The sequence below is a fragment of the Manis javanica genome, chromosome 6, assembly GCF_040802235.1.
Source record: "Manis javanica isolate MJ-LG chromosome 6, MJ_LKY, whole genome shotgun sequence".
Taxonomy (NCBI): Eukaryota; Metazoa; Chordata; class Mammalia; order Pholidota; family Manidae; genus Manis; species Manis javanica.
The window spans coordinates 25,858,998-25,931,086 of NC_133161.1; the positions used below are offsets into that span (position 1 = coordinate 25,858,998).

At 37.3% G+C, this 72,089-nt stretch overlaps 1 long non-coding RNA gene across 1 annotated transcript; it reads left to right on the forward strand.

The window, feature by feature from the left end:
• The first annotated feature begins 9,058 nt into the window (after positions 1-9,058).
• On the forward strand, positions 9,059-26,203 carry LOC140850068 (uncharacterized). The gene is made up of 3 exons (XR_012132809.1): positions 9,059-9,096; positions 16,027-16,078; positions 25,950-26,203. It is a non-coding gene; the product is annotated as an uncharacterized lncRNA (long non-coding RNA).
• The last annotated feature ends 45,886 nt before the right edge of the window (positions 26,204-72,089 follow it).

The following is a 72,089-nucleotide window of genomic DNA, read 5'->3' on the forward strand; positions in this document are numbered from 1 at the left end:
CTTGAATTTACATCTCTATGCCTGTGTAGTTTGTTCTCTGGGGAAGCCTCGGAAGCCTGGACCCTAACACAACTAATTATAAGGCATACTAAAAAGCGAAAATCACAGTTTTGGAGAGACAGAACTAGCATCGGAACCAGAGTCTGATATAGTGAGAATGTTAGAATTATTAGACAAGAAATTTTTTAAAATTATGATTAATATACTAAGAGCACTAATGGAAAAAATAGACAACAGGCAAGAACAAATGGATAATGTAAGAGATGGAAGTCCTAAGAAAGAACTTTTTAATTGCTAGAGGTCACAAACACTGCAATAGAAATGAAGAATGCGTTTGATGGGCTCATTAGAAGACTAGACATGGCAGAGGAATGAATCTCTTAAGTTTGAGGACATCTCAATAGAAATCTCTAAAACTGAGAAAAGAGAAGAAAGGCTGAAACCTCAAAACAGAGTATCCAAGAACGATGGGATGACTCCAAAAGCTATAACACACATGTAATGGGAAAACTAGAGCAAAAGAAAGAGGGGAAGAAACAGAAGCAATGTTTAAAGTAATAAAAAGTGAGAATTTCCCCAAATTAATGTCAGACACCAAATCACAGATTCAGAAAGCTCAGAGAACACCAAGATGGACACCCCCACCCCACAAGCATACCTAAGCATATCACTTTCAAACTACCTCTCCACAGTCTTTCAAGCCATACTCCCTGATAAAAAATTGAAGCAAGTACGCTTGGGGGAGAAAAAAAGTCCATGTAACCTATTCACTTAAGGAAAAATGCACAGATGTAATATCAGGATGGCTGCTTGGGAAGAACAGCCCTACTTCCAATAGATAAAACATAGAACACATTTGTAACCCCAAACTTGTTCTCTCTTCGTGGAAGTAATCCACAAAGGATGATCTCTTCTTTTCTCCCTTCTTTCGCTTTGGTTTTCTGAGGGCTAGCTGTTAGAAACTCTGCTGTTAGCGACTCAGCCAAGTCCCCACCAACATCTTTAATTGTGTGTCCTATTTACTAAAGTTCTTTCATATCACTCAGGCCTATTCTATTTCTGTATGTTCTTTTAGCATGCTTAATTACCCCTACATTATAGATCCCATCAATAGCAACAAAAAAGACATAGAGAGGGACTCAAGGAAGTTGTTTATTTTTGTTTTGTTCCATTGCCTTTGGGTGAACTGTCTTTACAAGATTCTCATTGATGTCCGGACAATAGAGCTTAGCCCTGGCCTATATTTTGTGCCTGGGCTTGTATCTGGCCAAGCATAGATGCTGCCAAAGATTCAAACTACTTTCCAAGCAGCTTTAGCTTATAAATCTTTAAACACACATTACTGAGTTTTCACCCTAATCCTTAGGAAAATTCATCTATATATTTATGTTTCATGTACCAGTGACCAATGTGCCTAATGGGTAGAATTAAAAGCTATTTGACCCATGGAGCATATTAGGAGTTTTTCAATTTAAATTTTATTTTTGGGTTTTTTTTTTGGATTTTTATTTTTATTTGCTTTAAGTCAACAAATCATTTCAAACATTCATATTAGTCCATACCTTATGTGCCTAGAAAGTGACTTTGGTAATATTTACCAAGGTTTGGTCACAGCTAATCCCTACTGAAAACATAAAGCAAAATTTACTGCATGGCTAAGTCAGCCTAGCACATATTCCACTGGACATGATGGAAATGTGTGGAAAATGATTGAGGAAAAGAAAAATGATTATTGTACGTTCCTTAAATAAGTCTTTTAAGAAGACATTGTGGAAATCAAAGTCAGTCCGTCAACCCAGAGATGCAGAAAGTCTATATTGTAGGGCAGAATTCTATGATGGTCCTCAAGTTTCCCACCCAGTGATGTATATGCTCCATATACTCCCCTCCCCTGGGATGTGGGCAGAGCCTGTAAATATGATGGACTAGTTACTCCCTTGATTAGATTATGAAAGGATTTTGAAGATACAGTTAAGGTCCCAAGTTAGTAGACTTTGAGAGTATTAAAAAAGATAATCCTAGAAGGAAAGATGTAATCAGAGCAGAAATAAATGAAATAGAAACTAAAAAGACAACAGATAAGATCAATGAAACAGAGATATTTTTTGTAAGGATAAATAAGATTGACAAACCTTTAGCTAGACTAACTAAGAAAAATAGATGACTCAAAAAAATTAGAAATCAAAGAGGGAACATTACAACTGATAATACAGAAATATTAAGGATCATAAGACTGCTTTGAATAATTATATGCCAACAAATAGGTAACCTAGAAGAAGTGGGTAAACTCCTAGAAACATAGGACTAAATCATGAAGAAATAGGAAATCTGAACAAACCAATCACTAGTAAGGAGATTGAATCGGTAATCCAAAACCTCTGACAAAGAAAAGGCCAGAAGGTCTTACACTGTTGAATTCTACCAAACATTTAAAAAATTAATGCCAGTCCTTCTCAAACTCTTCCAACAAATTGAAGAAGAGGCATCTCTTTCAATTCATTTACAAGACATTACTGTGATACCAAAGTCAGACAAGGACATAAGAAAACAAAATTACAGACCAATATCCATGATGAACAAAGATGCAAAATCTTCAACAGAATATTAGCAAACCAAATTCAGCATTACAGTAAGAGGATCATATACCATGACCAAATGGGATTTATTCCAGGGATGCAAGGGTTGTTCAACACTCACAAATAAATCAGTGTGATATACTGCATTAACAAAATGAAGGTTAAATGTCTTATGATCATCTCAACTGAGGGAGAAAGAAGCGCTCTATGAAATTCAAAAGTCCTTTCATGATTAAAAACTCTGCAAATTCAGTGTAGAAGGAATGTACCTCAACATAATAAAGGCCACGTATGACAATCTCAGCTTATATAATATTCATGTTGAAAAGCTGAAAGCTTTTCCTCTAAGATCTGGAACAACACAAGAGTGCCCACTCTTACCAGTTTTATTCAACATAATACTGAAAGTCTTAGACAGAAATATTGGGCATGGGATTAATCATAATCTGCTGAACAAACATCACTGGCTGAATTATTTTTGTTGAATAAATGAATGAATAAATAGATCTAGATCAGAACCAAGATTAATCACAGTGCGACAGTAAGAGGTGCCATATGAAGCTATTGGAATAGATATGGTGCTGATTTTCTTTTTCATCTCATAACATAAAGAACTTTGTTCTGTCATGTATGGCTTGCAGCATCGCCAATAAATTAACACTGAAAAAAATGTTGAGTCCAAAATTATTACAATTTTAAATTCTGCTTGGTTCCTTTCACACTTAAACAGCCTGGTAGTTATAATAATACTACCACTAAAAATAATGATAAAAACTAACACATATAGTACATGTAACTTAAGCACTTTATATATATTAACTAACTTAGTCGTTCGATAACTCTTAGAAAAACCCTCTGATTCCATATCTTACAAATGAGGAAACTGAGGCACAAAGAGGCCAAATGACTTGACCACATCATTGTGAGAGTAAGTTGAATACTAAAGCTGGAATTTGGGTCCAGGCAGTCTGGCTTTAGTGCCTGTGCTCTTGGCTTCCTGAAGTACTACAGCATTACCTCTTGCTGATGGAAACAGTGGTGATGGTGAAAGTGCATTTCTTTCTCTGTATGTATGTATTTGGTGGTGTTAGTGGTAGGGAATTAGTGCAGAAGATTCTATAGCCTTTTCTCCACTCAAACCTACTTTGCCTGGCATCAACCTGCTTTCCCAGGGCACTGTCAGAGTATATCTGACCTTAGAGTTTGCAGTTCTCCTATATCCCAGGAAGCCTCGCAAGTCCCCAGCCAAAGCTCCCTCTGCTGTAGAGTGGAGTCTGTTTTTTTCATTTCTGTCTTATCAAACAACTTTGTAAAAGCTGCTTGTTTGTTGAAAAACTTGCTCATTTAGACATGACAATTTTTAAATTACTTGTGAGGATGCTGATTGTGTGTCTCAGCACTTCCTAGCTGAGGGGAAGGGTCTGCATGTTTGTATGAGGCAATTTCAGAGCCAGAAATATTTAAATCCTTTCATGGAGTGAATAGTTGATGAAGAAAAAAGGCTGTGAGTTCTTGAAGCTGATTCCCACAGCTCTGGACCAGCAGATAGAGTGGTTTTGCAGACAGATTTCCATCTTTTCTTACCTGTCTGATCCTCTTAGGAGTTCTTTTGTGAGACAGGCATAAATGGTACAGAGCCAGATAGGATATCTCCTTTACTGGGTATTTTCCATGAAATTTGCAGAGTGATGGGCATTAGGGGCTAATGGCTATAAAACTGGAAAAACTTTTCATAGGCAAAAGATAATCAGGAAAGTTGCTTCCTTTCATTTCTGACAGCCTCCAAAGTTCACTTTTTGGAGACACACATAAAATAAGATAAAATTTGTTGTTTCTCACCCTTGACAAGGCTCACAGGTGTTTTATTGTTGTTCTTTGGTGCTTCTGCCATCCTGATCTACAATCCATAGGAAAATCAATGAGCTACTTTTGGGTTTAACACCCAGACAGGGACATATTATGTATGCACGGAATTGGCAATTTCAAAACAAAGCAATCATTACAAGTATTGAAAAGAATGGTGCTCTCACGCTGTGGTGATCCTTTTCAGCAATGTAAGTGGCACATTTTCCCTATAACTAGTGTGAAAAGTTAGTGTGGAAGATAACTTTGTTTACACAAATTCTAAAATTCATGTCAGTGGGCAAAAGTCAAGAATAACAAACAATATTCAACTAGAACAAGAAGGGGGACGTGTCCTGACAGGTGCAGTCTGTACTAACTCAGGGAATGTGGCACTCTCTCTCGTGGAGTGTGCTGCAGGGAGAACTGGAGCAGGCAGACTTAGGGGCCCAGGCTCAGGCTCAGGCGTATATGGAACCTGGATGTATGACCGAGGAGGCATGGCAAATCAATGGGGGAAATTGGGCTACTTTTTAAAAAATGGGACTGGCAAGATTGATTTTCATATCAAATAAAATAACGTTATGTCCTTAAACCCTCCATTCACACACCAGTACATACCCCAAAATAGACTGAAATATTATATGTAAAAGTTAATTGAAGGGAATATCTCTATGATGTCAGATGAGAGTTTCATGATAATGAATAAGAAAGCACAGTTGGTTTTTTTCCTGATTTTTAAAAACAGTTTTATTGAGGTATAATAGATATAAAATAAACTGCACATTGTAACACATACAATAAATTGATGTACATAACTGTGATAGCATCATTAAAGCCAAGACCATAAACGCCCCATCTCTCCAGAAGTTTACTAGTGTCCCTTGATAATCCTGCATTTCCACACCTGCACACTTAGACCCATGGGACCACTGATCAGTTATATGTGCCATTGTGACTATGTGTAAACTATCTATACAAACTATACTATATGTATGTATTTATATATACACACAAACTGTATATATATATATGTGTGTGTATGTGTATTATACATGCTAACTGACACATAAACACGTATGTAAACACATGCATGCACACACACACTCACACTATATGTCTGGTTACAAATCAGAAAATAATGCATACTAAGATACTGAGCCAGTTCTAGGCAAATTTAAAACAACTCATTCAATTGAATATGTATAATAATGCTCTTAATTTGAATTTAAAAATAAAATTGGCACCTAGGAAGCAGTTTCACAGGTAAGCCTGGAGAATGTTAAGGCTTTAAACTATTTCAGATCTCAAATCCTATGCTTGGTAACAAGATCCCCCCTCCCCCAAGCCCTGTCTCCTGGTTTGGCAACAATGTGTGACTCTCATGCATCAGTTGATGGTTGTTCCCCCGCTTTCTTAGCTCAGTTGGATAGCGTGTTATATGTGTATGGGCTAATGTTTTTACAACTGATTTTGTACCTCTGGTGTCAGAACTTACGGGATGTTCATTTGCTATTCGAGAAGCCATTAAGCTTCTTTACCAGGTCTGACTAATTTGCAGTATCTTTACTCTAGTTGACTTACCTAACATTCCACCTGTCTGTACACTATTTGAGCAAATGGATCAGATCTTATTCATCACTGAATGTCCTACAACATTAGGTCAGGCCTTTCCAGATAATAGGTTTTTAGTGAGCATTTATTAAGTTGAATTAAATACAACTGGATAGATCATTTTAATTAGGCACAGAAACCTTGCTTTTAGTATAAGCCTCTCCATTGTTGTAAGCCCAAAATGAGCATAATAAGCGAAGATTCTGGCCTCTGAAGAGGTAAAAGAGACCAAAGAATTTAATTAATTTGAGTTTTCTTTTAAAAGAATGTTTTTTATATTAGCCACTCCTTACATCTTTCTTCCTACTTCCTTTTGGCCATTGGTTCTCAGAATTGGTTGCACATTAGAAATACTTGAGAGAACTTAAAAGTTTTTATGTTCAGGCCACACCCAGATCAATTAAATGAGAATTTGGAGGATGATAATCATCAGTAATATTTAAAACTCTTAAAGTGATTCCAGTATGCAGTCAACACCGAGAACACTGCTGTGGATGAAGGTGAAGAGTAACTTGACCATCATTCTCCCCGTCTTTCTTTCTTATATCTTGAAGCACACCACCAATCTTCTCATAGTTTAGGAGGATTAGAATAACATTTGTTTTGACATGATTGAACATGAACCAGTTTCCAAAAGTCAAAATGCGGTCCAGGCCACTAGTGGCAGTTGTTAAAAATTGGAAAACACTTCGTACTATAACTTTAAACAAAAACCTTTAAAAAATTTCAGCAGATTGTTACGAATTAATTCAACCTTTGTCAGCATATGGAAGTTACAATTTACAGATTCCTTGTCCTTCCCTCTCCTTTTTTTACTCATTCTGTTCACACATTTTCTTGAGATGAGAGATAACAATTTAAAATGGTTCTTTGTACATTATATTTCAGTTATCATTATTGTTTTAATTGAAGCATTTAAATGTTTATTTGGTTTTGTGCTCACTTCAGCAACACATACTAAAATGTTTATTTGGTTTTAACAATTCAGAATAGTTTTTTGAAACAGGATAAAGGGAGTTGTTAGAAATAACGATTATCTCCTCAGGTCAAACAAGTTCCTGGTACAAGCTTTTTTTTAAATCGGTATATGTTATAGATTGAGATAATTCATCCTGTGGTTCTTGTTGTTGTGTTTTTATCTTTCATCTAAACCAGAGCATTTATGAGATCACTGTTCACTGGAAACTTCTACATTAGTCAAAATGTTTCAAGGCATTTTATTAAAGAAGCTAAAATGCTTCTGACTCATGACAAAGCAACATTTTTTTAAAGTCACAAGCTAACTTGCAGCATATTTTAATACTATCTTTCTTGCTGTATTTTACCTTGGGTATTATTTTTGTATTTCTTTGAAATGAGAATTGATTATAGACTTAAGACAAATGATTCTGCTTTGCTGTGATCTGATTGAAGGAGTAGGTTCTGTATAACCTTGAATAATCAAAATATATTTGAATGATTTTTTTTTCAGGAGAAATAGAGCAATGGTACTAAATACATCTGTATATTACACATAGATATTTATTCACTTGTTTATTTCATAAGCATTAAGCATTATTCCAGGTGCTTCCTCCTGAGGATACAAGTTTGAATGGGGTAGAATTTCTGCCCTGTTTATGAAACAGTACAGGATACTGTGTCCTGGTTAGAGCTCACCAAGGACAGGTGATACTGGGAGAGGGTTCCTTTGTAAGATGGTATACAATGTTTGTGGACATTTTTGTTACTTTGTTTTTATGAATAGAAAAATGCTTGACAACAGAGTAAGTTTCATATATCACTGTGATTTACATTGTTTTATATGCATAAGAAACTGTTATTAGGTTGTTTTGAATATGATAAAGATATTGCCTTTAAAAACAAAACAAAACAAAGAAAACCTATGTTTTGCATGGATGATAGAATCTTCATATAATCCCTGTCTGGCATTTCATCAGTGGCAACAATGTTGTTCCAATACAAGAACAATTTGGTTTTGTTTTGTTCTATGTAGCACATTGGTGAGTACAGAATGATAAAAAAAAAAATGTTACTTTCTAAGGTGGTCTGAGAAATATTTTAAAGCAGTGATCTAGAAGAAATTTTGAAGCAGCTAAACCAGATAACCAGTGGGGTAACATAGACCTTTAACCCTGATGTATGTGCCTTATGCAGAATGTTTTGCTTATTATCATAGAGAAGAGATGAGAGTTCTGGCAGAGATGGGGGTGTACTATTTACTATATTATATACAGTATTACTTACTGATAATACAGTTTTACTTGATTATATGTAGCTTAGGGAAGTTCCTTCCCAAGGCAGAATCCAAATTAGGATTGTTACTCACTCAAAGAGTTGTCATTTGGTCTCTCTCTGCTCCCCCACAAGAACAATGGGACCTGTCATTTTCCTATGACCGAAGGATCCCCTGCAGGCTTTAGTGACACCTTGTACATCATACAATGTTGGCCCACTGTGTCCAGATGCACAATCAACAAGGGGTCTTCAGACAAGCCAAGATCATGCACAAACAACTGGTTGCCAGAGAATCTGCGTGTCAAGATCTAAAACTTTTCTGGGTTCGAATCTGGTAGGGCATCATTCTGTGAATGACATGAAAATATATGATGACCCTAAGCAGCTTTGAACTTCTGATCAGGTCCTAACCACTTAGCATGGTGATGGACTAGGGGAATGAAAACTGTAATTGCTAACATTTACACAATGAATAACATGCTAGGCACTGCTCAAAGGGCTTCCTGTATTTTATGGATTTATTCTTAAACACAATTCTGTGAAGTTGATATTATTATTATATCCATTTTATAGATCAGAAGACTGAGGCAAACAAAGATCTCAGGCAAGACCTGCTAATGTTACCTAGTTAATCAGTGGGGAAAACAGGAAATCAAACTTAGGCTGTCTGACTCCAGAGTGTGTGCAGTTAACCACTCCACAGTGCTGCCTGTCACATAAAACACAGCTGACACCAGTCTGCTTCAAAGCTAAAAATAAACTGTTTACAATTGTAGTTTCAGGGAATTGGGGACAAGAATAACAGCAAAACAGAAGTGGTTAGGAGGAGGTAAGGAAGATAAGAAATAAAGCAAATTAATTAATAAATATATTATTGTGCCCTGGGGAAAATAATTTAAACTGTAATTTTTTGCTTAATCCTAGAATCCTAGCAAAAAAAAGTGACACATAACTTTAAAAAAAATCTCTGTAGGACTTTAATAAACTATGGAGTGTCATAAAAGTCAGTGAAAGGGCATACTGTAGCTCCAAAAGTTTAGGAATTATTTACTTTTGGAAAAAAATATATTTATTATCAATCTCCATATTTCTTTAAAGCTGGTACATCCCAAAGTGGATGAGAAATCGGGTTTAGAGCAAAGAATGAGCTTTTGATTATAATGGAGCTTCAGTTAGGATTAAACATAGTGTATGCTTGTTGTGGAGATTTCCTGTTCTCTTTTTCTATTACATGAACTTTATAATCTAGTGACGGAAGTCAGACCCTGAAATTGTCTTTGCTTCATCTGGTGACCTTTTACTGTGGCTGGATAAAGCATTTACTTCCTTGTGATTCAGATTCTCCATATATTAAGTGGGGGCAAAGAATCATTTTTTTTGCTTTCTTACAAAATGCTTTGAAATGGATATGTATTTTTTGAGAGTTTTGAAAGAAAGAGGTAGAAAGCCCCTTGAGAGTAACATGATGACTGAGAGATTGTAGAATGACTTAGAATTGGGGACACATTTAAATAATTTCAAGTTTTGCATTTTCATTTGATTATGCTACATTTTGACATTATTCAGTTTATGAGTTAATAGGAACTGACATTACAAAATAATGATGTTTTCTGGCCCTTCTGTGTGAATTAACCTTTGGGGGCTGCAATTCCTGTTGATCTCTTTGGGGTCTTTCTCCGCTTCTCCAGGGCATTTGTACCCAGGTCATGCAGAAGAGCCTTTCAACAGAAACACAAGTCATTTCCTTCAAAGTATATTATCTATTTCTCATCTCTTGGTTATTCTGGATGTGCTGCTGTGGGCTTTTTAGAAAGCCGCAATGTTACTTTCCATCTTTCCTCCTAGTTTCAAGAGTAAAACTCCCAGCAACACTCTGACTACATGTCGTGTGCCAGGCCTGAATGAACGAAAAACAGCCACACACAACTGTCCCCTTTCAGGTGATAAATGGAGGTGAAATCCAAGGCTAGTGAGGAAGACAACCCTTCACGCTGCACAGGGACCGCAGGTTTCAAGCAAGGCCTCTTAGGGCAGTCAGGACACATCTCCCTGAGTACAGGGACCCACGGTCGGATTATTCTAGGATGGGAACTGTTCTTCCTAAAGAACGTCATGCCTCTGTTAAGGGCAGTATTTTTACTTAGAGCGCCTTCCTTCCACCTAATGTTCATATCTAAGTCAACTTAAGTCTTCTTTGGGTTATACTTTTTTAATCATACTTTTATATTTTATTTGTTAGAATCTGTTATTTAGTGTTCTATTTTTTTATACATATCTACTTCATTAAGATTTTGGACTTTTTAAGGTAAAGAATCTTATTTTCTGCTTCAGTTTTTATCTTCCACAGTAATTAAAAGAGCAGTGGTTCTCTTTTTCAATCAAAATGTTGGTGATTGATCAACATATCCCAGGCCCTAATGTCTTCATCTTTAGTACTATTGTTTTTAGTCATTTACACATAAATGTTTCTATTCATACGTCTATTTACCAACACAAAAATATAACCAGTACTACTCATATTTACAATATTTTTATTCACATTAAAAAAATCCTTTCTTCTAGAAAGCTTTTTTGCATTTTGGTATTCTTATGTGTCCTCCATGAATGCAAAAGATAATGTTTCTTTTCAGCCACAAAGATATCCTTTTGCTCAGCTAATTAGGTCCTCTTGATTATTCTTTGAGATCTGTCATCCATGTCAGCACTTAAAGAATATTTTGTTCTCATTTATTTTACCATGAAATCCTTCCTTAGTTTACTTTTGGATGCATTCTTGCAAGTGAAGCTTTTGAATTTTTGCTCATGACTTATAAATCACACTCCTGAAATGAACCCCCTTCATCTTATACCACAGGGCCATGCTAAATCTTAAGATCCATTTCTTGGATCTTGACACCATTCACAATTCATTTTTCACCCTCTTGAACTTCTTCAGCACTCTGATTTCACCTGTACTATTGAACATCACATTTTGCTTTTCATTAATTCAAATTCATTGAGTACCTTTCATTTTGGGGGCACTGTATTATGCCATAGAGAGACAAAGATGTATGAGACCAAGTCTCTTGCCTCCAGGATGTTACAAATTAGTGGGAGAGACAAAAATTTATGTTGTAGGTTTAGTAATGGCATTACCCATGAAACAGTAAAGGAGGCCAGTGGGGAGAAACTTTTCAGTATTTGGGTCCCAGAAAAATCTAAGCTGACATCTAAGCTGAGTTTTTAAAACTGAGTGTGGAATTGGAGGTATAGAAGTGTTTCAGATAGTGGGGAATGCTGAATTCTAACCTCATGGAGCAGTGAGTGCAGAGAATTACATACATTGTTTGAGGTGTTTTTGGATTATAGAGTGTGAGCTGAGAGTGGAAACAAGACTGAAACAGTATGCCGGCAAAGGGACTGGGCATCTCTGTGGGCAGTGAGGGTTATTGAAGTGCTTTTAGCAGAGGAATGATACGGCCAGAATGGAATTCTGAATAAATTACTCTTCAAATTGGGTGGAGAATGGGTTTGAGGACTGTCCTGCAGACAGAAACACCAGTTAGGAAGCCGTTGTAGGAGTCCTGATGATAGAGGAGTATTGCCCAAGTTATGATACTGGTGGCAGTGACGGAGGGAGGGAGTTGAGAGATATACAGGATTCAGAGCCTAAAGGACTTGGTGATTTATTGCACTGGAGGGTGAAGAAAAGGAGGAAATCAAGGATGACTCCCAGGACTTGAGATTTATAGTAGATCTGCAGTTACTAGGCAAACATAAAAAGATTGTGAGAGTAGAGAGAAGAAGGGAGAAAGGGAGAGAGGGAGGCAGAGAAAGACAGAAAAAGAGAGAGAAAGGCATACAGTTAACCACAGGACAGTCTTGAGAATGGATGAGACATGTTCAAAAGAGATGATCCAGAGGGTAATTGACCAGTGAGAGACTTCCTGTTCTGATGCCTTGGGGAAGGACTCTTTTGATGTGATCATATGTTCGTATACTCTACAAAATTTGCAAAAGTGACACAGGCTAACCATACTGGATTAAAAGAGTTGTTGCTTTCAAATCTCACTTCACCTTTATCATACTTCTGCTTTTGTTGAATAGTGTTGGAATATTAGAAAAGTGAAATTCATTCATAGATACTTTCATTTGAGTTTACTGGAATATATTTATAGTAGCTTATGGTTCTCTGCATGTATAATCAGTTATAGGCTTCCTGGTGGTTCCAGGAACAATCTTAGCACACACACAGTGCACCCATTTATCCTCCTGGCATGGTAACATTGACAACAGATTACCTTGTTAAGTGTTTTTGGTTCACAATGTCTTTCAGATTAATCATAGTGCAAGAAAACTAATAGCATATGCATAAAAGACCGTTTATAAAAGATTTCCCAAATTTGAAAACAATCCTACATTTTTTCAACATCAGCAATAATGAAGTGTAAAGCTGAGAGAAACAGTTTTAGACTATCAGTAAATTAAAAAAAAAATTTCTGCCAACCTTGTCAGAGGAAAGGCTAAATTATTCTATTATATCTACAGAAAATGAAGTCACAAAGTCATTGAATTAGGATCAAGTAGTCAGTGTTTTGCAGCTATAAATATAGAAAAAAATTATTTAAAAAGTTTATTTAGTAGTTTAACAAAAATGTTTCTTGAATGTATTTTATGCTAGGGTTAGCTTTTGGATAGATTTTCAGGATTGGCAATTTGTTGTGATCCAGAGAAATTACTTTTGTATTCATAAATTGTGTTCTGTTCCTTAAAGAGGGCTTGCAAATGTTTCACAACCCACAAGACCTAAATTTTTTCTTCAGGTTGCTGAACTTGATCAAGGGTTGTGAGGTGAGGGTGATGGGCCAAGTGACAACAGGAAGTCAGAGACACTTGGAAGTTTGGTTAGACTTAGTAAAGAGGGTATCTGAGGTCCTGACACCAAGACCTTAAGTGGATGTTGGCCACAAAGAAAAGATACTTAACAGAGACTGTGAGGAGAGAGCACAGAGTTGCTGAAGGTCTGGGCCATGAAGAATCATATATCCTGTTCTCTTGTGTTGTCTCTATTGCTCGTCTGTATATTCTTGGAACTGGGCATTGCTCTTTTTTGTCCATTCACTGCAGCTAACACAGTGCCTTATATATAAATACATTTTTTACTTGACTTCAGTCAAAGACATTTAATTTCAGAATTAGAACTTCATTACCTCCATGTAAACATTTCAGTATGTTGTTTTTCTTTCTACAACTTTCAGCAATTGACCCATTTTCCTGTTGAGCAGAGAATTCATTTTGATCTTCCTTTCCTTTTTTCTTTTTACAGCTTTTAAATGATATTTTACTATTTTATTTTTCATATTTGAATAGTTCTTCTGTTTTCTAGCATTTTACCTCATACCAAGCATAACATGGCCTCACTACACACATGGGCTTTCTAATTTAAATTAAAAATTTTTTCAGCCATGACTAAGAACTTGGCACAGAATAAAATAGAAAGAAAGGTCTAGTTCCTGCCCTTGGGACTCTGGACTTCACCATGTTGTATTCAGTGTGGTTCAGTGTGGCCTGGGCCTCTTGCCAGGACTGTCACCTCTGCTGTCTGACGCCACCAGACCAGGTATGGCTCCTTTCAATCCCAGCGGGCTATGGAGCCCCGTATTGTAAAGTCACCACAAATAACATTGTCCTCCTCCAGCTTTTTTTTTTAACACTTCTTTTTTGGGGTACATCTAGTTAAATAGGTAAAGGTCCTAAAAAATATACTGAACTAGATGAGATATGAGAGGAGCAGTTCTCAATAATGACAGGACCAGGGTGTTCTCTTGAGTAAGCAGCTAGTGTACAGAGAAGGTGTATTTGGATTTTGATCTAGGAATGGGGAAGTCTGCTCATCAGAATGATAACAAGACTGAGGATAGAGAAGGAGCTCACTGTAGTACACCATTTGCTTGAAATTTAATTTTTTAAAATGAAGACCCCTTCATGTGTTTGGGGAAGAACTTGTATTCATTTTATAGTATAACAACCTATACTTAGAATTATTGCATGGAATAAAGCTTAGTGACCATTTAGTAATAATTTAGTAATAAACAGACTTTTATTACTATGCTATGTTTAAACTCTATTATTTAATTGAAAACTGACTAATCAATATTTTGGGGGGCTGTTGGAGTGGAATCAAATACAAAATTATACTGTCCATTTTCCTCACTTGTTTAAACAGTTGGTAATATTTAATTGCATTAGATGTTTTGAAAATAATAAAACATGGAGACAGTTTCAGATACCTGCTGGTTTGTCTCACCGGTAGTTATATGTTTCCATAAATTGAGAGAGGTAACTTCTTTTTCTTATTGTACTTGCCTAACTGTCAGGAATATATTTCATCAAAGTCCTAATGATAACAGTTTGTCTAAGAAAGCATTAATACAAAATTCTAAAAATTAAATAACATGGAACTGTCTTTGAAAGCCCCGGTTCACTATAAATGGCCATTACTAGGTGCTTAATAAACTGCATTGTCTCATTTGAATGGAAAACTCTGCCTCAAAAAGAAAAATCTTATAGTTACAAAAATTATGAAATGATGTCAATTAAGTTTTGCAGGCTGAAATTTTAATAGGATTATAAGATTTCATAAACTGCAGTGAGTAAAACTTTAAAATGCAGATGTTATTTATTATCTGATTACATACTGAAATTTTGTAAATGAAACTATTTCCTGATAAACTTCTGAATCTAGACCATGGATGCATCAACTATTTTGTTTTGAACCATTAGTGAATTAAGTGTAAGTTTTCTTTAATCATTATTCTATGTGTTCTATAGAATCTTTTATATCAAATGAACTATGTATAAGAAAATATGTCTCAGTATAAGAATATTTCATGTTCTATGTCTCTTCAAATTTCTACCTGGAGAATTATGAATAAATTCTTTAAAGTCAAGCCCATTATACAGCTTGGTGGTTATCAGATCAACTTCCCTATTCTGTTTAATATATTGTGAATTGTTTGATAAATAATGAGTATCACACCTATATCTGAATATATCTAAAAGGAGTAAATATATTAGATGAAAACAAATCAAGGAGGTGATATTTAAGGTAGTTATGGAGGTTTGTAGTTAGGGTTAAAAACACCATATTCAGATCTACTCTGATAGCAGTTATTGTAAAAAGACCATGGTTGTCTATAATGTCAGTGTGAAAAAAAAAATTGTGATTGGATGCTAACAGAAGGTAACAAATATTAATGTGACGTTAAACTGTAAGAATAGGAGGGCAGCATTTGGATCAAAGAGAGCAAGAGTCCCAGAGTCATTGTTCACTTCTGTGGTCAGACTGTATATGGAATATTGTATTCATGTGGAAACGCTTCATCTTACATTTAAAAGATGGTAAAGAACTTAGAAATTATGAAATATTAGAAATGTTTGAGGTAATGTGGGGTACGTCCCCTGGAAAAAAATACTAACAGAGATATGATTGGAGTTTTTGAGGAGGAATTATTTGTATCATTTGTTATTTAGAGGAAAATAGAATCAAAGGACAGATATTACAAAGACACACATTTCAGCTTTATGGATAGGTTTACCTAAATTAGCACAAAGAATGACATCTGTTCTCAATCACTAAGAGGTTTTTAAGAATCCAGGTGAAGTTCTAGTAGAGATTCCTTTGTGATGGGATTGGACCAGTAATGTTGTGTTCAGTGTTAGGTTTGAGGAATATGGCTTCTATAAGCAAATAAAATGTACTCATGATCTTTTAACGCAGATTTTTTAAGGTTGTGTTCCTGGATTTGTCCTCACCTCGAAGGCTGCGAAAGGTAATAGATTTTTAATAAGAACATTAATTATATTGAACTCATTATATTTTAATTTTAGTACCACTTTTTAAATATTTATTATGTACCCAAAGGAATGTGCTATACCATTTCTAAATAATTTAACTAATCCAAACAACATCTCTACAAGGTACAAATTATTAGTTTCATTTAGGATTAGGGAAAACTGGCTTAAAGAAGGCTAGGTAGGTAGCTTGCCTAAAATCACAAAGCTAGTTAGTAACATAGAGATATTATTCTATACAAATCAGTAAAAGAATAAACTTAGAGGTAGTACAGCATTATTATTTAAGGTAAGGATGGCTGGGGCTCAGTCCTTGCTTTGAAGACCCTAAAGACTTCCTCTTTTAGTACCCAGAGGTGGGCAGATCAGATCCACATTTCACTGAGGAAATTTCACTCCAGAAAGCCAAATTATTAATAAACAAGCATAGATACAGCCATATATACATTCTGGAAATGTCACTATAATACTCCCTATTCTAAAGCACTTTGGAAAAAAATAATTGTTTTCTGTGAGTAAAATTGCAATTATTTTCAGAATCTCTCGCCTGGCCTTAGTGCACTCCATATCAATAGAGATTGCCAAGGGGTGGAGAGAAGTAGTCCATCTCCATATCAATAAGTAATTACAAGGGTGAGAGAGGGCTTATCTGGACCCAAGAGGTTGGGCAGGGTCCCTTCTTCTACAGCTGGGTCTCGAGAGACATGGGAGAGAAGAAGTGGACAACTGCTTGTAAGCAATAAAGTTTCTCCTGCTTTATTTCTCCCACTTTATTTCTCCCTTTGACTGGTTTCAGTTTCAAAGGTATTTTGCCCCAGGATTTTCCCCCCGGAGTTATAGTATCCATTTTATTTATTTACCGGGAGAATTCACAGTCATGAGGTGTGGAAATACAGCAGAATCACAACATTGTCTCCTGTAGGTTTAGTTCTGTATGTTGAATGAGTAAATAAAGCACTGAAGATAGGCCAATATGGAAATCATAGAGTGATCTGGAGATCATGGAATCTGAGGAAAAAGAGTTAGATAAATCAAACTTTTAATGTTATTACTCTACAATAGGTGTTTTCATTCTGAAATGGTCAAACTATCTTATAAGTATTAACATACTTTACTTAACCAGAAAGTGTTGTGGCTAGGTCTTCAATCTTTTCCTTTTAAGTCATTGACAACCTATGTTCTAACTTAAAGTGTTGCTATCACATTTTAAAGACCAGAGGACAAATGTGTAAATCCTCATTTTCGAGTTAGTGCAACCTGTACATACTGATGGGAGAATCAAAGTTTGTCTGCCTCCAAAGCCCAGGGAAAGGCATGTGAATCAGAAATAATGCCATTATAAATTATTTCTGCTGAATCAAAGAATATTTACTTTTAGGTACAACTATAAATTCTTAAACTGACAATTTCAAGGGGAAAATAGAAGCATCTAAATCGCTAATGTAGTAATAAGAATGAACTTGGGTGATCAGTACAAGGAATTAAAAAAAAAAGCAGGTCTTTTGGAAGCATGATAAATTATGCTGTTAAATTGTGGCTGGATTCTAATGCAAATCCAGGTTACCCAGGGATAAAAGACAGCAGCAGTTGGCAAACATTGTGTTATTTATTTTCTGGATAAGCCGTCTATCAAATTCTTCTTTCCTCACTGAAATGCACTCAACACACCATGGAGAAAAAGAAATTGGCCGTGATGGAGTGTAACCCTGGAAACTTCTTTTCTGAACTTTAGTAGAATGAAGTGAAAAATCAAAGTCCTCTGTAAATTAACAGTTTGCTTGCCTGTCTAAACCAAACAAGGGGAAGATATTCATCTGGTTGCTAAGCAGAGAAAGTGGTTACTGAAATGTTTCGTGTGCCATGTTTGTCCAGCTTGTCAGGTGTCTCCTCTGAATCTGGTGCCATAAAGTACACCGATTTAAGCCTCACAGTTACAGAATTGGCAACTTCATTATGAAAATTGCTAATTCTTCCAAATCTCAAAAGAAGAATGAAAAACGAGTGGAGAAACCATATTTTATAGGTACTTGAGCCAAATGATCAATAATAGGGATTTTTCTGAAGTTGAAGCAGAGGGATCTATAAATATTATCATTTCAAGTCACAGAACTTCTGCTTCATATGTTATTTCAAACAAAATAGGGTATTTCTTAATCACGGTTTTCTTCATTTAATAATTCACAGAAGATTTAGGAGTGGTAGTGAATATAAATCTTAATCCACAACTTAAAGAAGCAAGAAATGTACTATTATTTTCTTTAAATCAAATTAAACTTGATTCAAATCTCTATTGAGCCATTTGATGGGAATTTAAGTAAATTTAGGGGTTATTCCCTCTCCTTACCCTCACCACAAAGGGATCCACACTTACCTCATACCAGAATAGGTAAATACCCTCACATGAGTCTATTATGATTGTGACTGGTTGCACGATTGCCCAAGTTAACAGAGTCGCCAGGAGGTTGCTGCTATTTTGATGTCCTTGTCATATTGCCAAGCCTGGAATCCAGAACCTTGGCTGGAGTTGAGAACTCCAGTGCCCTGTAATTATCCTTGAGGGAAAGGGGCCATAGTCACTCCTTCTAGAGAATGCAGATACTTAAGAAAAAATGCCACTTGATAGATCAAAAAACAGCAAAAACCAAACACAAGTGTATCATTCCTATAACAGATGTCTTCCCTAAAATTTTTGCTTAAACCTAGAATTTTTTAAACTTTTTTTTGAAATAACTTCAGATTTACAGAAAAGATGCAAAATAATAGTTTCCATCTACCCAGCGCCCCCTAATGTTAACATCTCACATGACAACAGTAAAACTGTCAAATCCAGGAAATTAACATTGGTAACACTACTATTAATTAAAATAGACAGTATTCAAATTTCACCAGGTTTTCCTCTAATGACCTTTTTCTTGTCCAGATCAGGCCCAACATTCCACATGGTATCTAATTGTCCTGTCTCCTTAAGCTGTGACCATTCTTCAGTCTTTGTCCTTTAGGACCTTCACACATTCGAAGAGTTTTGGTCGGTTATTTATGGGCTATCTCTTATTTGGTTTTGTCTGATGTTGTTTTCATGAGGTCATATATGTTTAAAAAGACCACAGAAGTGATTTTGTGTACTTCTCAGTGCATGTCAGAGAGTACATAATATCAATAGTGGTAACTAGTGACATTACTAGTGATCACTTGGCTAAGGTTCTTTCTGTGGGCTTGAGTTTCTCTGCAGTAAGTTACTCTATTCCCATTTGTAATTAATAAATATCTTGGGAAATTATTTGAGGCTTGCACATATTCAATTCCTCCTTGGTTTCACTCATTAATTTTAGCATCCATTGGTGGATCATGCCTGCAACAATTATTATTATGGTGTTTGCAAAGTGCTACTTTGGTTTCCCCCTATTATTTCTACATTTATTCATATTCATTGGGATTCCTCATCAGGAAAAGCTGTGCCTTCTCACTGATTTGTTTCTTCAGTTTATATCAGTTTGGGCTCATGGATATTTATGTTACTCTGTGGGCTATAATCCAATAACATCAGAAGTTCAGAATTTTAAACTGGAATAACACCCTATTTCTTTGTTTGAATTACACAGATTCTCTTTTGTACCCTGATTATATTTGTCTCTGGTTCATTGCAACGTATCTGTGTATTCCATTCTTCTTTTATTGTTTTGTTTGACTTTCATTCTCAGTCTTGCCACAATTCCTCCTTTTTAAAATTCTATCTAATATTCTGTCATCCTTTAAGTAAAATTTTTTATCTTTTCTCCCCTCCCCCAGTATGGTTGTTTTTCCCATGTCTGACTCTCCCTTCATTGCTGTTTACTTTTTGTATAAGGGCTGATGGGCAGAGATATTTTGTCCAGCATGAGCAAAGACAGATCGCCTATTTCCATCTTTTGAAAATAGTCCATTCATTCTTCTGACTTTCAAGATGAATGTGAGCAAATTAAAGGAGTCATTCTCTATTTTGGCCATCAGTTTTCAGCAGGCACTGGGCAAGGTGACTGCTAATGACACTGGTAATGGGTTTTACTTCCTTTTGTTGTACTACTGGGGTTGACTTCAGAGAAGGATTGACAATACTTTTTGAACAAGTACTGATTCCATCAATCTTTGAACTAAATATAATTTAAAACAACACATACTTTTCTGTAAGAAAATTGAAGCAAATTGTTTTCTATCTCTGTATGACAGTAGCTTTAATCACCAGTATACTCTTACGTACATCAAATATATAAATTTTCCCTATTCTAACCAGAGGTTATAAATCTAATTTTCTTTTCCAGGTACATCAAAATACATTCCCATGACACATATTTTATTGTGCTTGTAGAAGAGAAATATTCAAAGGAGAAGAACAGAATCTTAAGATTTTTCTTGTATTCCTTGGAAATTTCTAACCAAAGCTTATTCAGAATATTTTTTTCTTCCTGTGAGTTGCTAAAAATATCTTTACAAGGACGTGCAAAGGAATTATATGTCAAAGAGACAGCAGCCAACCAAACATATTTAATTGTACCTACATACCTTACTTACAGAATAGGCTTAGATCTTTGAAATCCATTATAACCAACAATAATAAGTACTAAGCACAGACTTTGCAAATGATAGATACTGCAAATTTAGCAATGGATAATTTTAAGAGTTTGAATTTCGTTTGAAAGTACCTAAAGAATTAAATAAAGATAAAACTTATACATGCATTTCAAAAGTATAGTTAAATTAATATTTACTTTATTAAATATTAAAGTTCCCTAAATGTAAAAGTCCTGAAGTCATCCATTTAAATACTAACAACCCAGAAAATAAGTGTTGAGATTCTTTCCTATTTAAAAAAAATTAATAATTATAATTAAAAACAATTTTGATTCCCAAGAGTAGAAATAGATGTATTAAATAATAACCCAAAAAAGAAATGTGAAGGACTTACTAGAAGAAGGCATGTTTTAGTTTATGAACATTAACATAATCTATAATACAACAATATAAATGAATACTAATGACTCTTTAATGAATGAAACATGAATGTCATAATCCTGTATAGGCAAACAATATGGCCATGTTGTGATATCTTCTCAGTTTAATCTACACATTTAAACATAGTTCAAGCCAAATCTTAAATGATGTTGCTAAAACTTGATAAAATAACCCCAAAATTCATTTAGGAAAGAAAAAGTACACAAAATTAATTTGAGTAAAGAACGTAAAAGGGGTAGAGACACGCCTGGTAATTTTTAATCTACCCTTTAGAGTCACAGTATATCCAGTCCATCCCCATGTCACATGTGGCTCTGTAAGAAACAGGTATTTTGAGCCACGCTGGGGTGCTCAGCATTTATTTATGTGGTAGACTGGGGTATGTGCAGACATGTATTTAAGAACTTGCTTCCTATTTCCCACCAGTATCAAAGGATACATCACTATTGAGACAGAAGGTGCTTTGACCAAAGCAGAGTGGCTGTCAGCAAGAAATAAGTATAAAAATAGCACTTACTTAAATGTAAACAAATTTTCTAACTTAAAAAAAAATCCATATTTGAGACATGTTATTTAGTTGGAAAGAAAATAGCTTTCAAAGAACCTAAGTAGTGTAGGTGAGTGATGTTGATTCTTTTAAGTGTATCTGGAATGTTTTTTCAGGTCACCTAATGTTTTCAGTGTATATTGATTAAAATTCAGTGGTAAACCTTAACATAATTTATTTCAAATTGGCACACCTTATTCAGTAAGATACTTAGAACCGTTTTGTAAGGTAAAAGGAAATATTTATACCAATTACTGGTGATCCTGATTTTATTTCATGTTATAAAATGTTTAATATTTTCTATGTCCTAGTAACAAAAAATAAAACTACGTGTCAGCTGCCGGGTTGATTAGATCTTAGCCATATAGGCTTTTCTCTTTCACCTTTTATTTAGCATATAGGTAATGTTTGATCATGGTAGCCAGTGAACTCAATTGAATTATGTCTGATATTTATATTTGATTCACATTTAGTGATTTCCAAACGCTGTAGTCCAAAGTTCATTACCTATGCAGTGGTAGACTGAATTACTGACCTCCATTCTCCATTCCTCCTTGTGTGTATGTCCTTAGCCATGCTCTCCCAATGACCCAGCATGACTTCCTATTTCTAAGTTTGACCTTGTGACCTGGTTTAGCCAATACAATGGGAAACAATATGCCAATTTCTTGCCTAAGCCACAAGAGGCGTAAGTGTTTAGAAACACTTGCCATCACCTTGTGAAGGACATGCCCAGGCTAACATACTCATCTTAGAAAAACAGTTGGGGGACCCGTGCAAAAAGGCTGAGCCACCCCTCTGAGGCAGGCCTTGATCAGCTGGCTCCCAGGCAAATTAGGAACCTAGCTAAGAGGAAAAGAGCCTCTAGTCCCAGCTAGCCTAGATCAACTAACACTAGAAATAAATGTTTATTGTCATAGGACATTGATACTATGGTTTGGTGGTCTCACAATAATATTTTATCAATAGCCAACTGAGAAACTCTCATATGTACTGAAGGATTACCAAGTCTTACATTATCCTCCCTCCTTTATAAAGAACTTACAGTTGTAGCTAAATATTTCACTAAACTATTACAAATTAAGGAATAAGAAACAGTTTACTGATATATTATCATAACACATTAATTATTTGTGATTGACATCATTTTAATCCAAATGACTGCTTATGGTCATCACTTTATATATAATTTATTTCCTTAAGGCTTTTTATGATAGCACTTGAGAAGTGTGTTAATATACTTGTTTGAATTGAAACATAAAGGCAAAATTTTTCTGACAGATTGTAAATATGATTAGCTTGGGGGAATACTTTGTTGATTAGGTTGTAGGGCAGATCTTCACCATAAATTTAAGAAGTTAATTCCACAATATTAAAGTATTGATAAAAATACATTTAAAACATAAGATAAAAAGAATTTAATCTTATTAAATTGGGCTGTACTGATAGGGCAACAAATCATTTTTCATGGCAGGTGGCTTCCAATACTTTGCTTTTGCCAGTTTGCAATGGGACTTAATTAAAAGTGACTAAAAATATTTTTTGGTGATATATCACTGTGATTTTGACCTTCAGAGATGTGTCTATAATTAAAACTGAGGCTCAGGGAGACTAATTGTACACCCACCACTATATAGCTACTGAAAGTGAGGTAGGCATAAAACACAGGCAGTGTGATTTAATGTCCTGTTACATATGGAAATGGCCCCAGTCTATCCCCCTTTTCTTTTCCTGGTGTCCCTTCCCCCACTTCCCACCACTCACTCCACTCTGTGCTCATAAATAAAAGGAAAGATATACACTAAGGATTCACACTGATGATCTTTGGATGATGGGTTAGACGGTGGTTTTTATTTTTTGTCTTTCCAAGTATTGACATTTTCTAATTCATGAAGGGGGAAGGGAAAAATGTGTCAGATGAACTCATTGTTCAGCAAGTAGTCATTCTCCTTTCCCATCTCTATGGCGGGGCAGGCATCCCTGTCCCCTTGGAGCTGGGTTTAGCCCGGGCACTTGCTGTGGCCAGAGGAACGTGGGAAGGAGTGATGGCATGCCATTCACAAGGCAAAGCCTTAAGAGGCATCTCTCACCCATACCACCCATCTAGGAGCTTCTGACCGCTGCCAGGAGAAGATGCTTCAGGTAACTGTACCCCTCCACTCTGGGCCCACTGCGGACTGTGGCCAGAAGCAGAGATACCCCAGGCTACTGTAGAGATGTGAGAAAGAAACACATGTTAGCTGCATTTTGGGGTTGAATTGTGTACAGCAAAACTGAGTACCGCAATATATACGTACTGCATTTCATTATCATACATCATATAAATTTATTTCCCTCCCCATATCACAAACTTATAAACTGCCCCTCATAATACTTTGGAGTTCTTTATCACTGATATTGCTCATTAATCTCCAGTGTTTTTGTTCTGTAAGCATCTAATTCATTCATAGGTGTTTGATTTTACATTGTAAGTTAGGTGTTGATTCAACAGAGAACTAGAGCTAGAGATCATTTCCTAAAGCAGTGACATCGTGCACTCTGCCTCCGCACAGCCCTTTCCTTATCCCGTGTGGAGAAGCTGGCTGTGCATCTCCATTCTGTCTGCACTTAAAACGCTCACAGGGAAATCCTGCTGGCTGCAGAGAGTGAGGTATGATTTCAACTTCTGGCAGTTAGATGCACTTGGTTAATAACCCTGCACACCGTGGTACTGATTTTCAGTGTACCTGCAATAGGAAAAGCCATGCTTTAAAAAAAAATCCTGATTTGTTACTTTTAAAACTTTGGAGATTTATCACTTCTCCAACTAGTGTCAGGTGGTCGTTTTCCTAAGGGAAGTGCAGTGAAGATTAGCCTGTCTTTTATTTTAAGAGTAAGTCTATGGCTGTGTGTTTGGGAATGGAAATCAAGTTATCACTGAAGGTTGCTCAGTGTTTACTTTCTCCCTTATTCAATATCCTGATCTGTTTACCCAAATAGTTTCAAAAAAGAGCAGAGATACCCATGCTGAATCTGAATTAACCAAAGAAGCCACCTACAACTTGAGACATCAGCAGTCGATTGGACCCACACAGAGGGCGGGGATGCTTAGGGGTGGCTAACAAATGACTTCCTAACAGAGACCTGGCAGAGTCCGCTAGGTTCAAGGCTAAATTCTTATGCTGTCACTCTCATTATGCCGCAGTTCGCTTGACAAACCACCGCTGGAGATCGTTTGTCACTGAAAGAGTCCGTGGTAAAGCTTCGATGGCGCTGCCTTCTGTTCTTCAGAAAGAATACACTTACCACCTATAGTTGATTAGAAGATACTTAAGTGGAAACTATCCCTTCTTGAAAGGGAGTCTGTGTCTTTAATTATCCCACTTGTCAGTTTCTACAGTTAAAGGAGATTAAAAACAATGAATACAAATTAAAGGAGATCATTTTTGAGTTCTTTAACTTGTTATTTTTGACGAAAACAATTTCTTTGAAGGGAAATAACGTTACTAAGACCTTTCAGATAACCTTTTAACAGCAGTAAAATTGAGTTATATATATTCCATTAATGGTAGTGGATACTTCCTAGCAAAATTGCTCTCTGATACTGTGGAAAACTGCTTATTTTCAGAATCATTTTCTATAAAGGAATTGTTGAAAATGGTTTAACTCAGTGAAGTTGGTTAATTGAGATTGTCAATTATTAACCTATAACAAAATAACTAGGAAATTTGTGGTGCCTGGTTCTGTATTTTATGATGTAAAAGACTCTTAGACAAGATAACTGATTTCCAAAGGCAAAGGCATTTTTGCAATTCATATCCAGCTGGAGATAGGCACTCACCTATGCTTCTTAAACTGAATTGACCAGACCTTTTTAGTTTTCTGAATTGTTAAAGAAGTTATTACTTTGACATCTGATCTCATCCTATTCTTTACCCTATAATTTTTTCTTGAATTTCTAATTTAGTAGAGGAAAGAGCACCAACTTAAAAAAAGAGAAATGTCTAATACTTAGTGAGGATAATTACTATTCAACTGAATAGAAGTTTGACCTGGAGGTGAGGAGATTTGCATGGAAAAGGGCTGGAATATAGAATCACAACCAAAAGTGTGTTCCTAGATAGGAATTCCTGCCAGTTGGAGAGGCACAGAGGCCAAAGACTCAGTCTCCAGACTCTGCTCTTAGTAGGTTTATGATGCTGGACATACTGATAAACTTCAAGTTTCAATTTCTCTGAGCTACCCAACTCAGTTTTTGTGGAAATAAGTAATGTTTGTGAAGTGCTTAATGCAATGCCTAAAATAGAGTAATGATGTTATCTTCCACTGTTTCTCAGAAAGATTCAGAAGTTAACTTTATGCAACAATCTACTGGGCATCCCATCATGAGAAGTCTCATCCTTGGTGCTGCGGTTCATCGGCCTGCTGGAATGGGTGCCCCACTGGTCAGACCCAGTGAAGGGCATATGGACAGACTTGACAAGGGCCCTGAGGGTGCTGGGCTAGGATGGGTGTTGCCAGGTCTTACAGACTTATCAGAGGTGCTATGAGCTATGAAAATGGCGTAGATAATAAATGGCCAAAATGCTTTGACTGACTTTGGTTCTGTCGTTATACCCAATATGATACACACATCTATATATATATATACATTCTTCTTGGGTGAAGAATCTGCAAGTTGTGTATACAGACTCCTACCAGCCTGATGCCACAGTTTTAAGTAGCTTCCCCTTTCTTTAACCATGTGAGCATTAATAATATTAAAAGCCCTGCCTTCTAGGGCAGGGAATGGAGTGAAGGCTGATAAGACAGGATTTCTGCAGTGTTTTTTCAGAATGTGGTACCAAGGTTTCATGTTTTAAGGTACTGTGCAAATATTAGGTTTCTCAATACACACTGCATTGAAGTAGCTAAAAGACTAACTTTTTAGAAGGGAAAGCGGAGCTTAGAGATTTTAATCGCCTCTCTTCAATTACTCTTCAATAGTCTCTGTCAGTAAGTATTTACTGAGAACATTTATATGAGACCTTGTACTACAGTGGAAAGATGGCATAGACCAAGGCATGTAGAACTCGGAATCTGTTCCAAAGGAATAGCAAATGTAAATTATGATAACTGCAGAAAGAAAGTTATGGTTGTTATGTTTTCCTAATTCTGTCTTTTAATGATGATCCTCATTTTTTTCATTAGTTATTCTTCTGTATTGCTGTAGTAGTCTAGTTACGATACTGCATCATCAATCATTTAGTTTCCTTCCTGTGAGCAACTTTTTGACAGCAAAGACAATAGGACAAGTCAGGAAAGCTATGACATGTCTTGGAGAGAGAAAGAGTATCACCAAGGGAGGAGAAACAGAGAGTTAGTGTGGCTTGTGGACAAAGGCCCAGCTGGTTTTTAGTAAATTCCAGCTTTGATATGAGGCAAAGTGTTTTCTTTACAACTGCATTTCCACAGAAGTTGCCCACATTTCCTACCCTCCTCTGTTCTGGGATCTCAGAAGTGACAATTGGTTGGCATATTGTCCATAGGAGATGGTTCAGTGGAGCTTCATGTCCCAGGACAGCGTAAGTATTAATTCCTTCACACTTACTCCTTGGTAAGAGCAAGAGAAGATTTTGATTCTTAAGCCCCCTCCTGGGAATTTCGTTGTTTCTCTGCTTCCTCCTCAGGCTGAGTCACACACAGCAACATACATACAATTCTCCCCACCTCCTCCACATACACATATTCTGTGAAGCCCATTTCCCAAACCCATAGGATCTAATCTTTGGAGAATGAAAAACTCCTTCTCTATACATTTTCCCCAACATTCTTTGAATGCTCATTTTTTAAATTGCTCTGGGGAAGGGTGACCCTCAGATGTATGTAAGCAAGCAGATGAGGGAGCAAATATAATGATAACATGCAGAATAATGCTCTGATGTATGTTTGCAACATAGAGGTTAAACTATGAGGTTCCCTACACCATGTTGTGCTGAAGATGGGCTGGGAAGTGGACTCCTTTCTTTGTATTTTTATGTACTACCTATCAATCTTTATACACACACACACACACTGTTCTCTCTTCTCTACACACTGGTGACTATCATGATTCCTCTTGGACAATAATTGGCAAATCAGGATGATACAGTCCACTACATGCTAGGATATCTCACCTAACCAGTGGCAAAGCTTCTTCATGTCTCTGCCTGCCTCTAGGCTTGCTCTTATCCAACATTCTCCATCCTGTGCAGCGGGTATTTCTCCATCTCCATCACATCATTCTGCTTCAAATCTCATTCCCAGCCAAGTTGGAGGAATAGGCAGCAAATTTATCCTCCTGCCTGAAATAGCAGCATTAAAAAAATAGGAAAAATATGTGAAAAAATACTTTTTAAGACAGTTGAACATCCGACAAAAAAAGGTGTGATCTCTAAAAGATGGGGAACAAATGAGGTGAGCTCTACAATTATAATACAAGCTTACTACCTTGAAAGTGTTGCCATGTTTCAGTGCAGGAAGTGGGAACCTAAGTGCAGTGCAGCTGACTGACTCCCTGTGTTAAGGAGACAGAGTTGAGAGTCTGGGGACCCTACAGTGGCTAGAGTACAGAGGGCAGATGCCAGAGGACAGAGAGCACAGAGAAAGAACTCCAGAGACATGTAGTTTCCCTCTTAAGTGTCCCCTGGCTACTGATCAGCTCATGCTTATAGAGAAACTGCCTGAGGCCAGGTAAAGAACGTGACAGGATCAGAGGGAACAGTAGTTGGAGCTCACCTGGGGCCAGGAAGAGTGCCTATTTCTACCAGCCAGACCGGAAAAACTCATAATTAGTGGAGCACTGGGAAAAATAATCAGAAGGTACTTCCTCAGTAATGTGAATAATTAGATATAGACCAAACACTGCTCTAGGCTGGCCAAACAAATGATAAAGCAAGAACAAAACTGTAATTTAACACATCCACAAACAAAATTCAAGAGTATTTATAGGGATATAAAAATATCCTGCACCCACTGACCTCCAGTGAGTTCTGCACAGTGGTATAGAGGGCATGTCAAAGTGTGGGCAAGGGGTCTGTTTGTTTCTATGCAGAAGATCAAGGCCTAGCTTGGCTACCCACAATATGAACTAAGATACGATATGAGGAGGAGCTTCCGGCATCAGCACTCTCCGGAGGACTTATGCCGGGGGATGATCATCAAAAAGCCTCCACAGGGATTTGGGCGATGCTGTGGTTGTGGCTGCATCCACCCCACCGTTTCCTGGACTTGCCATTGGAATGAGGAGGGAGATGTCTAGGCTGGCATGTGCATACAGTGAGACAACGAATTTGACCGGATCTGTACTGTTGGAACTCAACCAGGAGTTGGGAGGGGTGCAAGTTGTAGCACTCCAAAATCTTATGACTATAGACTATCTGCAGTTAAAAGAACATATGGGATGTGAACAGATCCCAGAAATGGGCTGCTTTAATTTGTCTGATTTCTCTCAGACTGTTCAAGTACAGTTGGACAATATCCATCATATCATAGACAAATTTTCACAAATGCCTAGGGTATCTAAATGGTTTTCTTGGCTTCACTGGAGATAGATGGTAATTATAGATTTGCTTTGTTTATGTCACCGTATTCCTATTATGTTAATATGTGAGTGCAAATTAGTTGGTAGTTTAAAACCTATACATGCTTAAGGTACTCTACAAGAAGATATGTCAAAGAAATAATCAATCCTCCCATGTTTTCTTCCATATGCTACCTCTATAGCTTTTCTTCTTCCTTCCTAATTACAACCCTTAAATAGAATTTGTGCCTCATATCGAATTTACCGAGTATCATAATTCCTCCAGGTGGTAAAGATACCTCGAGACAAGTGCTGGGCATAGAAGCCACAGGGCATAAATCTGCAAAGAAGTAAAAAGCTAACCTTTTCAAACAATATGGCTTCTCTCTCACTTACCAACTTTACATTTCCCTGTATGGCCCCGGAAGATGACTGGTTAGCCAGAGACGGGTAAGATTCCTCAAGGGAGGAACAACCCAAGACAGGCACAGTCGCAGGGGGGCCATCAGGTGAGAAATTGGGGATCAACAGAAGTGAGGCTCAGAACCTCACCCCCCTGCTTTGAGAGAAATCTTCTGCATCCGTGGATGTTTTGCTGCCCTTGTCTAGCTTGGATAATACTTAGTCCATAGGCACACACCTGATCATCTACATTTGCCCTCTTACAGCACTAAACTATATATTTTCTACCTTTATCTTACATCTACCTACCACTTCAGCATTTTATTAAAAATAAAGACAATAATAATAATAAAGGGAGAAATGTGGGATCAACATATAAATCAAGTATAAAAATTAAACAAATATTCATTTTTGACCTGATTGTTTATAGTTCATAATGCGTGATCAAAACCGAAAGTTTCTGTGATGAATGCCCTTGTACTGTTCACCATGTAAGAATTTATTCACTATGTAAGAATTCATTCACCATGTAAGAACTTGTTCGTTATGCTTCAGAAGATTGGAGACTGACGAGAATTAGGCTTGAGATGGATTAATGATTGTACATTGAGCATTGACCCCCCTATACAGAATTTTATTGTTGTTAACAACCATTTGATCAATAAATATGAGAGATGCCCTCTCAAAAAAAAAATATCCTGCACCCAAAAAGATCAAATTCACAATTTCTGACATACAATAAAAAATTGTCAAGCCAGCAAATGTGATGCATATGAGGAGAAAAATAAATCACTGAAATAGAACCAGAACTGACACAAACATTAAAATTAATAAAGGACATTGGAAAGGCTATTATAACGGCATTCTATATGTCTGAGAAGTTAGGGGGAAGGTTAAATATGTAAAGCATAGACATGAAAGATACAAAAAGAACTTCAAAAAGACCCAAATAGAACTTCTAGAGGTGAAAACTATAATGTCAGAGATGAAAAATACACTAGATGGGATTAACAGCAAAATACATGTTGCAGAAGAAATGTAATGAACCTCAAAACACAGCAATAGAAACTATCCAAAATGAAACACAGAGAAACAAGACAATCAGAAAGAGTGAACAGAACATCACAGGGCTCTGAGCTAACTTCAAGTGATAAAATAGATGAGCAATTAAACTCTGAATGAGAGGAGACAGAGGGGAGTGGGACAGAAAACATACTTGAAGAAATAATCACAGAAAACTTCCAAATTTGATCACAACTATTAACCTACAGTTCCAAAAACCTCAATAAATGCCAAATGTATGACACATTATGAAAACTATATCAAGACCCATCATAAACAAATTGCTAATAACTACTGAAAAATACGAAAACTTAAATAAAAGCACATGAAATATCTAAGGAAGTGCAAATGGGAACCAGAGTAAAATACCACTACACAACTGTTAGGAGTGCTAAAATTAAAAAGACCGACCATACCAGGTGTTGGTGAGGATTTGAAAGAGCTGCTGTGGGGAGGCATAAAGGTGCATCTGTTGAAAAACATTTTGGTGGTTTTGTACAAAGTTAAATGTAGACATTCCATATGGCCCAACCATTCCATTCCTAGATATTTAAGTAAGAGAAAAGACAGCATATGTCCCCACAAATACTTGTACATGAATGTCCATAGCAGTTTGTTTGTCATAGCTAAAAACTGAAATGTCCATTTACAGTGAGTAGATAAACAAACTTTGCTATATCCATATCTTGGAATATGACTCAACAATAAAGGGAATGAAATATTGCTACATGAACAACATAAATCAATCACAAAATAATTATGCTGTGTGGAAGAAGACAAAAATAAAATATTCCGTGTGATTTCATTTATATAATATTCTAGAAAATGTACTGTTTAGTGACAGAAAATATCAGTCTTTACTTAAGACTGCGGATCTGGGTGAAAGGGTTTACCAAGGAGCCTAAGGAAATGTTTGGATATGACAGATGTGTTCAGTGTCTTGATTGTGATGAAGGTGTGTGTGTGTGTGTGTGTGTGTATTAAAATTTATCAAATTTGATATGGTAAATATGTAGTATGTTATATATCTGTTATACCTTAGTGAAGCTGTTAACATTGTTTAAAAACAATCCTTCAATAGAACACTTTCATAGGGCTCTCCAGCCTGCCACTCCTACCTGGTGTACGTCAATTCCAACCACATTGAAACGTCAGTGACTCATATGCTATCTGTGCTCTCAAGGTCTCAAAACTCAGTGTTTTCTCTACACGTAAGCTGTCCTGTTAACCTTTTAGTACTCAGCAAGAGATCATTGCCTTCAGAGCCCCTTCCCTAATCCCACAATAATGGATTCCGTCCTCCCTCCTTGGATTTCACCTGTTGTAACACATTCTACAATTTATGGCAAACACCTGCTTCTATTTTTATAACGCCGTCGGAATGTAATCTATGTGTATTCAGGTATCACGTCTGTCTTATTTACCATCATATCTCCAGCAATTAATACTAAGCCTGACATAGCGGAAACTTGAGAACCCTGATGAATGATTTTCCAGAGAACGCTTAGGTGTGAGCCCCTGTCCTCTACCCCTCTCAGCAGCTGGCGGGTGAGTCTGGAATCTGGAAGGGCATCTGGACTGTGCACCACATGGATCGGCATGCATTTCAACATGAGGCAGATGTTTAGAATTGGCTTATGAGGGCAAGCTTTGTGATGGCCAAAGAATCCAAGTGAATAGAATGTCAAGTTCTGTATCCTTTTCTTTATATGAAGGTGCTGCTCTCACTACCATTTCTAATTTGTAGTGGAGAAAGCATTAAATTAACCTTTTTAGTTGTAGAAGATGAAGTAAAAGTGTCAAACGACTTGTGATTTAGAGTCTTCTGATAGAAATAAACATTGTCTCCATAGAGAAGAAAATTCGAGAGGCAGCTCTTGAGCTAAGAGGAATGGCATACAAACGCTAAAGAATTTTTTAACTACGCAAATACATTTTTAAGAGGTAAAATCTCTGGGGCCATGACTTAAATGTGAATATATTTCTCTCCTCCCCCACAGATCGTTTGGAGCCTCAGCTTCCTTCAGTGACCTTAAGTTTACTTCATAGGAAAGAGGTGACTTGTTCTATCAGTTTCCACATCCTTCTGCTGAAAACAACCTTTTTCACAGTTTAGAGCAAAATTTCCTCCATAAATTATTTTCAAAATTTTTTCTGTAATTGAAACAATTTCTCACAGATGGCGATAAAATAACCCTTTTAAAATCTCTTCTAAAAGGGAATACAAGAACACTGTTACCCGTCAAATGGTTTCTATTTATTTTATTCTGGTTTCATCTCCTTCTGCTACTCAACTCTCAGTCTGGGCTTTGCATGGAGACCAGAGGATGCAAAATATAATGCTAGAAGGACAAACAGGGTTAATCAAATTTTATTCTAATTAAGACAGGAAACTGTAAGTAAAACATATACTTTTTAAAAAAATAGAGACATTTTTAGTAAGATTTGAATGACAGATTAATTTGTTTAAAATTCTTACACTAATTTAAAAACTAGCAACATATCATAGAGGTTGAGAATAGGTATATGAAAAACTTTGTTTAAATCCTGGCTTTGTCACTTACTCATTTTGGACTTGGGAGCAAATACTTATCTGTCTCAAATTCCTCATCTATAAAGGAGAAAATAATAGTACCTAATTATCAGGTTGTTAAGGATTAAATTTGGTAATGTACATAGAAATAAATAAACAAGAACTAAGTAGACAACTGAGAACTGCTCAAATATAAAGGACCTACAAATGAATCCTGTTTTGTAGATCAGTTACAAATAATCATTTATCACTTAAAAAAAAACATGTTAAGTTATAGTTTGTGTACTTACCATTATGAATATAATTAAATTATTATATTTCAATAATGTATGAAAATAAGAGATTTTCTTATGAATGAAATTACTATAGCTCCAGCACTAGTGCTAACATAGGCTTTGATATAACTAGAGCCTCATTCTATGAAACTGGATCCATACTTGTTAGGGGCACACTATAGCTATGTTCAGGGGTTCTTATCCAGGAGGAAAGATGAGAATCCTCTCCTGGGCTCAGTGCCCACACTTAGATACTATTCAATGGTTTTGTTGCTCATATGAATCTATCTCCTTAAAAAATTTCCATGAACTATTCTGAAGAGAAATCCTATGTAAGGATGACCACAAAGGAATCAAAACTCCTTCTTCCTTTTACTTTGCTTTTGAACTGGAGTTATTTGTCAAAATCCAGAATGGCATGCAGCCACAGGATTCAAAAGTTGACTATCCTGTGTCCCTCTGGTGGGTTCTCTTTGAAGAGCACTTGAGATTCTTTCTTTTAAGGACCCCTGTCACTCCCTCTTTTCTCCATACAGTCTGGAGCATTTTCTAACTTGAGAAGAGGTATTAGACACTGTCTTCTTATTGGACCTTAGAAACTTGATCCATGAAGTGAAGGCCATTGGCATCTCTTGGGTGCTTATTGGAAATGCAGAATGGTCTTGGCCACACTGAAGAAATCAGTGAACAGAAATCAAATGAAATCAGAATGTGAATTATAACAATACTCTCAGTAGATTTGTGTGCACCTTGAAGCTTGAGAGGCACTGTGATACGATGCCAAGTAGTACCCAAATGAAAGACCATGGAATACATGGTATTAGAGAGCAATTCTTGTCTTTTAATGCTTTTCATTCAGTTTATTTTCTGAGGTTTGTTTGATTAATTGATTGACTGACTTGATATCAGCACTAAATCTAATTATAGAAGAAAGAGGTTGAAGTCAGGGGAGGCCAGAGGAGGTAAAGAATTTCATGGAACGTGTTATTCTTCCCTGGACTCTACAGGCAGGAGTTTGGAGCAGGACACTAGTGACGCACAGTGGGCCACTGGCCTTGTCTTCACACAAACGTCTCCAGTGAGGAGGTGTCAGCTGGCTGATGGTTCAGTGATTTGTAGTTTCAGTCATTAGAGGCAGAACAAATAGTAAAATGTGATTCTGCCTGCATTGGCATTCTTTTTTAATGTGAAGATAGATTAAGAATACATTTAACAATAAACCATTTTGTTATTTTTTGTAAGACAAAAAAATTAGCATTCTGATCATTAATAAAACTGACATGTGTGATATGGGGGTGTTTCATTACTCTCCCTAAAGTATCAGTGGGTGGGAAGAGAACAGTTTGTCACAATTCGTGTTTGTTCCTAAACTCTCTGCATTTTTTTATGTTTTAATTCTCAATTCCTTTGCCATTGAAAGAAATGAAGCAAATCCAGTCCTCCTCCAGCACCCTATTCATATGGATATTGTGAACTGTTCCATGTGTAAATTCCAAGCTAGTTTAAATAATACCAAATTCTGAAGAGACAGAATGAGATTAATCCAACTTGGGTTAGACTGCTATCTGATCTAGTCAGTTATGGTTTGAAAGTAGAAAATATACACTATAAATAAAGATACATGGAGAGTTCCAAAGGGGAGGGACTGAGAAGATATTCACTGGGTACCATATACCATCCATTTAACAATGTAGATCATTCTAAGTGGATTTGGCATCAAAAGTCATTCCAAATAAATGGCAGATAAAGATGAGTTCATGTTATGAGCCCTGTAACAAGCATAATGGAACACACAAAGGTAAATTTGTATTTATACCCTTAATACAGTTTTAATGAAGGCCTTTCTGCTTTGTGACTATTTGTAGCAGAGCAGTCAAAGCTCTTTTTCTCTCATAAATGATCGTTACACCTTTTGGCCACTTCATATCCGTGTACTAGTTGCTCTATGAACCTTCCCACTGCTCAAGAATCCTAGCTGCAAAGATTTTCACTAGTATCCTGTGATGGTGGCTTAGGGCTGCTTTAGATCCTTTTAAATATTTGTAGCTGTTTCTTTTCCAAGTGACTACACTGGAAAACACCACATTTGTCCCATTTTGGGACATTTTAACACACTAGACTGCCTCTTAAAAAAGTCTTTTTCCAGATTGCTGACATTCTTACATGAAAACAATTTTTCTAAAACTTTAGAAATTAAGGCATGCCTGATTTTTAGCAGCCCATAGCCCTGTTCTCCCAGATAATTCCTACAAGGTAGATGTTGCCTTGTGTGCAGTAAAATGACTTTTTTGAGATGGGTATGTACTTTAAGTTTTGCCCCATCTGTTCTGATGTTGGAAAAAAGGTTCACACTGATCCATATCTCTCACACTCACTTTCTGACTAATACTAAGGATTGGCTAAAAAGCTGGGCTGGATTTAGGGACTGAAGCCTTTAGCTATGGAGCCAGTAAAAGAACTGACATTAACAGGAATTATGGGTGCAACTTCCTTGGTCAGTAATGTCTGGTATTTATGACAAGGTCCCTTCACATCTTGCAGGTACCTTAGTCAACACCACAACAATCTTCTCATCTGAAGCCAGAGTTTCCAGAGTTTCAGAATAGCCCACAAGGGCACTCAAATCTAGCTTCTTCTCAGGATCCCTGCTCCTATTTAGAATGCAGTGTCATTGCTCATCCATTCATTTACTTATTTACCATATTGGGGAAACAAAGATGTCAATGATCATAACAGATGAGCAAGGAGGGAGAGAGAATAACCCCCAAGGGGCTTTCCCTCCACACATCCAACCTGTCCCGTGGGCTTAGAAGCCAGTGCTCTGAAATTACACCATGGTCACATATGCTTATTTATAAGGTTTCATCATGTAATCTGGCTGATAAATCATGAAGGCAATCAGAGTAATACATCCTAAGAGAGTGAAAAAAAATCTCTATTTTTTTCATCTGAATTGCAAGTTTGGGGTTATATAGGACCACTTTAATACTGTCACTAATAATTGAGATCTTTGTCGAAATACAGATTCCTAGGCCAGGAGCTTCTGAATATGAAGTCTCAGAAATGGGGCCCAAGAGTCTGTATTTACTGTGAAGCTCCCCAGGTGATTGCTCTGCAGCCAGACCTACAAGCGTCCTCTGACTGCAGTTTGAGAATGAGACTGTCTGAAATTAATATATTTAATTTGGGGTGATAGAGGGAAAGTCAATCAAGCCAGTTGCTTAATTAAAATTTGTATATACGGAGATACATTGATTGAATGGACTTTCTTTTTTTAATCATCAGTTTTATTGGCAGCATATAAACAAAAAAGAGTGCTTTTATTTCTCCTCAAATAAAAGCAAGAGAAAAAGCAAATTTGGTCAATTGAATTACAAATGTCAACAATATTAGAAGAAACACTAAGAATTGTATCAGCCAGAAAAATGATGCTTGCTTTTCCTCTTTTTTACCCATTACCTCTAAAGAGGAGATTTACTTTGTGTCTGCTTTGCTGGATCATAATGATTGTCTTTGTGGGTAAGCAGTAGAATATAAGATCAGTGGCCCAGTGAGATCACTCTTTATAGCAAACTGCCCTCCCCACACTCTTGTAGGATGCTGGAAGGGCAGTGCCGCAGCTTTGCACACCTGGAACAGGTGGCTCAGGCTGTCATGGGTGGGAAGGTGAGTGAGGCAGTCATCTGCCTGCGAGTCAGAAGTCCTCCTTCTGATGTCAGTCTTATCTTTCGAATTGAAAATATTCAGGTTTTCTCCATCCACTTGGTGATAATCCTCAGGAGCTCAAGGAAACATGGAGTAAAGTCAAGGAGGCAAAGGAGGAGAGAGTGGATCTCTTCCTCTCTCTCACTCTGGGAGTCTCTAGTGCAGGCGAGTCCTCCCCACCTATGAAAGATCACCCCCTAGGACTGGGCGGGACGGGGTTCCTAGAGAAGGTCACAATGACAATTTTGAGTTTTCTCTTGGAGGCATATATGTGTTTGATATTGAAGAGGTGTCAGAAGGGAAATGTGGTTTCAGTAGACTTTCTCAGATAGATATTGCTGTATTTTTATCTGGAACAGGGATAAAATATAAGAAAAACTAAATTATAAGAATTTTATCAAGGATTTCTATGGACTCACTATGAGTACTGCTAGTAATAACTCCACCAGTACCACTGCTGCCACTTACTGGGTGACAACTGTCCACCAAGCCAGGGGCCAGGGGCCAAGAATTTCCCCAAAGACTTATGACCCTATAAAAATTAGGAAATTAAGTGTTATGTCGAGTAAACTTGTCAGTGGTTTTTCACATAACCAGTGGAGCAGTCTGAATTTGAATCCAGGTCCATGTTGACTCCAAAAGGCTGAACTCTTCTTACTTGCTATGCACTGCTCTTTTGCAGACATAATGATACAGTAAGCACTGTCATTTGCTGAATACCCACCGAGGGCCAAGCACTTTGCAATGTTATTTTTATTCTCATTACGACTCTATGAAATAGGTTTTATTCCTATTTTTCTAGAGGATGAAATAAAAATTCACAGAAATTAAATAACTCATTCAAGATCATATAGTTTATCATATGCATATACAGAAATGGAAATTCAATACAGGTCTGTCTGACTTCTCTTCTCTCCTGCACAGCCTAGGTTGTTGGAAGCAGTGGTGGGCATTTGGATTGTTTGCTTTGGAAGAATTAAATAAATAGAATAAATAGAATAAAGTTCATGAAGAAGGATAAAACATTGGTCTTTCTATCTTTCCCTTTTGTATCTCTTCTATGGTTGCATTAAAAAAGATTCTTGTCTTCTAGCATTAACTCTTCTATTTATGTTAGGAGATGAAGGCAAACTAGTGATGGAAGAGGAAAATGGAGATTTTTTGTTTAAGTACAGAAATTTCATCTTAAAACCATTTAAGCGCCCAAGCCCCTCCTTTCATGTGTTGAAAATATTCGTTTGAATTCCTGCAGAGGAAAATTTAGTAGTTGTGCCTATACATATAATGTAGGGTTTCTAGTGGAATATGTCAATTCTCCCATTAATTTAATGGAAACTCAAAGTAAGGAAAACATCTCTGGTAGATCATCTCTATGGCAGTCCATCAGAAACCTATGGAAAACCAAAGCATATATGGGATGCAAGCCTAGCACAAAATCCTAAAACAGAGTAAAATCATTACTGCCAAGCAAGTGTGAATTTTGCTTTTGCCATGTAGAGTTAATCCCATACTCTGTCTCCTTTAACAAACGAGTACAACCTGTGTCCAAAATGGATTACAAAGTTGTGTGTGAGTTAACTATGTGCTCTTTCTAGATTCATTGCATTAAAGAAGTCATCCGTAGGAAGTTTTGGAAAACTTATTCAGAAAGTATTGGGTAATTTCAATAGTTTAGAGATATCTGCCATCAGAAAAGCAAGAGCATCTGCAGCTCAGTAAATGCGTGGTGAGTGAATTCCAGAGTGATTTTAGGGTGAGATTTGCAGGCTGTTCAGACATAGCACCAGTCAGAGCTGTGATAGTATTTTCTGTTAGAGCAATTCCCTTTTTTGATAGTCACAGGGTTTGTGTCAAGAAAGAAAAATTTCTTCCTTGCTATAGCTTCTGATTAACCTATCTTATCAGCACATTCTGTTTTCCTGAGATAAAAACACAATGAGTCTTATAAATTTTTAAAATAATAATTTTGTTGTCTGTCCCTACTGAGAGAAGGAACACAAATTCTTGGCTCTGCAAGGCTTGTTGTCTGGATTATCAATCTACATTCCTGTTAAGAAAATGCAACTTGGTGAGGGCATCGAATAGCAGCTTCTATTTTGTTGTTGAGACCCCTAAACTACTAGAAAAGAAAATCTGCAGCTCCCATTCAGTTAGGGCTGGCTTAGCTTTAAATTTAGTAAATAATTGCATTTCTACATTAGCGTTTTTCCTCTGCCCAGACCTTCATTCCACCCTGCCTTTACATTATTTGTGGACATATGTGGCTGTGTATTTGTGTGTGTATGTCTACTGGGTATGGAGGAAGGAGCTATCATTTTAGGGAACCTCAAAACTTATCCTTCCTGCTGCCTCCAATGAGCATTTGAGAAGTAATAGTTCATTATATCACTTGGTAGAATTATGTCAGTTTCCAAGAGAGTACGGTTATAATACAGTGCACTAGATTAAATATAATTTAGTTTTCCCTCTTAAAATATAAGGCACATTGTTATTATTCCAGTTTTGAAATTAACCTGTAGGGTGCCCTGGATCATGTCACGTACACACACATGTATGCATGTGCTCTCACTTCTAATGTTCTCTGCACAATAAGGAGATTGGCCTATTGTTAATAGTTTGAGTAGAACCACTTGTTTTTCCACAACAGTTTCTCCTCTACCTCTTCTGTGGGAGGAGCATGTTTCTTCTCTTCTCTGTGACTTGCTTCAGCCCATGAAATGGAGGAGGAGTAACCGTGTGTGAGTTCCAGGGGCTAGAGGTCTGAGCCTAATCTCTAAGAAACATGGCATGTCTTACCGAATTACCTGGCCTCTTCCAAACTTTGTCATTGGAAGAATATCCTGAGATAGCTGAGGACCTAGAATGAGACTCATAAAGCAGATGGATTGATGAATAGCCTGATGCAGATCAGCAGTCCCACAGACACCGACCACTGAGGCAAAGCCATGTCAGGTGACCAGTTAACATGAGAATAAATAATTGCCATTTTATGGCACTTGAGTTTTGGGGTATTTTGTTACACAGCTTGTAGAATGACAGTTGGGGAGAAATATAACAACATAGTTTGCAGCATTAATATCCTGTGATTCTAATTCTATGATTTATTCTGGATTCTGCCTATCAACTACTTACTCAGCTTTAAAAAGTATAAGGTACACACATGAATAATAATATGATTTCTCGGTAACTTTCGGAGTTTTTGTTTTCTATGCATTTTTCTGTGCATGCTTAGGTGGTATAAGTTTAATTCAGTGATTTTAGTATTAACAAACCATCTCCTTTGACAAGTACATAGTAGGGAGTCAGGTGAGAAGTTATTTTTCAGAGGAGTGCCCTCAACTTTAAAACTATTTACATCATGTTCTGACAAAATTACTTGACTTCTTTAAAGGACTGGTACAAAGCCTATTTAAATATATTTTTTTCCTCTCTTACCTAGAGAGTAAGGAGGAACGACTTGGACGTTTTGATAAATATACCAGTAGCCTATGAAAAATCTTAATAATAATTAGAATGGGCATACTAACATTGCGTCTTTTGCTAGTGTATTTTGTCTCCCCAACTGTCATGGCTGATGCAGCAGATAATTTTGATGGGAGGGCCCTTTAGATGACCATGTTAGGGACTTTGACCCTAAGCATCTTTTGATGCTTATGTGGATGGAAATGGACCTGCCAGGAAGTAAATTCAACATCAGCCTCACCAATGCTAATTGAGTGGTAATCCCCCAAGAATGCTGAGAAATTCTCAAATTTTTGCCTTCCAAAATTAACTCCTTCTATTTACAGAGCAAGTTTTGCACTGCTCCAAAAGGCAGCTCTTAAAAGCTGTGTATTTCCACCTGCCTCAACAAATTAGCTTAGCTGCTCTCCTTATTAGCATACTTTGTATACTTCATTACCTCAGAGACCTTGCTGAAAATGTGATTCTGTGCAGCTGTTGTTCCCTTCTTTATGAATGAAAGCTGACCAAACTCAGAGCTGGATTAAGTGACATGGAAATTTAAGAAGACAGCTGGTGCCCTACTCCCAAATGGAAATACTACACTCAGATCTAATATTTCATTCTTTTACAGTAGAGATGTATTAAGGTCCAAGAGAAACAACACAACAGGATTCTTTCAAGCATCAATAATCTTCTTTCTCTTATTGTTAAATCCTTGGTCCGTCGGCCTGAGACCTCCATGGCCGTTGTGATAGGTGGCACAAGAGGGAAAATTCTCACTCCCATCCCTTCCCCTCCCTTTTCTCTCTGCCTATTTATCTAGCTTTCCAGAGATATGGAGAGGGTGTAGCTTGCTTATTTTCTGCGATTAGGAAACCCCATTTAAACCAAACATTTAAAAATTGAAAATCAGATTTTAAGTAGTGCTGATGGTAAAAAAAATGTGTAGTCAGTCATTTGTTATTTATTTGCAACCTGATTACGCTGTGCAGGAAAATAAATTCTTTAAGATTCATCCTCCTTGAGCCAAAAATCACAGATGACTTTTAAAATAGCAGAAATTAGCACAAATGAAAGTGTGCTTTCATACTGGCTATTTTAAATATTTATGAAGAGAGCTGCTAATTTACTTTTGACTACTATCCACATTTTCTGACATAGATAATTTCTGTCTGAATGCATGTTCTACTTCCCCCAAAAAGAGAATGTCCAGTGGAAGGGAAATAACATTATCGAATTATCTTCACCAAAGATTTTGCTATGAGAGCAATGTAAAAAATTTCTCAATTTTTAAAAGATTGACATTGCTATCTATCAGGACAATAATTATATATTATCATTACTATGCAACCTACATATATTCAAAGAATTTGGATACTTTTTTATTGAGCTATATTTTGTTCTTTTAAAATAGACTAGAATGTTATTTCTTTATTATTTCAAGAAGAAAGAAATAGGGTTTTAGGCGTCCTACCCAAGGCCATGTAATATTGAGTGATTGATACAGGCTTAATCTGGTGTATAGATGTTCCAAGCCATGCTTGGTATGTGGTATTCAAAGAACTGATTTATTTTTCCATTTAGGAAAATGCTTAGTTTTCTGATAACTTTCACTTTATCATGGATCTAAATGGCAATCAAGGTTTGAACTCCATTATTTCTCATAATAAAATGAACTGCCATCTCCTTAGCAGTATACCAGAAGCTCTTAGAGCAGAAATAGTAATTCATATCAGCTTCACCCTTCAGGCCAATTTAAATTTGATAATTAAAAAAATTCCCCTAAATTCCACTGAAACTATTAGACCACTCCTTATGTTTCATAGCACACTCTGTTACGTCTTCATGTCTTCAGTTTATTATTTTATATCTAATCAGTGTTTGCTGCAAACACAATGAGGCAGGTATCATCTATCTTGGATAATAAATGTAGTACATAGCAGGGTTTTGTATATATAAAACGGTCTTTAAAATAGTAAATCCCAAGGATTGTGCTAATCCTGGGCCTCTTGTTATTTGTGTATTTGCTTAACGAAACCAGTTGATCAGGTAGCAAGTTTCACACTGCCAACAAATAAAACCAACCTAAAATAATGAATTTTCTGTGATTTTTCTAGGAATTGTAGCAGAGCTGATGGTTTTCTCCACTTACGGTACATTGACATCTGTATTTAATGACCATTTAGTTTCTGCTACGTATGTATGGAGATAAGTCATTCTTATATTTCCCTTCTTTTTCTGCAGACTTATGACTCTTGAGTTCACTTGGGTATCTTTGGAAGGGCTAATTTCTTGTCATCACTGCCTTCTCTCATGCACCTCTGGAAGTGTACGTGTAGGATGGAAACAGCTCTCCTCCTGTCCTCAAGAATGTTACAGCCTTGACAAATGCTTCTGATGACTGGGATTTACCCATATAACCTTTTGAAAACATCATTTACTTTGTCTGTAAGATGGCCTCTTTTGCCAGTCAAAGAGCAATTTGCCTGAAGGAAGTATTGATAACTGAGACAAGAAAACTAACTTGCTCTACATTAAGACACCTAGGAAGTTGGTGAACTACAATCAAATTTTGATTCATCTTAGACTTAGCACTGGCTCATTATTTATATAATGAAGATAATAATAGCACTTGGGAGACTATATTCATAAATGATTCATCTGATAAGGGGTTAATATCCAAAATTTATAAAGAACTTATATGCCTCAACACCCAAAAGACAAATAACCTGATCAAAAAATGGGTGGAGGACCTGAACAGATATACAGATGGCCGATAGGCACATGAAAAGATGCTCCACATCGCTAATCATTAGGGAAATGCAAATTAAAACCACAATGAGATATCACCTCACACCAGTTAGAATGGCCGCTATCCAAAAAACAATAAATAACATATGCTGGCTAGGGTGTAGAGAAACAGGAACCCTCCCACACTGTTGGTGGGCTGTGAATTGGTGCAACTGCTGTAGAAAGCAGTATGGAGGTTCCTCAATAAACTAAAAATAGAAATACCATTTGACCCAGTAATTCCATTCCTTGCAATTTACTCAAAGTAAGCAAAATCCCTGATTCAAAACAATATATGCACCCCTATATTTATCACTACATTGTGTGCAAAAGCCAAGATACAGAAGCAACCTAAGTGTCCATTAATATATGAATGGATAAAGATGTGGTATATACACACAATGGAATGATATTCAGCCATAAAAAGAAAAATCCTGCCATTTGCAACAACATGGATGGATCTAGAGGGTATTATGCTCAGTGAAAGAAGTCAGGCAAAGACAAACACTATATGATTTCACTCATTTGTGAAATGTAAAAAGAAGGAACAAAACAGCATTAGACTCATAGACACTGAGAAGTGACTAGTGGTTACCAAGGGGGAGGGGAGTGGGTGGGGATGGGGGTGTGGGAAGAAGACTGTTGAACCACTGTGATGTACATTTGATAAAATTAAGAAAAAAGTAAGAATAAAGTAATAATAATAATACTCATTCAGAGTATGGCTGAAAAGATTATATTCATACAGGATACAGGTCAAGCTCTGAGGCCAATGTCTTGCAAACTAAGTTAAATAAAATAGATTCCAGCTATACATAACTCTACTGGTCATGTGCAAAGACTGAATCTGAAATAGGACAGCTACATGGAGGTGAAGGAAAGGGACACTTCATGCTATTCAGAGATTGCTAACTTCATTTTGTAGCAAAGAGTTACACCAGAAAGTACAGTATCGGTTTTTGCTTGCCAAATACTTGGTTATTTTTTTCCTTTTTCTCCCCCCTGATTTCAACGTGCATTAATACTGGTGTCTATACACTTAGAATGCATCCTGTAACTGAGGTCTCCACAATAAATTCACTTAAAACAAGAGGCGCTCTTGTGACCAAAAGTGAATTGCATTTGGAGTTGCTGATCTACTGGGGCAGGACCACGACGGGGTTTTATATCGGCTTTTTCATCGGAGGGAGGACTGTGAGGATTGAAGAACAGCATCCTATCCTTTAGGTGTTGACAGAGCCTGGACAGGAAACCAGCTAAGGGAAACAAAGCATAATGCCATTGTGTAATACTCAGATTTAGGATATGGAAGAAAGAAGCTAAAGAAAAGGCAACTGACCAGGAGTGAACAGAAGCACTGTGAGAGAAATCACCATGTGGGAGGTCAGTCAGGGGGAGAGACACCCAGGAAGAAGGCAGAAACTATGGAATAAACTGATCCTGGATGACACTGTAAAGGTTAGAACCAAACCTCAAGTCAGTAGGAAAAGAAAAAGTCAGCCTGCCCAGCGGTTCACAACGATGCAAAGCCGTGGGCTTCCTTGGGACTAAAATCCAAAGGTGTAACAAGTGCTCAAACGAGGGGGTTTATATCAGCTTGAAGTTACTTAACTACTCTGGGCCATAGCATCAAGAACAAAATTCTTGTTAAAGCAAAAAATACTGGATTTTTTCCAGTAAACCACGTGTTCTTGTTTGTTCTCAATCTCATCACGTGTCCATCTCTGATGAGTGTGACAGAATGGAGGTGAAGAAAAGAAAATGAGAGAGAAAGGGAGAGGAAAGAGAAACAGCAGAGAAGACAAGAAAGGGAGGGAATAGAAAAAAATTAAAAGATCGAGGAGAGAAAATTGTGCTAGGCGGAGAATGCACCATAGGGCCCCCATCCATTGCCTTAGTTTTCTAGTTTCCACTTAAGCACATAAGGTTACACAGTTCTCTTGAGAAGAATATTTTCTTCCCTTATTACAAACACAGTATATGAAGAATGAAGGGAGAGTGTGGGGGTGGCGGGGGTGGGACCTGGAAAGCAGGCATGGCATAGCATGGATTGTTCTGTGTCACGGAACCGGAGGAGCTGGTGGCAAGAGGAGCCGTGCTTTTCCCCGTCTCATGATTTCCTCTTGGGCTGCAAGAGAAAGCACTAGGGATAGTTCTGCTGTTATTCAGAGAAGGCTTCGAAGTCTTTATTTCTAAAGAATATCGTATTTGTATACTATCTCCAAATAGTCAAAATAGTCTTCCCTTACTTCATTTTCACAGTAACTGTGTGAAATTCTTGAGAAGGTTTTATCATATCCTTTGTTTTAAAAAATGAGGCACATACTTGTTAAATGTTAATTGACCCACAAGTTATTTGGAAGAATGTTATTTAATTTCCATTTTATGGGAGGTTTTCCTACGTATCTTACTTTGATTAATTCCTAGTTTGATTCTGTCATGGTCAGAGAATACACTTCATATGATTTTGATAATTTTAAACTTGTTGAAATGTGTTATGCCCTAACTTGACAAACAGACTAGTTGACCCTGAAAAGAATGTATATTTTTCAATGTCTGGCTTTAGTGTTCTAAATTATTTACACCTAGGCAATGCACTGATTTACATCTAGTTATTCTATCAATTGCAAAGGATAACCATTAAAATATCTTAATATTACCTTGGAATTGCCTGGTTCTTCAGAAGGTCTATGAATTTTTGTTTCATGTACTTCTGAACTCTGTAGATAGACACATATGCACTTAAAACTTTACGTATTCCTGATACATTGTTTCTTTTATCTTTATGAAATACCCTTCCTTATCTCTATTAGTACCATTTGTCATGAAAACCACTTTATCACATATTAAAATAACCACTGCAGTTTTCTTATGCTTCCTGTTTGTATGATATATCTTTTTCCATCAAATGCTTTCAGAGTTTCTGTGTGTCTTTATATTTTAAGTGCACCTTTCTAGCCAGCATACAGAGTCTTGCTTTTTAAAAATCTATGTATCAATCTCTGCCTTTTAGCCAGAGTGTTTAGACCAGTGTGCTATACAATTTTTTCAAAATTAAAAATTTTCTACTCTTTGAAAGACACCATAAAGAAAGTCAAAAGGAAAGCCATGACTGAGAGAAAATACTTGCAATACATATATTTCACAAAGGTATTGTTTTGAGAATGTTTAAGGGATTCTTACAACTCAGTGATAAGGTAAACAGTTCAATCAGAAAAGAGGCAAATTGTTCTAACAAAGATTTTAACAGAGATGATGTTTGGATGGCAAAGAACTACAAAAATGTCGCTTATTATCATTAGGCAATGCAAATTAAATGCAATGCAAAATAAAACCATAACATGCTACTATATACCCACCAGAATGTCTAAAATTAGAAAGATTGATAATACCTAGTATTGGTAAAGATGTGGCACAATTGGAGCTCTCAGATTGCTGATGGGAATGTAAAATATGACAACCACTTTGGAAAATAGTTTTGCAGTTATTTATATAGTTAAATATATATTCTCCTACCATGTGACCCAGCCATTCCACTCTTAGGTATATATATATATATAAGAGCAATGAAATCTTATGCCTGCGCAAATATTTGTACATGAATGTTCTAGCAGCATTATTTATTATAGCTGAAAAATGGAAATAACTCAAGTTTCCATAGATGCATAATTGTAAAAAACAAATTGTAACATATCTATAAAATGGAATACTACATGTCATAAAAAGGAATGTACTAGTTATCACTATATATATATATATATATATATATATATATATATATATATATATATATAGTGTTCCGACTGAATCTCGGAAACCTCATTCAAAAGAATATGAATACTAAAATGTCATTCTTATGATATTTTAGAAAATCCAAGGCTAATCACCATGACAAAGGGCTAGAGGTAGGTGTGGAGGCTGCGATTAGTGGGAGGAGAATACAGGAGGAAGACAGGATAAAACTTTTTGACTGATGGATGTAGTCTGTATCTTGACTGTTGGTAGTTACACAATTGTGCACATTATTTTAAATGCATTCCACTGTACATTTGGAACAGGCACAATTTATTTTATGTAAATTATATCACAATGATTTTTAAAATAAGGGCTGAAACAAGAGAAAGGACAAATTTGATCCCATCCAACCAATCTGTTCTCTTTATGAAACAGGGATGTTTGAAAAAGATAAAAATTGTTTTATATTTAAAATCCATTAATAACTCTCCATTGTCCTCAGGATAAAGTCCAAACATTTTAACACAGAATACTAGGCCCTTGACTATCTGGCCCCCCTCTTTGGTGCTTGAGTGTCATTTATGGAAAATCCACTGATCTCACCCTAATTTCTCCAGCTCTGCTTTCTGTTCTCTAAACACACTAAGCTCTGTTTTATATCCAAGCCATTGTACATGCTGTTCTGTCCAGAGCTCCTTTCCCCTTTTCAGGCCAAGGCTGAATATAATTTTCTTCCCTATTAGAGCACTGAGCTATGAGGCACTTGAGTTCCTGACCCAGAGCAGGTTCTCAAAAATGTTGAATAAATAAAAAATGAGACATGGGAGTGTGGAGGTCTCTGAGAACAAGCAGATTGATTTTTGTTTTTCCCAGAAGAATTTGCTACTAACATTATAATTCCCTGGTATGGTTCTTAACATTTAAACCAGAAATATAGTATTCTGAAAAGCAAAACCATTAATACCATAATCTCTCTTTTTATCCAAGGTTTATGAGCATTTTGCAAGTATAATCATATTTAGTGGGAACAGGAGTCAGAGCCCTGGCTTTTATTAATATGCTAACTTAGTGAGCAATACGTTTAGAACAGACTTGGAATGTAGTGCTACCTGGGTGGAAGGCAGAAGGGCAAGGAGTTTGCAACAGTATCTGGATAATTTTCAAGGCACTTTATGGTTTATGGAGAACTCTCATGGAGTTATCTTAATCAGTAGTCACAAACAGCATTGTGATGTAGCTAGCCAAGAATTAACCCATTTTTGTGTAAGAGAATCCAAAGACCCAAGGAGATTAAGCAATTTATACACATACTGGAAGTCCGAACTGGAATTCTTCTGGTTTCCTGATTTTCCAAAATATAATTTTGCTGACAATCACAGAGAAGGAATTTTATTAGTAAGTTAGGGAGAATTCTTGTGCGATTCATGTATCTTTGAACCATTTAGCATATAGTTTCTTGGGGAGAGATTGCCCAACCCCATTGTAGAGAATTTGAGACCCTATGAAGATTAGACTGACATATTCGTCACTGTTTACTGGCTGTGTGGCCTTTTACTAGTCACCTACACTCTGTAAATACCAGCTTCCTCCTAAATAAAATAGATAGTAGAGATGCCATAGAGTCACTGTGAGAATTCATGTAGATAATGCAAGCAAATCAACTATTAAAATACACATTGTACAGTAACCACTCAATTTGCTAGTTTTTTTTATTATTACTGCCTGGTGAGGGAGTCAGTTACAGTGATTTCTGTAGAACAAAGATAAAGAAAATTAGCGTCATTTTCTTAATGTGAGAGCATTAAGAGCTCAGATATTGATGCTTTGGACACTAGGTGTGATCAGTAGATGTGCAGGTGATGAAATCTCAGACAGATCCCAGGGCTGTAAGGGAAGAAGGCTCCTTGCAGGACAATTCACTGTGAATGCAGAAATAGAGCTCAAGGGGGATATTCTGACACAGTCCATTATGATCCCAAACAATTGGAGTTTTTGCAATCTCTTCACATATGGCTTCTGTTCTCACTACCCAAATGCCCCCCAAGATGATTGACATTTCATTGTTGTTTTCTTTGTTCTACAAGTAATACATGGTCCTTGTAGAAAAAAATAACATAGAAAGATGGTCTCTAATCTCCCTACCTGTGTATCAAATTGATATTTTTGGATATGTTCTTTTTCTCTCCCACTCAGATATTTAAAAAATAGAGATTCACCAGTGACATCAGTCACTAAATTCAAAACCTTTCCTTGTTTTTCCTGTCACCCTAAAGCATTGTAGTTAACCCTCCCCGCATTCTTGATGCTTACGCTTTCTTTAACACCTAACAGTAAACTCACCTGCTGCATCAAACCTAAAATTCAACATTTCTTAAAATGAAATATTCATCTTCTTTGCCAAAAACATGTTTTCCCTTCCTTTGTCCTTTTCTCCTGTTAATAGCATTACTTTGTCCTTTTTTCTCTGTTGCCCACATGCAGTTACCAAGTGCCCCACCTCACTTCTGTTCTGCATTTCAGCGTCGTTATCTCAGTCCAGATCCTTGTTGCCAAATACCCTGACCTTTGTAAAATGATTCTCTTTTTACTATTTCCAGGTTCTCCTCATTCCAGTTCAGCCTGAGCACCTCTCAGCCAGATTCATTCTATAAAACACAGTTCTGATCACTTAATCTCTGCTCAAACCCACAGTGACCTAGAAGAGCCCTAGGCCTTTGGCATGGGCACACCAGGCTTTCCCATCTGGTCTCAGCTGACTCTGCTTGCTTGCCTGCTTTCCACCAGTCCCCTTCACATGCTGCCTTCCTCAGGAAGACCAGACTCCTTGATAGTCCCTGCATGATCTCCACATGGTCCTATGCCAGGCTTTCTTATCACCTTTGTTTTTTTGAGTATTAGTTTGCCCCACATCCACATGTTGATATGCTCCCTGTCTTTCATGGCTCAGACTAAACGACATCCCTATGCAGGACTTCCTGATGATTTCATTTAGAAAGTACTGCCTTCCTTGCTTGTCTTTACATGGTGTGTTCTTGCCAACTATACGTAGAATCTGTCCCTTCCTATGTTTTATCACAGATAATTAAGTACATGACTTGTCTAGCTGGACACACGAGTAAAAGAAAATTTGTTTATATGTGACTCCTCTATAATGTACAGTAACTTGCTCATGTTGGGATTCATGAAATGCTGAATGAGTGACTGATCTCTGATTTGAGGCAATGTAGAGTTAATAATTGGACTGTATGATTTTCATAATCAGAATGACTTAATTTCAATATACTTTTCTAATAAAGAAAAGGAACTGTGCATGCTAATTTTGACCTCATCTGCTCTGTTATAGTAGGTTTGCTAAGGAAATGCATAAAAAATAAGAGGAAAGACTATTACACTAAGAGTCATTAGAGAAAAGTTCTCTGCTTTATTCACTGGTGATGTCAGGGGGAATTTATGCAAAGGATGCATTGATGAGAATCAGTTTTCACAGAGTTGTCCCTGAAGCAGTTTTTACATCATAGTTTTGTAGAGATTGCATTAAGACTGTACCAGATGTGCACCAGGAAATGAGTCTTGTTGTTAAAGTAGCCATTCTCCACAAAGCATAAGCTGGTGTGCATTAGGAGGGCATTAGACTAAAACTTCATTTGGAAGGACTTTAGTGGTCCTTATGCTTTCAAGTGTGAAGGCTCTGTACTATTCATATGTTTTACCCTATTTCCTAGGTGACTTTTGAATCAGTAGACAGATGAGCTCCCTAAAATATAACCTAAATTTTGGAGGACAGAAAAACTTAACATAGGCATTGTGCAAGTAATAATTAATAACCTGGTTTAATACTGAAAAATAGAAAAATCTGAAATCTTAGAGTTTTTTCAAATTTCCAAAATAGTAAGCCGAGAATACATGGCAGCACAATAAGTGTTCTAATATCTGACATTCCTGTTCTTTCCTTAAAGCCATAGATTGGTGGTAGGTATCACACGTCTGACTGTTGCCTCTCTCTCCCACGCCCCCTATCGGCACACTCTGTATTGCTGCAGCTGCCGTGGAAAGAATCAGCAGGGTCCTGTCTGTCAAGGATATATGGCTGGGATAGAAGAGGGAGAATTGTCCCAATATAAATCATACTTAATAAAAAAATATCTTTCTTGGGAAATATTCTAGGAACTCAATAGAAGAAATCATCATAAGCTAAAGGTACTTTTGATAGGAAGTGACTTCTTGTTTTGGTCCTTTAGTTTTTCTGCCTATAAATTACCTTAGGATGACATGTGGTTTGATTTTTTTTTTCAAAGAACCCCTTTGGCTATATTGGCTGACATTTCCTAAACCCTCATGAACTGGCATTTTTTTCTAACAAAATATAATAAACATTCAGATTTCTGTAAGGTCATAGAATAGACTTTAGGCATTTGAATTAAAATTACACTGCTAAAATCTTACATGTCCTGAAAAATTTTAGAGCAAAAGCACTGTTATAAAGTAACCCAAAGTTTAATAATTCTTTGTCAATTTATTTGCACTGCTAGCAGCTTTGAAGATTTGATTTTAATCAAGATGATGTTTATGAATGTTAGGAAGATAAACAATGACAACAAAACTCTAATATAAACATGATTACTTGTATCTCCCAATAGCCCATCTGGCCAGAAAGAACATAATGACAGAATCTGTAAGGCAGTGTACGGGGCCGCTCCGTGCTAAGCTTAGCACTGGTTGAGTCTGTTGTAGGTCATAAGCCAAATAAATGCAAAAGCTGACTGAAGCTTCTTTTGTCTAAAACTGGTTAAGATTAATCTTGTTACTATGCCAGTTTTTGCATGAATATCCCATAAAAGTTTAAAAGGTCCACACACTCACTTGTAACCAAAGATGTGTAAGGTAAAATGTAATTTTTATTCACCAATGAGATGAAAATGAGTGAAGATATCTGATTTTGGCGAGAGTGTAGAAAAATTATATTCTCAAGCACCTTCGGTGGTAGACCAAATTGATATAGCCAATTTGGAATTTTAAAAATATTTATACATTTAAAAAGTGTTCCCTGAGTGCAAGAAATTCCTCATTCATAATTTCATCCTATTGGAATATGTGCCAAAACAATAGAATAAATAATAACTAATATAGATCAAGTGTTCAGTATGCACCAGCATTTTCTAAGTGCTTTATGAAATTTAATTCATTTTATTATCACCATAGCTCTATGAGATAGGTACGATTATTATCAAGAAACTGAAGCCCACAGCAATTAGCTAAGCTGTTCAAGGGCACCCAGTAGTGGAGCCAGGATTCCAACCCTGGAGCCAGCATTCCTCACCATTACTTCTCATTACATCTCTCCACAGAGCTCCGTGAATTGCACATGGGCACAGAAGCCTGCTCACTGCAGCACTATTTGTAGGAGACTATTCATTTATAGTAATAAACCCAGCTCATAGCTACCAACAGGAAAAATATTAAATGAATTATGGGAACTTCCAACACTTAAACATTTAAGTTTGTGCCAAACTTCCATCTGCAGCACACCTTATAAAAATAGTCGAAATGCAAAACAATCTCTTTTTCTTTTTACTTTAAAGGCCAAAGGTTGATTCAATCTTAATTCATCAGTACTTGGTGCATTATCATGGTCTTCACCAGGCACAGTTCTTGTTTTGTTCACTTGGTTTCTTTTCCCTTGTGCCCGTTTCCTCCTCTTCCTCTTCCCTCTCAGTGTGTTTGTTGTGTTTGGGGTGTTTTGCACAAGACAAATTTTTGTTTGCATGCATATTTTAATACACACTGGAGAACTATGATACATCTCTTGTGATTTCTACTTTATTCATCTAGCCAATATATTTTTAGATCTATCCAAGTTGCTGTGTACATGTTTGTTGTTTCTACTGATGCACATACTACAGGGTGAGCAGCAACATGTCTCACATCGACTTCTCTTGTGGTAGGTTCCTGTTTGGTGGCAATTTCCTGCCAACAGCAACAAAAAACATTGTGCTGAGCTTTCTTTTCTTGTGGGTCCACTGAGCATTTCTTGGGAATATATACACAGAAGCAGAATTTCTGGGTCTTGTATAGTAGGGGAAAACTTGTTGGAACTAAGTACTGCCAGACTGCTCTGCAGAAAGGCTGCACTAATACTCACCTTCAGAGGCACATGAATGGCCCTTTATCCCTTTGCACCCCTGGCAGGACCCAATGTTCTCATTTTTGTCAGTCTGATAGAAGTGGCACAATACCTCATCATTTCAGTTTCATTCTGAAAATCAAAGTAAACCTTTCCAAACTTAAAAAAGTAAAATCACAGCATTTTGTCACACAAAAGTCCAGAAAGAACTCAGTGCTAGTGTTCTCTTGGCCTGTCATAAATTGGATGCAGATAGAGGCCCAATCCTGTACCTTGAGTGATGTGACCTTGAGTTTCATGAGCTGGAATGGAGATTCCTGCCTACAGCAGAGACCATGTGTCCTAGTTTGAGTTCTTCCAGAAGCAGGATGTGAGGCAAAAATTTAAGTACAGTGGTGTAAGTAATACTAGTAGGATAAGGGAAAAGGGATACAGAAGTGGAAGGATGCATTATTTAGCCAGCCATTATCGTGGACAACTGGAGACTAAATCTGCAGAGAAATGCCTGTATTAGAACGATTCTACTCAGGCTCCCAAAGGGTAGGAGACTGGGAAATGCACACACAAACTCTAGAGAATCAGTGGTTTAGAGCTGCTCCTAGGAGTGTTACATCTTCTGTTCTTCAGAGCCCACTGTGTGACAGACACAGAGATGCAGATACTGACATTGAAGCCAGCTAGAGACAAGAACAGAGATGCAGAGAGTGCTGATACAATCTCCATGTACCACCCTGGGTCATTTATAGTAATAAACCCAACATTAAGTTTATTCCACCCAGTCATTGCTTCAGGGTGCTCTCCAGTTACTGTTTCTCAAAATAAATTTACAACAGGTGTAGTGGAAAAAGTTACAGTTGGTACTAAGACCACAACTGATACATACTTCATCTGCCTTTTCTTCCATTCATTCAACTTTCCCCTAACCCTTGGCCAGCACTTGTGCTGGTGAACATCACCAGCCCAGTGAGTAACCCAGACCTTCATGCTGAGGAGCTGAGGACCCACTTAGCTTGTCTTGTTACCCCATAGTTGCTGCAGTTGCCCACATCTCAGTCTTACTGGGGAAGGAAGCACCAGAAAGGATCTTCAGAGTTTCAGGCCTGCATATGCCCTCCTGTCTCTACTATGAGCAGCAATCTGCCTCTTCATGATAATCTGGTTTGATTGCCTCAGGCAGGATAGCAGCGCCTTCCTTTTGCTGTTTGTGTGGTGTGAATGAAGAAACCCCAAATGACAGGCAGAATCTTAGTGAAACCTTCACTGTGTCTTCTGGTAGCAACATTCCTCCTCTAGAAACAAATGCCCCCTGGAAGAGTCAGAACTTGTGCAGAGGAGACAGGAAGCAGAAGTTCCCCAGATGAGCAAGGTCATTCCTGTGCCCACCTTTGGTTCCTAGATCCATGTATTGGTGCAGAGAATACCATAAATTACCATTGGTTTAAAGTATAACCACATCTTGATAAATTGAAGCTGTTTATCCCCTGGGACCACTGACTCTGTGACGAGTAGGTATTACAGACCCTGATGCATGTTTTACAAAGAGACACAGGACACTCACTGCAGTACTGCTTGTATTAGTGAAAAATCAGAAATAATACAAAGGAAAAGTGATACAGAAATATCACCAAAGTCCTTTCCTATCTTGGCTTTTGATTTCTTCTATTATTACTAATTCCTGCCCTCTAAGATTTATCTAAAAATTTAAGGGACTGAATGTAAAATGTGAAATGCCTAGCATAGTGCTTGGAGCAAAGTAGGCAGTCAGTGAACTGCAGTTTGTTTAGGTTTTTATTACCTAGAGCGACAGGATATTGTGTGACTAAAAACCAACCAACCAACCAACCAACCAACAAAAAACAGAGATGACATCAGAAATAAAAGACGTCAGAAATCTTATGTTCCTCATGAGCATCTCTGGTTCCATTTAAGAACAGTTTTTCATTATTATCATAAATTCAACCTCAAGACTTAGATATAGGAAAAAACCTTAGATGATTAGGCATCTCCTATTTATTAGGGTTCAATGTAATTTTAAATCATAAGGCCTGTAAAATATATGGAGTTGAAGCTTGCGTGATAGGATTTAAACCTGGCTGGTTATGGGGATTGACTGGGCATGCAAAGCAGAGAGGCAGGCCCAGGTTCCCGGTGCCCATGGAGGCTTGAGTCTCTTGCCAGGAGGAGCAGTACAACACAAATTAGATTTCCAGCTAGTGCCTGAAAAACAATTCCTCATGCAGATTCTCAGGAAGGGGCTTCACTGGTGACTGAATAAGGCATACCTGAGGCTGAGGAGCAAGGCTCTAGAAACAGAAATTTGAGGAGTCTTATTACAGCAGACGGAATCTGTGCCTCGATCAACAAATCTGAAAGCTTCTGATCCTGGACCCTTGATTGCTTGACCTTCCTGGAGTGACTGAAACTGCCCTTTAAAGGTCACCAATTTCTAAGAAATTCCAAGACAATTCCTTTTCCATCCTGGGCTTGGTTTTATCAAAGCCCCACTTCTTTAAATCACTTTTCCAATGACCCCATCCTTATTTATATTTTATAACAGGCTGTATTCAGGATTATTCCTAAGCAGCCACTGGTTTTAGTTGGCTAATGGACTCCGAAGTGGATGTGTGACTAAAAATAGCTCTCTCCTCCAATACTAGTCAAAGAGAAATATGAGTCTTTCTTCACCATGATGAGTCTAATAGAGACATTTATTTTTATTATCTCAAAATTGGTTTGTCCTCTTCTGTTTTCTCATGACAGTTCTTTAACCACCAACACGGGTAAGATGTAGAGGAAGATGTTTTTCAGGAAGACAGACCTAATGCCTGTGCTGATAAACCTACAGGCAGGATTATAGCCTACAGAGGAAATACTTGTACTTTGTCTGCTTTTATTTTTCTTGCAATACTTGTATTTTGTCAGTTGTTTCCAAAAACTATGCATAAATATTATATAGAGAAGCAAATAGCACTCTGAAAATATTTAAAAGATAAACTGCTTCTTTCCTTTACAATTCAATTTATCACAAAATAAAGAGCAACTCATATTTTAAAATTTCTCTATTGTTTTCAGCTCCTAATTGGTTATATATCAAAACAACAAAAGATGGAATTTATTTCTTCAGGTGTTATTCCCACATAGTTCAGTTATTCTGGCTTGTTTAGATGTGATGTTGATAAGCACCAACCACATATTAATATTTTAACATTGTCCACAATACAACAAGAACCTGGTGGGTGCAAAAATTTTAGCATAAAAATCAAATCCTTTGTGAGTAATCATTAAAAAAAGGGCCTTGGTTGGTGGAATTTTTCACTCTGTAGTAATTACTTTGCTTTTGTAGATATAGAGCTATGCTTATGCTTTGGGGGAAGAAATGGCATATGGTTATCTTGTGAAAAATGAATTATAATTATTTTAATTTTTGACAGTACCAATTAATACAGCAGTTTTCACCAAAAAAGTGTGGTAGAGTCTTCTGAGTACAATACAGATTATTTATGGTGTTTTTCTCATCAGAGGACATTTCTGTATCTTGCTGTGACAATTATTAGGGGTTATATTTAATCACCTGACAATTAAAATAAAAACTTAAGATTGTAATTCATATTTTTCTTTATTTCTTTTTTTTACCTCTTATTTATTTCCAAATAACCCTATCATTTTGAAAGGAAAAAAAAAGAACACATTTATTAGATGTCAAAGTCTCCAGAGGAGGACTCAGTTGAAGTCAGAGAATTCATAGAAAATACATTATAAATTATATAAGAAGGTTCACCTGATACAGAGGCCCAAGAATACTCAGAGAGCTTGGTTCTCCTTGAAGGCCTGTCTCCCTGTCTCAAAAGAATTAAGATCTTAGCAAATTTCACCAGCTTTACCATGGAATCTAGTCATCCACTTTATATTGGGAGCCTTTAAACTTAGTCTGTAAAGACTCACCACAGTGCCATTTGTATAGACATTCCTTTAAAAAATACATTTGATGGTGACAGTTACATTATTTTTAGCTTTGCATAACAGCTGCATACTATAATTAAGACAACTAAAATTTGTAGATGACATTAGCATTCGATAATATAACATTTTATGTTAGTCACACAGACTATTGTTCAGAGTCCAGAGCCTGCACCCAGGACTCCTCATGTATTAGCAGGATTTGAATTAATACTATTTCCAGGAACTATTCCTAGTAGTACATGAGGGCTGCAATATCCAGGAATCAACATCTAAAGCTTTAAAGGCCCCACTACAGAGACTCTTTCCGTGGATACTTCTTACTTTATTTCCCAGATGATTAATTTCACACTATTCCAAGAGAGGCTGTTGCTGTAATCTCTTGATCTATTTTGATCATTATCATTTCATGGATTTTTAAACTGGACTGTTCTAAATCCTCATGACAGGAACCAAACCAATTTTTTTCTTAATCTTGCCAGTGTGGATAAAATGAAAGTTCCTGTAGCCAGGATTCTCACCTGGCCCTGGTTGGCTAGCTCACAATATATGTGTGGGCAATATGTTGCTATTGACTCTATATAAAGAGCTCCACCAGTGCTCTGGGCGACACAGTGGCATGGCTGCAAGGCTGCAGGAGAGCAAAGCAGAGGCTGGAGTGGTGGCAGCGCCAAGGACAGAGGCCCAGAGGACAGCTGTGTGGGACAACTGTGCAGAGAGGCCCAGAGGATGGCTGTGTGGGCAGAGAGGCCCGGACGGCCAACTGGCTTGCTGCATGCAGACTTGCTCTGAGTGGACGAGAATTTAGTGACTGACCTGCTATCGTGGAAATAAAGTTGGGTATAACCCTTTCACCCAAGAACGTTCTACCGTCATTTCTTTGGTCACACTGAATCCATAGTGAACTTGCCTGGGGCTGAAACCCATTGGTGAGATAGCCAGTTTCTCATAAAAATTAAAAAATCTGCCATTGATTGATACGTCAGAATCATTGGAAATGGAAAGAGAATAGAATTGACTCAAAAAGAAAGTGCAGTCTTTAGTGCAACAGTGTGAATTGTTGGAATTAGAAATCTTTTAACTAGGAATTTTTAAATTATAAACAATAATGAGAATCAGAAGATGGATAGGAGGAGGGAAAGAGAAAGAAAAAGAAAACAGGGAGGAAAACTGGAGGGAAAAAGCACTAGAAGTGGCTTTGGGAAATACTCATAAATGAAGGCTATCTGGACTCAGAGTATAAGATTCTGGACCCGGGCACATCTCCTCCAATCTTGCCTGGTCAGTTGAGGAACATCAGTTCACCCCTTTTAATGCTCAGGTTCCTCTAGTACACAGTGAGTCTGTTGAAAAAATAATAATCTTTAAAGTCTCTTCCAGTTCTAGTATTTTTGTGGAAAAGGTAAATGAACTAAATGTCAAAACAGATCATATCTTTTAAGATACTACCTCTAATAAAGTAGTATCATTATGAAATCTGTTCTTGCCTTCTATACAATCATATCATTTAAAAACACTGCTCTGTCAAAGGCAAATCTTTCTAACACACTAGGGCCATTTTCTGTCTGTTCTCTTTTTTTGTTGATATTCTTTGACCACTAGAATTAGGTCATTTTTTTCTTTTAATCTGTTTTCTTTAAACTCAGACATTAGAGCTGATGTTTCTGATGTTTGCTGGAATAAGAGAATTGTAGGAAAGTTCATGTTGAGTAACAGAGAGAATTCTGATTTTCTACCTGATGACCAAGACTGCAAATTTTATTAACCACTGACTATTCTTTATAGAACTAAGCTCATGTTTAAGACATGACACCACCTCCATTGCAATTTTTAACCACTATTGTCGCAAGTCCTTGATGCTACAAAAGCTTTTCCTTGCAAGTCATTTTCTCTACCATTCTGGTGAACCTTTCCTTCACAACTCAAATGAGCATTCTCAGTGAAAACATATTCCTTTCTTCCTAATGTGTTCTTCCCATTTTATAACTAAATCCTTCACTTTGTCTGATTGCCTGTGGATCTTCAACAGGCTTGCCACTGTAGAGTGATACAGCAATAACATAAAAAGAATATAAAAATCATCTTTCTCATTCAGCCGCCATGAATATCCTGATTTCTAGCCACTAGGCAGTCTTCTGAAATAGTTTGAGAGGTAGGCAAAGATAGTGTCCATTGATGCTTCCAGCCCCTCATAGAAGCCCTTCCTTCAGATGGTGTGGCTAGCATTATGTATTTGCAGGGTGTGGCCTGGGCTACGTGTTAGGGGGCTTGTCTGAGCATTCCTAACGTGCCATGTCATTGCAGCACTTTTAGATAGACAGTCATGTGGACAGCACATGTGTCCCAGCCAGATCTGCTCCCTTCAAGTCTGACACCTTGGGGACTCTACCTTGGCTTAGTTCTCAACTCAATCCTCGGTGTGCTCCTCTTGGTTTGGAGACTCTCCCATGGCATCTGACTCTGCTCTTGAGGCTACATTCTGAAATACATCTGCTGTTCAACTGCCTTGATTCCTGGTTTAAATATAGAAAATTTACAAGTGAGTAAAAAGGAGAGAATACATAATCATAAACATTTGGGTCTTAGTGAACAGCAAGCTCAAGAAGTTTCATTTTAGAAATGAGAAAATAGCTTCAAAGAGATGAAGTGACAATCCTCATGATAGGCTACAGCTGGTCCATGGCAAAAAGAGACTTATTTCCTTGACTTGTCTGATTCCAAATCCAAGGCATTCCCCACTTTGCTGTAGTGAATTAGATGGAAGTTCATGCTCCTTGACATAGTCAGTGAAAGAGGAATCTGGGACTGCAGAGGCTTCTAGAATGCCTGGCTGTGCACATATACTTATTACACCTGCAACTCCCATTTGCAGTAGGTGGAGGAGGTTTATAAACTACAAAATCCATATAAATTCAAGCTATAGTTTTCAGTATCACCTGTAAGACTGCCCCCAAGAGGAACAGATAGTTCATTGTTCTCCAACTTTGTTAAGTAGTGACTTGATCTGTCCTCTTTCAGAAGATGATTTTTAGAGTTCAGACACATTCATCATAAAAATCGCCTGAAACAGACAAACTTAAACAGGAACTTATTCTTTATGGACTGGAGTGTATGTGAGCAAAGTTAATACAATTTAAAAATGGCAAAATCAGTGCTGCTTTGAGACTAAAAACCAATCATACTAGAGCTCCTTGCCTTTTGAACTGGTTTTTGGTCTGATCTGTGTACACTTCTAATCCTGAGCATGTCGTTCACAAATGAGTATATCAGACCAAGAGGTCAGACTGACTTAGAAAAGGAGAACAGAGAGATTGCAAATGCTTTTTTTTCCACGCTTAGAAAATATCACAGTTCATATTAACGGTGAGTTAATTGTCTCATTCTGGTATACCTAGGATGCTATTTATTTCCTTATCTTGTTAAGACGCTGCTATTATAAATGATTCCTGTTTTGCTCTGACAGCTTGAAAGCTATTGTACCCATTTAAAGAGTTACAAGGCTTTCTAAGTTGAATCCCAGAGTGATCACACTGCTGCTGTCATGGCCCAGTGTAAATCCTACAGTCGTAAATGAAAGCCTATCACGGCGACCTCTGGACAGCATGGCTTTGTCTCTGGGAACTACTACCACTTAAGATAGTTTGCAGAGGGTGCAGGGTGGTGGTGGGGGGCGGTTATAAGATGTAATAGTGATGCTTTCTAAAAGCAAAGATCCTGCTGTTGTGAAATGTTTCTGTGCCCTTTGGCGCCTGTTAGTATGTGCTCTGAACAACCAGGCAGACCTCCCAGGCATCAGAAGTAAAGAAATCATCATCCTCCATCTTTATTTAAGGGGAAATAAATAGAAAAAATTCTGCAACTGCTTCTTTTTAGGTCTAGACGATGGTGATACAGAAGGGTACCCGAAATCAGAAAAAGTTTCCCAGGAACCTCATGTCCTCGTCCGAGGCCAGGCCGCTTCCTGGTTTGCTTTCTCAGTTTGCTCCTCTCCACACTTAGTCCTCAATCTGATGAATCTTCTTCAAGGTCTCTCTCCCTTGTTTCCACAACTTCTCTCTTAATTTTAGAAATTAAAGGCAGGTGCTGTGGGAAGTGATGGAAGACTTTGGAAAAGTCATGGAAAATAACTCAAATGTTGAGTTCAGACTTGATGCCAGAGCCTGTCACATCATTTTGATGCCAGGGTTCTTGTTTGCAGTTGAAGAAGGAGCTTCACAAACACTCAAGATAGGAGCGCAAGGCAGAGGCTTTTAATTAGAGATAAAGTGAAAGGACAGAGCTCCTGGCGAGAGCCCTGGGGTGTGTTGTCTAGGGGTTTTATAGGTGGTTGAGAGACGAAGGGCTAGGGATGTACAACTGCTAAGTGGTCCCAAAATGTTTATCTTCGAAGATACATTAAGTTTCTTACTAGTCTTCCTGCTTATTTACAAGAATTTTACTGCTCTGATTTCCTCCCAGGATAACAACTTCTTGGTCTGGGAGCGTATCACTCGACTGCCTGCGTTGCTCCCAAGGTGGGCTGAGTTATTGTCTGTTTGTTAAAGAATATATTAAGAAACTTACTTTTTAACTAATGCGGTTTTAAAAAGCAATCTTATTTTCAAGATGGAATCCTTCCTGCTTTTACTAGTTTTTTCGGGCTTGCTTGCTACATTGCCCAGGTTGCAAATCATTTGTTTATGGCTAGAGGAAGAAAAGCAGCACTGGGGTAAGGTCAGAAAAACAAGCTGGGCCCTCCAGCAGGCCAAAGCAAATCCCAGAGTGGATTATCTTGCTTTGTTTTTTCCAGAGGCCCTCACCCTACTCTGTCTAAGGCCATGGTCCCTGTCTCAATTTTATTTAATATCTAAAGCAAATTGAGATGGCCACCAATCTCATTTTAGAGTGGAGGAAACTGAGACTCTTAGAACTTAAGTAACCAATGAACCTATGTTGGTGAGCTACAGCTTTTTGAACCTGAAATCCATACTCTTTTCCCTATGATACTGTTGTGTCAGGTGATCCCTTAAAGATTTCTACTGGTGGAATAGGGGTTGGGTGATTTTCAAAATATCACATGGTATAGACTAAAGAATAAGCTTTTTAGGGGAAAGGGAACACTCACAGGGCCATGGTCAACAAGCTAGAGATACAGGAAGTCCTCCAGTCTCCCCATCTCTCTTTTTATTCCAATAAAGGCACTTGTGGGTAATTCATACATTTGAGAAAATAACTTCACTAATGATGGTATACTTAGGTTCTCTGGCCCCAGGCAGTCTGGATTTTGAGAATCAGACAGTTATAAGTATGTTCAGGGATTACCAACTACGAGGTATCAGAGACCTTGGGAAGCTAGGAAATTTTGATGTTCATGTTTGGATTGTGGAAGCCAAATTTGGGAGGAAATTTACAGTTTCATAATAAGCTGGAAATATGGTGCTGTTCTCTGTCTGGGAAAAGGGAAGCATCCAGTACTCGGCTAGCGTGTGGTCCGGGCAACCCAGAGTGAGCCCCTGGTGTTGTTTTCACATGACATCCAGACATGTGATCTGAAATATGGGCAGCTAGCATGTGTCCTCTCTTCTTCAATGATCAGACTCTGCAAGTCTTTAAGACACAAAACCGTGATATTGCTTTTGAAAGCTGCCCTCTGGTCATTTTTTAACATGTGCTAGTGACAGAAAATCATCAGTTAAATGTGTGTATCTGTAAAATTACCGTCTTCTTTTAAGTGATCAAATTGTTTTAAAAACAATGTTGACTTTTGCTCTTCTTCTCCCACTTAACTGCCAAGTAAGGGAAATGAGGCTGAGAAGCATAATGCATCTTGCCCTGGGGCTTCTGCAGCCAAACAGGAATGCCAAGATGAGCACTAGACTAGACTTCTCTGATTTTCCATCCCGGTGCTTATCCTCCTGCCAGGAATGTGACTGGAGTGTTAAATTTAGGAACATTAATTTCGTTAGGAATTTAAACAGAAGCCCAAACATATCTGTGGCGGTTCTAACTTACAGTGTGTTGTTGGTGGTACGTGGATTTGGGGAATTAAGGGATAGGGCATGATACTTTGCCCGCTTGTGCCTTGTCTCACTGTAATTTGACTCAATGCAACAAATATTTATTTATTTATTTATCTATTTATTTATTTATGTGTTTGTTTGTTTTGTTATCATTAATCTACAATTACATGAAGAACATTATGTTTACTAGACTCCCCGTTCACCCAGTCCCCCCGACAAACCCCATTACAGTCACTGTCCATCAGCGTAGTAAGATGCTGTAGAATCACTACTTGTCTTCTCTGTGTTGCACCTCCCTCTCTATGCCCCACCCCACATTACACATGCTAATCGTAAGGCCCACTTTCTTTTTCCCTGCCCTTATCCCTCCCTTCCCACACATCCTCCTCAGTCTCTTTCCCTTTGGTAACCGTTAGTCCATCCTTGGGTTCTGTGATTCTGCTGCTGTTTTGTTCCTTCAGTTTTTCTTTGTTCTTATAGTCCACATATGAGTGAAATCATTTGGTACTTGTCTTTCTCCACCTGGCTTATTTCACTGAGCATAATACCCTCTAGCTCCATCCATGTTGTTGCAAATGGTAGGATTTGTTTTCCTCATATGGCTGAATAATAATTCATTGTGTATATGTACCACATCTTCTTTATCCATTCATCTACTGATGGACACTTAGGTTGCTTCCATTTCTTGGCTATTGTAAACAATGCTGCGATAAACATAGGGGTGCATCTGTCTTTTTCAAACTGGGCTGCTGCCTTCTTAGGGTCAATTGCTAGAAGTGGAATTCCTGGTCAAATGGTATTTCTATTTTGAGCTTTTTGAGGAACCTCCATACTGCTTTCCAAAATGGCTGAACTAATTTACATTCCCACCAGCAGTGTAGGAGCATTCCCCTTTCACCACAACCTCGCCAACATTTGTTGTTGTTTGTCTTTTTGATGATGGCGATCCTTATTGGTATGAGGTGATATCTCATTGTGGTTTTAATTTGCATTTCTCTGATGACTAGCAATGTGGAGCATCTTTTCATGTGTCTGTTGGCTATCTGAATTTCTTTGGAGAACTGTCTGTTTAGCTCTTCTGCCCATTTTTTAGTTGGATTATTTACTTTTTGTTTGTTGAGGTGTGTGAGCACTTTCCATATTTTGGATGTCAAGCTGTTATCAAATCTGTCATATATGAGTATATTCTCCCATACTGTAGGGTACCTTTTTGTTCTATTGATGGTGTCCTTTGCTGTACAAGAACCTTTTCATCTTGATATAGTCCCACTTGTTCATTTTTGCTTTTGTTTCTCTTGCCCAGGGAGATATGTTCATGAAGAAGTCGCTCATGTTTATGTCTAAGAGATTTTTGCCTATGTTTTTTTCTAAGAGTTTTATGTTTTCATGACTTACGTTCAGGTCTTTGATCCATTTCGGATTTACTTTTGTGTATGGGGTTAGTCAGTGATCCAGTTTCATTCTCTTACATGTAGCTGTCCAGTTTTGCCAGCACCATCTGTCGAAGAGACTGTCATTTCCCCATTGTATGTCCATGGCTCCTTTATCATATATTAATTGACCATATATGTTTGGGTTAATGTCTGGAGTCTCTATTCTGTTCCACTGGTCTGTGGCTCTGTTCTTGTGCCAGTACCAAACTGTCTTGATTATTGTGGCTTTGTAGTAGAGCTTGAAGTTGGGGAGCGAGATCCCCCCCACTTTATTCTTCCTTCTCAGGATTGCTTTGGCTATTCAGGGTCTTCAGTGTTTCCATATGAATTTTTGAACTATTTGTTCTAGTTTGTTGAAGAATGCTGTTGGTAATTTGATAGGGATTGCATCAAATCTGTATATTGCTTTGGGCAGGATGGCCATTTTGACGATATTAATTCTTCCTAGCCAGGAGCATGGGATGAGTTTTCATTTGTTAGTGTCCTCTTTAATTTCTCTTATGAATGTCTTATAGTTTTCAGGGTATAGGTCTTTTGCTTCCTTGGTTAGGTTTATTCCTAAGCATTTTATTCTTTTTGATGCAATTGTGAATGGAATTGTTTTCCTGATTTCTTTTTGTATTGGTTCATTGTTAGTGTATAGGAAAGCCACAGATATCTGTGTGTTAATTTTGTATCCTGCAACTTTGCTGTATTCCGATATCAGTTCTAGTAGTTTTGGAGTGGAGTCTTTAGGGTTTTTTTATGTACAATATCATGTCATCTGCAAATAGTGACAGTTTATCTCCTTCTTTACCTATCTGGATTCCTTATATTTCTTTGTTTTGTCTAATTGCCATGGCTAGGACCTCCAGTACTATGTTAAATAACAGTGGGGAGAGTGGGCACCCCTGTCTTGTTTCTGATCTTAGAGGAAAAGCTTTGAGCTTCTCGCTGTTCAGTATGATGTTAGCTGTTGGTTTATGATATATGGCCTTTATTATGTTGAGGTACTTGCCCTCTATACTCATTTTGTTGAGAATTTTTATCATGAATGGATGTTGAATTTTGTCAAATGCTTTTTCAGCATCTATGGAGATGATCATGTGGTTTTTGTCCTTTTTGTTGTTGTGGTGGATGATGTTGATGGATTTTCAAATGTTATACCATCCTTGCATCCCTTTGATGAATCCCATTTGGTCATGGTGTATCAATCTTTTGATGTATTTTTGAATTCTGTTTGCTAATATTTTGTTGAGTATATTTGCATCTATGTTCATCAGGGATATTGATCTGTAGTTTTCTACTTTGGAGGGGTCTTTGCCTGGTTTTGGCATTAGGGTGATGTTGGCTTCATAGGGTGAGTTTGGGAGTATTCCTTCCTCTTCTCTTTTTTGGAAAACTTTAAGGAGAATAAGTATTCTATCTTCTCTATATGTCTGACAAAATTTGGAGGTAAATACATCTGGTCTGGGGGTTTTGTTCTTGGGTAGTTTTTTGATTACCACTTCAATTTCTTTGCTGGTAATTGTTGCTTTAGATTTTGTGTTTCTTCCTTAGTCAGTTTTAGAAGGTTGTATTTTTCTAGGAAGTTGTTCATTTCTTCTAGGTTTTCCAGCTTGTTAGCATATAGGTTTTCATAGTAGTCTCTAATAATTCTTTGTATTTCTGTTGGGTCCATCGTGATATTTCCTTTCTTGTTTCTGATTCTGTTGATGTGTGTTGATTCTCTTTTTCTCTTAATAAGTCTGGCTAGAGGCTTATCTGTTTTGTTTATTTTCTCAAAGAACCAGCTCTTGGTTTCATTGATTTTTTCTATTGTTTTATTCTTCTCAATTTTATTTATTTCTTCTCTGATCTTTATTATGGCCCTCCTTGTGCTAACTTTAGGCCTCATTTGTTCTTCTTTTTCCAGTTTCAATAATTGTGATGTTAGACTATTCATTTGGGTTTGTTCCTCCTTCTTTAAATATGCCTAGATTGCTACATACTTTCCTCTTAAGACTGCTTTTGCTGCGTCCCACAGAAGTTGGGTCTTTGTGTTGTTGTTGTCATTTGTTTCCATATATTGCTTGATCTCTATTTTAATTTGGTTGTTGATCCATTGATTTTTTAGGAGCATGTTGTTAAGCTTCCATGTGTTTGTGGGCTTTTTTACTTTCTTTGTACAATTTATTTCTAGTTTTATACCTTTGTGGTCTGAAAAGTTGGTTGGTAGAATTTCAATCTTTTTTAATTTAATGAGGCTCTTTTTGTGGCCTAGTATGTGGTCTATTCTGGAGAATGTTCCATGTGCACTTGAGAAGAATGTGTATCCTGTTGCTTTTGAATGTAGAGTTCTATAGATGTCTATTAGGTCCATCTGTTTTATTCTGTTGTTCAGTGCCTCTGTGTCCTTACTTATTTTCTGTCAGGTGGATCTGTCCTTTGGTGTGAATGGTGTGTCAAAGTCTCCTAAAATGAATGCATTACATTCTTATTTCCTCCTTTAGTTCTGTTAGTATTTGTTTCACATATGCTGGTGCTCCTGTGTTGGGTGCATATATATTTATAATGGTTATATCCTCTTGTTGGACTGACCCCTTTATCATTATATAATGTCCTTCTTTATCTCTTGTTACTTTCTTTGTTTTGAAGTCCATTTTGTCTGATACTAGTACTGCAACACCTGCTTTTTTCTCCCTGTTGTTTGCATGAAATATCTTTTCCATCCCTTGACTTTTAGTCTGTGCATGTCTTTGGGTTTGAGGTGAGTCTCTTGTAAGCAACATATAGATGGGTCTTGTATTTTTATCCATTCAGTGACTCTCTGTCTTTTGATTGGTGTATTCAGTCCATTTATATTTAGGGTGATTATCGATAGGTATGTACTTATTGCCATTGCAGACTTTGTGGTTACCAAAGGTTCAAGGTTAACTTCTTTACATCTAAGAGTCTAACTTAACTCACTTAATATGCTATTATAAACACAATCTAAGGTTCTTGTCTGTTTCTCCTCCTTTTTTCTTCCTCCTCCATTCTTTATATATTAAGTATCATATTCTGTACTGTTTTTCTGTTCCTTGATTGACTTTGGGGATAGTTAATATAATTTTGTATTTGCTTAGTAATTTGCTGTTCTACTTTCTTTACTGTGATTTTATTACCTCTGGTGACATCTATTAAACCTTAGGAACACTTCCATCTATAGCTGTCCCTCCAATATAGACTGTAGAGATGGTTTGTGGGAGATAAATTCTCTCAGATTTTGCTTATCTGGAAATTATTTAATCCTGTCTTCAAATTTATATGATAATCTTGCTGGATAAAGTAATCTTGGTTCCCGGCCCTTCTGCTTCATTGCATTAAATACATCATACCACTTCCTTCTGGCCTGTAAGGTTTTTGCTGAGAAGTCTGATGTTAGCTGGATGGGCTTTCCTTTGTATGTTATCTTATTTCTGTCTCTGGCTGCTTTTAATAGTCTGTCTTCATCCTTGATCTTTGCCAATTTTATTACTATATTTCTTGGTGTTGTCTTCCTTGGGTCCCTTGTGTTGGGAGATCTGTGGATCTCCATGGCCTGAGCGACTATCTCCTTCCCCAGACTGGGGAAGTTTTCAGCAACTACCTCCTCAAAGACACTTTCTATCCCTTTCTCTTTCTCTTCTTCTTCTGGTATCCCTATAATGTGAATATTGTTCTGCTTGGATTTATCACACAGTTCTCTCAATATTCTTTCATTTTTAGAGGTCCCTTTTTCTCTCTGTGCCTCAGCTTCTTTGTATTCCTCTTCTCTAGTTTCTGTTTCATTTATTGTCTCCTCCACCGTATCCAACCTGCTGTTAATACCCTCGATCGTGGTCTTCAGTGATTGGATCTCTGACCTGAATTCATTCCTGAGTTCTTGGATATCTTTTCATACCCATACCTCCATTAGCATGTTGATGATTTTTATTTTGAACTCACTTGCAAAAAGAGTCGTAAGGTCCATGTCATGTAAATTTTTCTACAGAGTTATATTAATTTTACTCTGGACCAGTTTCCTCTGGCGTTTCATGTTTGTATATGGCATGCTGTAGTGTCCAGAAGCTCTGCTCTGGAGCTGCTCAGCCCCTGAAGCAATGTCGGGGGTCACAGGGGAGTGGTATTGGTGCCTGGGGGAGGAAAGAGCTGTCCCCTCCTTCCGGCCGCTGTGCCTGGCTCCACTGCCTTAACCAGTGGGTCTAGCACACAGGTATAACTTTTGTCCCAGAGCAGCCAGATATGGATGCCTGCTTTCCACAAGTGGCTGGAATCTCAGTCTCTCCAGGAATTCTGCCTATATTAGCTTTCCAACCCAGTAGTCATGTGAGTCTCATGAAAGCACCATGAAATGTAGGTTTGTGCTCCCAGAGCAGATCTCCGGAGCTAGGTATTCAGCAGTCCCAGGCCTCCACTCCCTCCCTGCTCTGTTTCTCTTTCTCCCACCTGTGAGCTGGGGTGGGGGAAGGGCTCCAGTTTTAGGAGGAAGCCTCTGTCTCTCCTCTCAAGCCGCCATCCTTAATCCTTTTACCAAATATTTCTTAAGCACTTACAAACAAGACACTCTGCTGAGTACACTGGGGAATTGATGAGTAAAACAATTCTTCTTACAATCAGGAGCTTCCCCTGGATGAGTTGTCTCCTTTCACACCTTGGGAAGTATTGACTTCAGGAGTGTCTGCCCAAGGGTAGGCAATTATCTCTGTAAGCTGCTCAGGAAAGGATCCCAAGTCATTGGTAATAAATACATGCTTTTTCATGATAGTTGCAATTTGAACAATCAAGACAAATAGGAGAGTTAATTAGCATATACTTTAGTCAAGGAATGTGCACACTGAATTTTCTGAAGAGGTTCTTAGTATTTTCCCAATAAATCACAGGAGCTTAGAAGAAGATACCTCAAATTTGTTGATACTTCAATATCCTTGGCGTGAAATCTCCTTCCAAAAAAGACTCTCCCATGGAGAAACGAGTTTTTCCTTCTCAGAGGCTATTCTGTTGGCAATCTACCCTGACTTTCTGAATGAAGTACAAAATCATGCCTTCTGAAAACACTGAAAAAAAAACAATTATTTTATCATGATATTAATTATATACCACAGCTGACCTTCCATCTCAAATGCATATTTGTAGGGGTACTCTCATTATCACATCTTAAGTAGTCACTCAAACAACAGCAAGTGTCAGAGCTATTTGGGGGTTTGAGCAGCATTGTAAAAGCAGTAAATTATTTCTTCCTAAAACAATTTAAGGATTGCATGGAAAAGAAAAGTGAATGTAGAAAGAGAAAAGCTGCAAATCCAGAAATAAATGGGCCAAGAAATAGAGATCAATGCATGGAGACACAAATCAGAAATACAGACATTTAGTGAGACAGGGAAAAAATCTTGTTAATCTCCAGAGCTTAAAAAAACCTAAGGGTGAGTAGGGCAGTCTAATTGACTATTACTACAGGATGTGACACAGCTATCAAAAAGGTCAGTGTAATTTGGGGCTGGCTATGCAGAGTCATCACTTCTTAAAGTGGAACAATAATGCTCCCTGTCTATGCACTAGGCTTCACCCAGAAAATATTTAAGTGGCTATCAAGATGAATTTGAGGATAGATACTAAGCCACCTTCAGACTTGAGCACAGGTAGACAGATACAAGGTAACACCACCCTCGAGTTTCCCAGCCATGGAGCGGCCCTGCCCCAGCCAGGCGGCATTAGGTCTCCCGGGAGAGCTGACTCATACACAGTGGCCCTAATTTAACTTGTCAGTTGCCTGTCTGCAGATGGGAAGTTTCAGATCACTGTTACTGAGTTAACTTTGTAATAAGCACAAAGAGATCCTTTGAGAGGCTTGAAAATCAATTTAGAAGAGGAGATCTTGAATATTTCAGTTTATGGTGGAGCTAAGCTGCTCTTTCTCTCTGTGGCAGGCAGTAGTGCTGTGCACATCAGATTCTTGACTCCTGTAAAATCCTGCTGAATGGAAGCTAAAAGTAGTTTCTTTTTAAGTTTTTATTTTAGTATAGATTTAGATTTACAAAAAATATTTCAAAACATAGTACCCAGGGCCCCCATAGCCAGTATCTCCTATTTTTTTTTTTTGAGCATTACAGGACACTTGTCTTATGTAGTATATGAATTTCTCAGTATACGTAAACTGAAACACTGTAATTACATTAAGCAACCAATAAAACCACCCAGACCCTGCAATAGCCTCATTCTTCATAATCATTGTGATGATCACTATACAACCCTGGAAACTATGGCAAAAACTAAACATGAAAATTGGTCTCTGAAATGTTTGTGTTACGCCTTTTATTAGGTGGTTATTTCATTTTTTTTACTTATATTTTTTAAAACAATTAGTTTAAAAAAACTGTTACTTTTTCATTCCATCCAAAGAGAGAAAGGGAAATCCTACATTATGCCATTTGGCATAATCTCAATGAAAAATGGATGTTTAGCCTCAAATAGCATGTAGTTAGTTGCATTTTCACTCCAGAAAAAAGCATAATATTTCAATAGAAGTATTCAGCAAGTTAATTAAAGTCAGGCTGAACAAATGGTCACTATGCCTAGAAGTGGAAATAGTAACTGCTGTTCTGAAACAGAAGATGCTTTCTGTTGTTTCCTTCTCTCTTAAGGAAGTCTATAATGATCTTTGATATTATTCTGTTTATAAAATGTGTAATGAAAGACAGCAGTAAAGAACGAGGAAGAGACCTACAAAGTATGCCCCTAAAATTAAAACTCATATTTCCTAAGTACAGAATAATCATAAAGTGATCATTTTCTGAGATTACTAAAGTGGAAAGAGGGAAGTAATTTAGAATTTCCCTTGTATATGAATTAAAAAGATAGTGGGGGAGGAGATTTTAAAAAATCACAAAATAGAGAAAGATGTGGGAGAGGATGAAAGGGAAATGGACTAGAAAGAAAACAGTATATTATGCTTTGAAAACAGGAAGAAAAAGAAAAGAAAAGCAGGAAGTCTAGTTTTATGCATCATTTTCTTCAAAGCTCAACATGTTCTAAGTAAAAATATTTGTTTAATTTCCTTTGGATATATACCCAGAAGTGGGACTGCTGGATCATATAGTAGCTTTATTTTTAATTTCTTGAGGAACCCCCATTCTATTTCTCACATAGTAACTGTGCCACTTTACATTTCCACCAGCAGAACACAAGGTTCCCTTTTCTCCACATCCTCATTAGCATTTGTTGTCTCTTGTCTTTTTGACAATAGACATTCTAATGGCTGAGAGGTGATGTCTCCTTGTGGGTTTGATTTGCATTTCCCTGATGATTAGTGTTGTCGAGCACCTTTTCATGTACCTGTTAGCCAATTGTATACTGTCTTTGGAAAACTGTCTATTTAGGTCTTTCATCTATTTTTTAATTGGGTTGTTATTATTATTATTATTATTTGCTATTGAGTTGTGTATTATATATTTTGAATGTTAACCCCATATTGGATATGTGGTTTGAAAATATTTTCTCCCATT